Source organism: Rhipicephalus microplus, chromosome 3, assembly GCF_043290135.1.
Source record: "Rhipicephalus microplus isolate Deutch F79 chromosome 3, USDA_Rmic, whole genome shotgun sequence".
Lineage (NCBI taxonomy): Eukaryota > Metazoa > Arthropoda > Arachnida > Ixodida > Ixodidae > Rhipicephalus > Rhipicephalus microplus.
The window spans coordinates 145,682,532-145,754,620 of NC_134702.1; the positions used below are offsets into that span (position 1 = coordinate 145,682,532).

Consider the following 72,089-nt stretch of genomic DNA (forward strand, 5'->3'; position numbering starts at 1 on the left):
GCTAAGGTTGACTAATTGTTTTAGTTTGGTTAGCTCTTGATACACAGTAAAAATTTTTTACACCCTTATGGGTGTAAAAAGGGTGTTTTACAAATTTACACCCTTTTTAATGAATGTAACACCCTTTTCTTTCCTGGTACACCCTCAGAGAAGGGTGTTACTGGCAAAAGGGTGTTATTATGCCGTTCGTGAGGGTGTTGAAGAACAGAAGGGTGTACACCTCTTATTGATGGAATAAAAATTGTTCCGTTTAACGTCCCAAAGTTGTCATATAATCATTAGAGACGCCGTACTGAAGGGCTCCGAAAATTTAAACCACCTGGGGTTATTTAGGGTGCACCTAAGTCTAACTACACAGGTCTCGCACTATTTCTCGTCCATTAAAAATGTGGCCGCCGTGAACTGCCGGGATTCGATCCTGCGACTTGCGGGTCAACAGTTGAGCCCCATAAGCACCAGACCACCGGCGCGGGAGTGCAAGTGCAAGAATCGAGCAGCATCCATGCTTGCAAATAAAATACCACGCATATAGCGCAAGGAATGCATGCCTTTCCTAAGATAACAATGTCTTAGGGATGAAAAAAATCAAGGAAATGATTGAGGCATTGACAAATTTTACAGAACACTCTAAGAATAATTGAGAAAATGTAAAAGAGACTAACTTCTTCTCGCACTGTATGATTCGACATGCTTTGCCGCTTTATATCGTTCACATTATATGTGAATAAATGAATGGGCTACTGTCACGATCTACGGACAGCACATATTCATGTGTAGAAGCAATTGAGAAAAAAAAGCTTGAATTTATTACAAAATCCCTTGCTCGGTCAAAAGCCGTTCGAGTGCAAGTTGTTTTCACAAGATTATCGAAGACGAGACGTGCTTGGTCGAAAAAGAAAACAATGCACTACCTTCTGCAACCATGCGGGAGCACGGGAAGTGATTCTTTAGGTCAAGAAATTAAGGTCAGAGAATGGCACGGTCAGTGCACGCAGCGCCTTTGCGAAGCGAAAGGGAGAAGGATACGAGAAGAGGGAGAGACGCCTCTCGCCCCCGCACACACACACACACACACACACACACACACACACACACACACACACACACACATATATATATATATATATATATATATATATATATATATATATATATATATATATATATATATATATATATATATATATATATATATATATATATATATATATATATATATATATATATATTATGAGTCTTACTCCGTCCACTGCAGGACAAAGGCCTCGGCCTCTCCCATGTTCCGCCAGTTAACCCGGTCCTGTGCTTGCTGCTGCCAATTTATACCCGCAAACTTCTTAATCTCATCTGCCCACCTAACCTTCTGTCTCCCCCTTAGGAATATATATATATATATATATATATATATATATATATATATATATATATATATATATATATATATATATATATATATATATTGTGGGACACTGCGACCCATGCCGTAAAATTTGTATTTGCTATCTATTCTTTTTGACATCCCTCCGGGGGGGGGGGGGGTATGAGGTGATCAGCAGGGGGGCACCGCAACCCCCGTAGAGTTACAGTGCCCCCCTCTCTATTTCTCTATGTACCTATAAGGATCCCCCTTCCTATAAGCCCCCCTTCCCCCGTGGTGGGCACGCCTATGCATAGGCACCATCAATCATTGCAATAAAAGTTTGTGTGTAAATGTGTGTGTCAACAATAATACGTTTCAAATTCAAGAACATGAGTGTTTTAGGTGATTATTACCGCTATTGTTCATTTGTTAAAAAACACTGCACCTGCAAGCGTTTCAAACTTCGCGCGTTAAAGTCATACGTTAATTTGATTTGTAAAAGTAAAACTATTTTGCTCCCTTCGTTTTTATCTTATATATATTTACGTTTACTTTCTATACTTAAACGCATCACTAAAGCATTTTGTTGCGCCATTGTACGTCTGCGGAGCTGTAACCACGTGACTTGTTTGGGCGTGTTTGCTTGCTAGTCGGGCGCTGCAGCTGGTCGGTTCTGCATCGTTTTTTTCTCATTTTTTGAGGTGTGCTTGCGCGCTGCGTTTTTGTTTTGTGTTCTGCCGGTGCTGCCTATTACGAAGATGGACTCTACTCAAGCGAGGACGTGTGGCATCGCATTTTGGAACACTCGCCAGGTACGTGCCACATTCCTGCTGTCGGCGCTTTGTCAACACCGAGAGCGTGATAACGACGCCATGCTACGTTTTTCGTTACATGTGGGCGATAAGTGAGGTTTTGTAATGTAGCGAACCTGTTTGTGTGTGTCATTTCATCAGGATGAAGGCGTTTTTGTGGGAAGTCAAGCGTGGGCGAGCTTTTTCCTTCGATTCAAGCATGCTTCTGTGTGTGACACATGGCGCGTGCGTGCGCAGGGGGAATTCGGCGGCGGATTTGTGCGAGTTGTCACGGCGCCCGCCTCTGTCGGCAGTGGTGTTGGCAGGGAGCCCTGCTCGCGATGGACCAATATTTTGGTTAAATAATTGTTGGGTGAAGACGGCGTTTGTTAGCTGTAAGCGTTGATTACGCCTAGGGCGCGTATGTTATCTCTTAACTTGAGGATTTTTTTTTTTTTTTGCATGCCTGTTCATATTGTGTGCTGCAGGAGTCAACGGGTTCATATGTTGTACGTTTCATGTGTTGTACGTCCAAAGTAGTTTAAAAACAATTTCATATGTTGTACGCCCTTTTTTAAAACTGCTATCAGAAATTGCTGCGAATAGCCGAACGTATGCCGGTGTATGCATCCACGTCGGCACGCATCTTTGAACAACCGTGTTACTCGAGTTCGCGTGCAGCATGCTGCCTCGTCTTAGGTACGGCTCGCAAGGCTTGCACGTATGTACGCTTACGTGTTTATGCAGCCCATTTACTCAAATCTGAGCTTACGTTATACACCCGCAACATAAGTTGTCTGATGCGTTCGGAACCCATGAATTTTGAGCCGTTCGTTAAACATGAACTGTATTTCCGAACGAAATTTTCATGGCTTATTAGGGCCGAATAACTGTAGCTTAACTGTGCGAGCCCTAATTCGATCAGTAGTTCATGCGGTAGAGCACATTTTATTTTATCCAGCTTGTTTTCGCTATGCTTAGATTTCATTATTTTGTGGTGGTTTATTAAATATTGTATGTGCCTCGCCCAAACTTTGTGTTCAAACTTTGCTAAGCACTTTTACTTGTACGAACAGTAAGAACAGTTTAGACCATCACCTCCAAGGGCATTTATTAACAGATTACAAGCTTATGCCCGTCTGCTCAGAAACACACATGAAAACATTGAAAAACCACACACTGGCCACGAATAAAAGCACAGCCTTTGTCACTTGTGAATAGGGCTCCTGTGTGTGGGCCAAAATGTCACGCTTTCAATTGGGGTCAGCATGTTGTTTTAATTGTCTTCACATCAGATGACAAGCTTAAGTAAATTCTATAGGCATGCGCTACAGTTATAGAAGGGATCTGTGGTGTTTGGAGAAACGAATAAATTATTTAACGCTCAAAACTAGCAATAGTGTTATACATCATAGTATGCATACATAAGGCATGCACATGTTACTGTGAAAATGGAAAATTGGACAGTATGTTCATCTGACAGTCATGAATATAGACTGCATGTTTCCAAGCTGTTGGCATTGATGCAATTACACAACTTCTGAAATCAGTCTCATCAAATGTTTATTGTGTATTGCTAAATCGTGACCAATGCCTTCCAGTATTCTTGTTACTGAGATTGTTGCAGAAGCTTGCATGCTTTATTGGGATGGTATTTAGCTCAAGATGGGTGCGTTGTATTAGCATTTCCACATTCTTTCCCATTATTTATCAGACAGCCTGTAATGAGGTGTATGTTAGGAATGAGTGAGGGGCACTGCCTTTTTAGCCACCTGGAATCATTGAATTAACAGCCATAATTTAGCAGTTGACAATAGTAATTTAGTGAAACCAATTTTCTATGTTATCCGCATAATTGTCCTAATGTAGGCATCCGGAAGAAAGTTACACTAGTTGTGTTCAAACTAAAATTCGTAGTTTAATTTTGTGTTACCTCCAATGTATACTTGATCAAAGCGCATACCGTCATGTACGCACTGCCCTATTAATGAATTGGCATGTATGTGCACTATGCCGGAGCGCTATTCAAGTATATTTTGTTACACATCTGTTATGTGGAAAATGCATATTCTTTCGTAAGGTTGCAGCTATGTTCGCCAAAAACATTGAGGATGTTTTTGTTGTAACATGTCTGGTTTTCGTACATCCTACTTTTTTAAAACACAATGTTCCTGTTCATTCTAAATAGTGTTCCAAATTCTGCTTCGCTAACAGACACATCAGTAAATTGTTTTTTTTGTTTCTCTTGCAGCCTATACATGCTCGTCGTAGGAAGAGTGTGTGGAAGACGTCTGGACTAGCCCATCATCAAGGCTGGCTTGTGGAAAATTTGACTGCTGGTGCACATCAGCGGCGCATGGCTTCTGTTTCTTTTGAAAAGCGAGCTGCAGAGAGCCACCTGGTAGCTGTATTCAAGGAGCACAAAGGTTCAGGGTGTTCAAAGTTAACCCTTTTGTTTTCCCTTAAAAGAGAAGTCAGCGCTGTAAGTTGTGTATGTAAAGCCACCTCTGCTGATAGCTATGTATCCAGGAGGATGCAATGTCAGACAATAATCACTGTCAGCAGTGACATTAAGTTTTATTAATCAACTTAATAGTGACCGCAACAGGAGATCATGTATGTGTTAAATATTTGAGCCAGTCACATTTCTATATATTATCACTTATAAGAATTCTAGCATGCCTGTGCTCAGATATCCTGCTGGAAATTTAGTTGCGGCTTGCATTATTATATGTGCAGGACAGTGAGCGCTAGCACAGACTCTGATTTCATGCATTTAATCTGACCCTGGGTGGAAGGCATGGGCAAACATTAAAATGGTTACTCTTGCTATTCGCTGGCGATAGCAAGAACCGACTGCTCGTTCCACTATGGAGTGATATTTTGTGGAACTTCACTGCCTTGCATGCGTAATCATGAAAAGCAAAATTAAACTTTCAAATGGGATATCAGGAGCATAAACATAATCAAAAAAGTTTTCCAAGTGGGACCATGTAGAAACACGACTGCCTCCAACTTTTTAATGCAAACATACCCGCTTATTTGTGTTACTAAAATTTCAATATTTTTGGTTGATTGGACAGATGACAGCATTATTTTATTACTTTGTGTCCCCCTGGACACAATCTGACAAGGTGTTTTTCTGTTCTTAAGGCTAAAATTCAATGTAACTAGGCAGCGCATTTATGAATGTGTCAGTGCTACTTACTGAGCTCTTTATTGGATATTTTGTTTTTTCCAAGATCTACTGAGTGAGTTGCTCGCCAGACTTGCGTGTCATGGTAATTGATGCCTTATGTGCAATTGGCCATTTAAAAACACTTTTTGTGCTGTGATAAAAAGTAGCACATTAATGATTTTATCTTCAGTGTAACCTTCACTGAATATTCTATAATAATGTATTTTTTTTACCGTAGTTATTTCATTGCCTTCGGGAAGTTCAATTCATAAGTGCAATCAAGTGTTTTCCCACTGTCATACTTCATCATACCTAACTTTGCCAATACCAAACCATGTCGGATATTTTACAGTGATACATACTCATGTTTAACATTGTTAATGATAATTGATAGAAGGCATACTAGAATATTGTAATGTGGGTCCTTGGATCGGGGGGGTTGAATGGTGAATTTTTTCAACTACATAGTAATGTCTGCTTGCTTTGTTTCATGTCAAGTGTAATGAGAATAATATTTACAGAGGTTAACATGTTAAAACCACGATATAATTATCAGGGACACTGGAGTGGAGGGTTTCAGATATTTTGACCACCTGGGGTTCTTTAAATGCATCCATGTCTAAGCAGACAGGTGTCATGCATTTCCTCCTTAATCGAAATTGCAGCCACCACAGCCATGGTTTGATTTTGCGGCCTTCAGTTTAGCAGTCAAGGGTTACTTGAAGCGTATATTAGCTGTGGGCTGTGGTCTTGCTTCCATGATGCATCTTAAGTACAGCAATTTGGTGCCAACCAGGCATCTCTACTAGTGCACTGGTGTTGTGTTTTTGCATTCATAATTTACTGAAATATTTAAGTATTTTATCAAGATGCATTTCTGAGCAGCTCTGCGAAGTGTGTGCTGGTGTTTATTACATTCCTAATTTTTTGCAAGAGCTAATGATTGTTGCATGTATTCTGAGTTAGATGTGAAGTTACAAATTTTCCTTCTTTTATACTCTGTAAGAGTGTAAAGCCCAAGTCACTCTGATATACTTTGCATATTGTACGTCAGATGGCTAAATTGTGTGTGCAGAGCTCATATAAACAGCCTATATTGTTTCGAATTCCTTGAAAACTGCCTTAGGATCAGAAAAAAAACTGTTGTGAAGAGTGGGATAGTCTGGGGGAACAGTGAAAGTTCCTCAGATAGGCTGGCTGACGTTTCGATAGGAGGACTTATGTTCGTCAAAAGTGCCTTTCCTTCTCATCCTTGGCATGCTAGCTTTAAGGGGGTTAGTAGAGACGTCACCTCTTGGTGGTGGTGCGTGTCCTTGTTGGCAATTGCCGTCGGAAAAGAAAAAAAAGCTAGAAAGCAAACAAGTGCAGTCCTCACTTCATTTCAAGTTGGCTGGTCGCAATTCACAATGTTCTCGGAGGGTAGAGAAAAAAAGGGAAGCAAAAAAGAGGAAACACGCAAAGTAGGAGCGGTGTGCTGCCGCTACAGACACGAAAAAAGCAAAGAGCTTGAAAGTTCGAAGCCAGCAGACGGTCTCCGCGTTTGGCCATAACAAAGGGTTGACGACGATAAAGGCCTATGCTGTTCTCGACCATGTATGAATGGGACTCATAAGAAAGCGGTTACAAAAAGGCGCGAGAGAGAAGCAGGCAGCTACCTTTAAATGCTAAGATGTCAAAGGTAAGAGACACCAGATGTGTTCGGAAGAGAATGTGTTTAATTGGGAAAGTCATTAGTTAAAATATGCTTTCACTATCCCCGTAGGTGGCCTGCTCAACAGAATTGCCTCAAGAATTTGGCAGCATGTTGGCAGAGAAATAGAGAAATTCAGAATGCAAAGAAAATAAGCATCAACGAGAGAAACACAGAAAGAAAGGAAAAAATGAAAAAAGGCGGGTTGGAGGTAGATGACACGCTAGCGATAACAGACGAGGAAAGGAAAAAAGAGACGCAGAGAAATTTGTGGCTTGGCAATGACTTGATGGTGCACGGTAGGAGTGTTTTTTAAAGCGACAAAAGAAGAAAGAAAGCTGTGGTTGAAAGGTTCTGGAAAATAAAAACTTTGTAGTTGTGTGTATATAGACACATGAATATCTATATTTATAATTTTAAAAATTTTGAGAGAACAATAGTTCAACTTGTAGTCTAGGCGTGATTCCATGTAATACCGATCATGTCTATTTGAAGGTTGAACCTTTCTTATTTCTAAATGCTGTCGTAATTATGCTATGGCTTTCAGCGATTCCGAATTGCGACGTGCTACATTGATTCGTGATCAGTGTAGGTGCTTACATTTGTGTATCAAATATATTTCCATGTATTTCCTCTCACGGTGAGCAGAAATTTGTCGAACATAAAGCTTTGCTTGGTCGAAATTGTGGCCCTGTTGGTTGAAGTGACTGGCTACTGCTTTTGGTAAATTGTGTTTTGTGTCTGCGCAGTGGCCGTTCAGTCTTACGTGAATTGGCTGCCCAGTTTTGCCTATATATTGTCTGCAGGTGGCATACTTAAGACAGTATATTAGGTTGTTCAAAGTGCAGATGAAGATCGATGGGACCTTGTGAATGTAGTGAAATTCTGTGCTTTTTAAGTTGTTAGCCAGCTATATATTTTTAGAGGGGAAGCATCTGGGCCGGCCACAGGGACCAGACGTCCTAGTGTTTGCTTTAAGTTTTGCGGGAATTAGCAATGCGTGGCATTTGCAACGCTAACTTAAAGACATGCTTGTTCACGCAAACTTAGACTAGGACGTCTGATCCCTGTGGCCGGGCCAGGTGCTCACCCTGCAAATATATACAGCCGGCTACTAACATAAAAAGCACAGCATCTGACTACATTCACAAGGTCACATAGAGCTTCACCTGCAGTTTTAAACAACCTAATATACTTTTCTGAGTGTGCCAGCTGTAGAAAACAATATATAGGCGAAACTGGGCCGCCAATTCACTTAAGACTGAACGGCCACCATGCAGATACAAAGCACAATTTACCGAAAGTAGTAGCTGGTCACTTCTACCAACAGGACCACAATTTCGAAAAAGCAAAGCTTTACGTTCTACAAAATGATTTCCGGTCACCACGAGAGAACAAATACATGAAATCATATTTTATACACAAATTTATGTCCATACATCCATCAGGAATCAATGTTGCATGTGGTAATTTCGAATCGCTGAAAGCCATTGCATAATTGCGGCCGTATTTAGGAACTAGAAACGTTCAACCTTCAAATAGACATAACTGTTATTACATGGAATCACTCCTAACCTATATATTGTAATAATATTCACTCTAAATTTCTAAAATTTTAATTATAGATATACATGTGTCTATATACACACAAATACAAAGTTTTTATTTTCCAGAACCTTTGAACCACAGCTTTCTTCTTTTGTCGCTTCAAAAAACACTCCTACCGTGCACCATCAAGTCATTGCCAAGCCACAAATTTCTCTGCGTCTCTTTTTTCCTTTCCTCGTCTGTTAACGCTAGCGTGTCGCCTACCACCAATCTGCCTTTTTTTCATTTTCTTTTCTTTTTTGTGTTTTTCTCGTCGTTTCTTATTCCCTTTGCATTCCGAACTTGCCTATTTCTCTGCCAACATGCCGCCAAATTCTTGAGGCAATTCCGTTGAGGGGGACACCTATGGGGATAGTGAAAGCATATTTTAACCAACGACCTTCCCCAATAAACACGTGGTCTTCCGAACACATCTGGTGTCGCTTACCTTTGACATCTTGCCATTTAAAAGTAGCCGCCTGCTTCTCTCTTGTGCCTTTTTGTAACCTCTTTCTTATGAGTCCCATTCATAGATGTTCGAGAACAGCATAGGCCGTTATCTTCGGCAACCCTTCGTGATGGCCAAACGCGGGGACCTTCTGCTGGCTTCGAACTTTAGCTCTTTGCTTTTTTCGTGTCTGTAGCGGCCACCCATTGGCAGCACACCGCTCCTACTTTGGGTGTTTCCTTTTTTTTTCTTTTTTCTCCACCCTCTGAGAACATTCTGAATCACTACCACCCAACTTGAAATGAAGCAAGGACTGCACTCCTCTGCTTTATAGTTTTTTTTTCAGGGTACGATTGCCAACAGGGACACATGCCACCACCAGGAGATGACGTCTTTACTAACCCCCTTGAATCTAATATGCCAAGGATGAGAAGGCTAGGCACCTTTGACGAAGATAGGTTCTCCTATCGAAACTTTGGTCAGCCTATCTGAGGCATTTCCACCTGTCGGCCCTCGTTTTGGTTTTGTTGTGAAGAGTGTGGTTTTGAGAAATGGATGCTGTCTCTATTACATAGAAAGATGCTGAAAAATAAAACTTGCAATTTTAATATGTGTTGAAGCTTCATGGGGTGCGGGCTGATCTGTTAATCATTTTTCTTCAGCCACTGACCTTACCTGTTCGAATATTGGCGGTAAAATGCTCTAACTGTAGTATGTATGAAATATCATAACTGTGTTTGCTTTCAGTTGAGAGAAAACCTGTGTTGTGGTACATATACTTGACATTTATCTTACGCCAATATATGTCTACTTTTAGGAAGTGGGAAAAGATATTTATCAATAAGTGGAAACGATGTCTGCCAAAGCAGCTCTGTTATTTTTGTATAATCAGAAAGTTTGAAATGAACTAGGTGAGGCTGAACTCGCATGGTTTCGCGATACCAAGTGTAACTGCAAATTAAGTTGCTGAAATATGTATATGTCTGCATCCTGCATGGGAAGTGTGCACGGGTAATAATGTTTTTTGAATATAATGTGTTCGTGTGTCTACACAAACGTACGCATACCAAGCACCTTTGCTGTATCGACTCACTGAGCCACCAATTGATATACCCCAGATGTTTATGCTATTTAACACTAAATATTTGTATTTAATTGTATAACTATAGAAGGCAGTCTAAATTTCTATAGTCGGCTTTACAAAGAAGGCTTTGAGGAATATCATTGCATTTCAGTAAGCTTGCTTATACACACACACGCACACACACACACACATTTTTTCATCCACTTTTCTTTATTCTTTATTCTTATTTACATTCTATAGGTTCTAATAACTTCCCCTGTACATTCCTTGGCATTACTGTCTGTTAGATCTCATTATATATATATATATATATATATATATATATTGAGATCAAACAGACAATATTGCCAAGGAAAGTAAAGTATAGGGCAAGTTATTAGACCGAATTGTAATGTAAATGTGAACAAAAGTGGGTGAAAAGATAACTTGCCATGGACAGGAACCGAACCTGCGACCTTTGAATAACGCGTTACTCGAAGGTCGCACACCCTTTCAACACCCTCTTAAAGGGTGTTAGCTGAACACCCTACATGTAGGGTGTTCAGGAAAATGTTAGGGTGTTCAACACCCTTCTAAGTAGGGTGTATATGAAAACACCCGTAGGGTGTTCCTCTGGCGACAAGCCAGTTTACACCCTTAAGGGTGTAAAAAAATTTACTGTGTAAGTGTAGGAAATAATCACGTGAATAACGTGATTTTTAAATTTTGAATTGATCAAGGGACAAAAACGAACCTTAGCTTGAAATAAATTCTGCGTCGTCAAAGTAGTTCAAGGTTTGCTTTCGCTGACTTGCGCTTTAAAACGGGATGGAAAGGTATTATAAAATCAAGGAGTAAAAAATAAAAGTGTAGTGAAAACGTGACAGGAAAAGAAAGAAAAGGAGGAAATAAAAAAACCGCCTGAAAGAAACTGTACGGGGAGATTGGGATAGAAGAAAAATGAGGTAATATTAGTGTGGAGGTATCCGCTTAGCATTAGGGCTTATATATTTTATTTTGTCCGGCTGCCCTTCGACCGTAAACTTGTATGATCGAAAAGTATGTACCGGTATCATTTGTTACTGACGCTCACTTGTACTTTAAGTGCATGCGTCCGATAAAAATTGCATGATGTCGAACTCCAGACGGAAGTAAACCAGTACAGAGCAATGCCGCCTGTTGTCTACATGCTGGTACGATCATCTCTTCCAGCACTGCGGTGCGCTACCTGAGCGGTTCATAAAATGGAGGAAATGAGCAACTACTTAGCAGGACAAGGATGATTGGAGTTATTTTCAATTACATTCTCCATGGAACATGTTGGTGACCATTAGTTACCCACACTGTCCTTAATGCGTGGGAGAAGGGTAGATTTTCACTAGGCGTCACACTATGTGAATTTCCAAAACCAGAGGGTGGATCAAACCACACGCTATTAAAAACTTGATTATAGGTAGTAATCATATGCGACAACACCACCAGCAAAGTGCACAGCCGAGCGGAATCCTTTACGAACGGGTATTGGGTAGCTCGCCGCTTCCCAATATCACGTATAGTGTAGGTAGCACAGGCGAAATTGAGCAGCTACTCGCCGTAGGTATTTATTCTTGGAGAGAAGACGTTCTTTTCCTTGTGCATATTTGAGGTGTCCATGGAGAAGCGACAAACGTCAAATCAATCAGAAGATGACGTGAACGAAGTCCGATCACGCTACCATGTCGCACTCTTGATGTTTAAGCTCAAGCGTCTTCAAGGTTTTTTTATCATATTAGGAACGTGTTTGTGTTGCTGTGGATCGTTTCTAAAAAGTCAGCACAGCACTTGTCCCCGCCCCCTTTTATATAATTTAGCCACCAGAAGGCGTGACGATGGCCGCCTGGCCTATGCAGTAGCATTTGCAAACTAACCATTTCTCTAGGACTGTTTAAGCGCAAGGGGACCAATTTACTCTATAGCGTTAATTCTAAATAAAGCAAAACTTTTGTAATACCCATCGTTTTCACAGTCCGTAGTGGGTGATAGCCAAAAATAAAGGTTAGGGCAAGGAAGCGATCTGCCTAGCCCTCCTTTCCGCCGAGGAGGAAAGAGCCAAGACGGCAAAGAAGAGGCCGAAGAAGTCGAGCCCCGTCGTCGCTCGCCTGACCGGGGGCGTAAACCGCAGGGGCGCCCGGCGTCCGCCCCGCCGCTTCTGAAGTTCCACCTGAGGAAGAGGAGGAAGAAGGTTCGACGGCCACGATGTCTTCTGCTGAAGGCAGCGGCGGCAGCGGTGAGTCTACCAGACGCTCCTCCTCTTTCCATAGAAAGGGCCAGCAGAGAGGCTGAGACCTTTCTTTATTTTGTACACGCCACAAGCCAGCACGCTAATTTGTATAGCAGACCGTAGCGATCGCATTTTGCGAATATTAGAGCTCTGCGTACCCCGCAGATCCTCAATTTCGAAAACTGATTCGCACGGTTTCTCCCGACGCATGTGCTGTCCTCTTCGTACGTGCGGTGACAAAATACTGCTTACCTGCAACATTACGCACCACTGGGCTTGTCGATTGGTCATTTGCTCTACAAAACGGCGCCTCGGTCCTGTGGAGATGGAGTTCTGGCCTTAAAGCCCGAATTTCGCTTTTCTTGTGCTGCCCTCTGCCGTCTTGAAGAGGCCAATATTACCGGGACAAGCGATGTCACTAAAGTGAAAGCCTCCGAGATGTAGAGGCGTCTCACTACCTTGCCGCGAAGGGAAGAAGGGTTCATACTTCACCAGTGCCTGGTAATCGTCGCATCGCGCTTCCTCTGCACCATTGTGACGTACGCACGGGGGGAAACTCTTGCTGGATCGTTGGCTGCGCTCCGGTGACGCATCGCTGGCGTCGTGTTACGTTGAAGAAGTGCGCGTAGCCGCAAAAAATGGCTACCTTTACTTATCGGCGGACTAGCTAGAAACTGCAATCACCTAGAACTGTTAATTCTGAAACCTGAAACATGCGCACTGCAGAAATTGGCAGAAAGCGTCTCGTTAAGAATGGAAAGATGAGTTAGTCGGTAGTACATATTAGTTAGGCAAACTGGAGGCTTGGGAACACACAGCAGGCTGTCTACTGTCTCATTATGCCAAAGCACGCTCACTTATCATCTCACTAAGCGTGGCATAGAAGCTCAGGCCTGGTAGTACAGCAAGATTTTACATATACTGCGAAATAGAAGAACAGGATGAGTTCTAGTAATTATTTGAAATGCAGTACGGTTTATTTGGAAAGAGGCGGCATACTAAGACTGACAAGTAGAAGGGCGAAGGTCGGCTGGACACACCACTTTAAGGAGTTCCACCACTTCGTTGCCATGACGTAAGGAAACGCAATATCGTCTCGAGAGGCCTACTTACTCGGTTGGATGATACATGCAAGTGATGCTGTGCCATTACTGATGATAACCGTGAGAAGAAAGTTTTGACAATTATTCCAAAAAAAAGATTGCAGAAAAATGCAAGTAAAAATTTGTTATCACAATGTGGTGTTTGAAGCTTGAGCTTTAGTTTCACCGATATATATATATATATATATATATATATATGTACTGAAAGTGTTTTCAATGGGCCAAACGTACTTGGGAAGAGAAAAAGCACAACTTAGCGGTTGTCTCAATTTTATTACCACCAGTGTCAACCAGTGGACCGGTCATCGGCGACGAAAATCGTTCCACCGGCCGAAACCATTGGTGATAAAATTAACACAACCACTAAGCTGTGTTTCTTCTCTCTCTCTCTCTCTCTCTCTATATATATATATATGTATATATATATATATATATATATATATATATATATATATATATATATATATATATATATATATATATATATATATATATATATATATATATATATATATCCGAAACGTGCTCTTACTTTTCATCATCATCATTATTTATTTAACACTAAAACCCTTTTCAGGGTACTATAAAAGGGGAGGTCGGATAACAACATCATTAGCATCACTTCAATGTAATACAGGTTAATATAATAAAAAATAGTACACAAAAATGTAAATATTACAATAAACATGTTACAATTCGTGAAGCGAAATATAAGTACAGTGAAACCGGAAGGAAAAAAATGCTAAAAATGCGTCTGAAATATATAGTACATGAAATGACACAGTGCGGTGCTAGATTAAGAGTTTAAAAGCGACGAAAGTATCTGCTTAAATTTATTATGATCCTTTTCATAAACCTACATAAACCTACTTGAAGAAATTAACAGTGGATGCTCAGCCACTATATAGTTCTGCATAAAGAAAGCGACAGAATCTCTATAAAGGGTGTAAGGCAGGGAGACATGATCTCTCCAATGATATTCACTGTGTGTTTACAGGAGACTCCCAGGATCGTAGAATCAGATGAATTAGAGAGATGAGTTAGTGCAGAGTATCTTATTAACCTGCGATCACTGATAACATTGCCTTGAGTAGTAGGGAACTCGGGGGATGCATTCCAGCTCATGATTACAGAACTGGATATGGCAAGCAGAAAAGTGAGTCTGAAAATTAATATGCACAAAACTAATGTGCAACAGCCTCGGCAGAAAACAGCACTTAGCGATAAGTGGAAACACTGTGAGTTGCAAAGGAATATCTCTACTTAGCACAGGTAGTAACCGCGGAGCCGAAATATGAGAGTGAAAGAACTAGAAGAATAAGAATAAGGGGTGGGGGATCACATTCAGCAAGCATTTTCAAATCATGAATGGTAGTCTTCTTTAACCTTAAAGAATGAGGTATATAACAGCTGCACCTTGCCAGTACTTACTTACGTAGCAGAAACCTGGAGGCTTAAGCATTGAGCTTAAGTTCAGGACGATGCAGCGAGTCTTGGGATGGGTTGTGCAACATTAAGAGACAAGAAGAGAGCAGAGTGGGTCAGGGAACAAACCGGGGTTATGTACATCGTAGTTGACGTAGCATGTAGGCAGGATAACCGCTGGTCATTAAGGGGAACTGACTGGAATCTAAGAGAAGTCGAAGGCACGAAAGAGAAACAAAAATTTGGGTGAGTGATGAGATAAAAATGTTCGCAGGTATAACGGGGCAACGGAAAGCACAATACCGGGTGGAATTGTGGATCGTGGGAAAGGCCTTTGTGCTGCATGCAGTGGGTGTAGATAGGCTTATAATGACCATGATAATGAGGATGTTAATCACGATATCTTTCAGTAGCGCGTTCCATAGCTCAATAGCCGTCGGTAGACGCAATTTCTTGAAGGCTTTGGTGGTTTCGTGAGAGAGTAGGTTACTATGCTGTAGTACTAATTGACAGCATGGAGTTAACATTATCTTTGGAACCATTATATAATTGAAGTGAGTGTTTGACAGTCCATTGTTTTCTTTGCAACCGTTATATCATTGAAGTGAGTGTTTGACGATGCTTTAGAATTCCTTGGTACGGCGAACCATTTGTAATTCACAATTTCAATTTTTATAGCAGGGATAACTCCTCTACGACAGTGAACTGATTATTTAGGCAAATAAATACATTGCGCCTATTAATAGGTTGCTCGTTAATAACCTTTGTTTCAAGCCATAAAGAGCCGGTAATGCATGCTTTACCTTTCTTATTTAGGTTAAGTTGCATCTTATAATGACTCGGTAAGAAACAACCTGTTCGAAAGATGGCTTTGCTGCAACTGGGACAAGCTGTCTCACAGCGAGATGTGCAGGGGTGCAATCGAATACATGATAATGGCGCTTTCTTAGTGATCTGAAATTCCTCCCATTTAGCGGAGGGCAATTAGAGTTTGAAAGAAGTCTTGAGAAGTTTCTGGAGGCAATCTATAACGTGATCTGAATGAAAAAACCGAGGGGCGTCTCATTAGGCCAGTTTATAATATTTACTTTTGTTTTATTATGAACTAACGGAAAGCGCGTTCATTATTTTTTGCTTTTGTCTCTTCCACAGATGAACAACCTCAGTAAGATGCACGTTCTTTTGTTTCCTATTATTAATAAACTTAGTTTACATGATCCCGTGAAGTTTGCTTAAACGTGAGCATATGTCAGTTAACGAAGATAGCTCAACGTTACCAAACCTTGTACGTTGCACACCAAATTCTGTTTTACCAGGACTATGCAGCATCAAATGCACACAAATCTTTGAAGCATGCCACTTAGCTGCATTTATGCTGCAAAATACATTTAATGCGTGTTCTAAATTGTCAGCGTCCCTGCCCGTCATGTGGCACAGTGGTTAACGTGTTCGGCTGCTGACACAACGACCATGGATTTGATTCCGGACACTATAGACAGTGGCATTTTGATAGAAGCGGAATGCTAGAAAGCAGTTTACTTACTGTAGAATGTATGTTCAAATGTAACGACGCTCTGCTAGGGGAATTTTCAAGGGCCAAACTCTGGTGGAGTTCCCGAAGACTCTTGTTTAAAATAACTTCCTGCAATTACAGTTTGATTCATCAGTTACCTTTTGAGTACAGTGCTCAGTTCCGCAATTGTTCGGCTCCACTTCTTCTATGAACATTACTGGCATAACAACGCCGTTATGTCCTAATGGCCCTATGGTTTTCAAGCTTTATGTTAAAAGCTACGTAGTTGGAGTGCACTTTACATTACGCTCTTAAAGGAGCACGTTTTTTTCAAGGGACCACGTTCTTTGCAGAAAACAATTAACTGAGCACCTTTGTAAATGCTAGCCCCCAAACAGCTGGTGAATAGGCTCCTGTGCTGCAAGTCTGAATTGCTAACTACAAGTAGCCATATGGATACTTATACTACTGAATTATCCCAAGAGAGTAAAATCTAAACATGCCCAGTGGGCAACGTTTTCTTTTATGATGAACCCACATGTACAATAAAGTCTGATTAAAATCGCTATGCGCCTTCTCTTTAAATGTTTTGCCTTGTGCTGATTTGCGCGCCCAGAGAGAGCGTGGAGTACAGCGGAGTGAAGACAGATGGCGTTATGTACCTGGTATTCGGCGTGATTTCCATCGTGGTTATTGTGGTGGTCGTCCTTCTTGTGGTCTTCCTCATGAACCGACACACGACCACCGCTGGTAAGCTGCTAAAACAGATTCTTTATATTGTGTGTATTAACACCATACGTGCATGCGTCCACCACACGTTATACAGATGCAATCTAGTGTGCGAATTGTCGATTAAAGCATGAATTTCAGGTCACCATGACGCGTAGAAATTGGCGCACAGAAAACCATTCGTGTTTTCTGTGTGCCTTGTGATAATTATTCATGGTTTGAAAATTCTGGAATGTGAAGACAACTGCAGTTATTCTTCAAGCCACGTAATTTAAAAAAGTAACTGAGTCTAGTGTGTAAGACTCGGCATAAAAACAAAAGCTAGAGTGTGTCTTGACGGAGGAAGTGTAGAGTTTATGACACATGATTTCGCCACAAGGGCGAAGAAATGAGTGCTACATCAACGAATTGTAATATTTCGCGAAGAATGGCAAACAGCTCAAAATTTGTTGCGTGCACATCAAGCAGAAAGCAGGCACAAAATGAGCATACGCAGGACGGGCGCGGACTATAATGACTGTCAAAGCTTACCCTTTATAAGCACGTTGTTCCCACTGGAAGAAAAGCGCACGAAACAGATGCACAAATATACACAGGACAAGTGCGAACTGTCATAATTGTTATTCTTCCTCTGTGAACAGCACGCTCCTTTCGTAAACGTTGCCGCGGTAATGACCGAAGTGACCTTCATGCTCTTTTTGACCACTGTAACATCAAAACAAGATTGCGGTAGAAGCACAAGACGTACAAACAGCCCAAACCACGAGATCATCGCGCGTGCACGGGCGCGCGCACAACGCAACGTGTGAGGGGACGATCTTTAGAGCGCGGAACGCGCGTCCCTTATGCCATATCGCTACTGAGGACGAAAGCGTACTGAAGTTGCTGTTCTCTGTATTGTATACACCACGTACGACCAGCGGTACATGCTGTATACAATGGCTCGCCGTTAACAAGGTGGACAACGTACATTCCGCGGCCTGCTGATTTCGCGCGCCACGCTATGGTAGGTAAAGGCCGTAGCCTCCACGTTCATGTATTTTCTTGGTCGGGCTATCTCAGGCGTCTGTAGGGATTCATCCACCGCCCTTTCCCATAGCAACAGCTGCGGGCGCACGCGTCCCTAGCAATCTGAACCCCCATCATGTCCCGTTTCGGCCTCGGCAGCTGTCAGCAAAAGCTGTGGGGGCGCACGCTTATCCTCGCCCCTAGCAACCGGTGTCCCCCCCCCCCTCACCTCGTTTTGACTGGAACGTGACTTGCCGACGCCTGAATGCAGTGGGTTTGATGCAGTGGGTTTGATGCTGCCAATATTGCACTGTGTAATAAAAAATCCTACTAAGGCGAAGTTTTCACGTGCGAAACGCCGTTATGGACTTTGCGCAATGCATCCGCATTTTCTCACGATACCCTTCTGGGAGATGGTGACATTGTTTTCTTCTCGTTTTATTCTTCCCTGACTATCAGCATAGAGAAAGAAAAAAAGTTAAGAGCAGACACTCCCAGAGACTCCGGTGTCCCAATCAACTCTAGTGCACTTGCTGGTTGGTGAGAGCAACTGACCTGTGCCTCCTGTTTCGGTTTTACTGGCGTGAATTTCGAATTACTGTGCGCAAGTGACGTTTGGCTCTGGCGGAAGGTAACGATTTCTGACAACTTTTCTCAGCCCAAATGGCAAGGCTATTGTTTGCCGTCTTGATCTATTGATTAGATATTTTGTCCAGCTCAGAATTTCTCGTGCTAATCTATGTCACGGCCTAAATTTTATTTCGATTAAGTTACAATAGAAAGAGATGCAGGTAAGCACGTCCTTGGCAGCAGGACGCCGCCGCCGTTGCAAGTGTTTCTGTAGCGCATTTTTGCTGCGTCCTTCTGCGGCGGACGACATAGAGCACTTGGAAGCATTGCTTGCAATCCTCGTCCACTGTGAGATGAGGCCCCTCGCAGAGGGCACACTAGGGCGAGCACTCGTAGCCTTCTGCAGGAGACGCTGTGCCGCATCCCCTGTAAATAGTGCTCTTCGGGGCCAGGCACACGTCGGTACGGTGACCCAGCCTGCCACAGACGTAGGAAATGTCCGTCTGGCGTCTGTAGAGCAAATCACGCTGGCGCCGCTCATAACATAATTCAACACTTTGAGTCCATCGAACACAATAATTGTAGTAGTGTCTTTGATGCGTTTCACTTCAAGGTCTTTAGCGTTCCTCTACTGGGCGATCATTTCGCGCAACTGGTTGTGGCTAAAGTCAAGGTCAACGCCCCAAATTATCACTCTGCATGTGTTATCCGGCGCCGCGAAGTACAAGTTGTCTTCGTAATGAGGGGACTCTACGAGTAAAGCTTCTACTCTCGCGTAAGCGCGGCCATCCTTCTCCGTCGGCGTACCAACGACTGAGATGTTTTAAACTCCGTTGGTGCAAACGATGTTCTCTTCTGTCTCAACCGGAGCGAGGTAAGCAGCAATGGTAGGTGAAGAAGCCTAGAGGCCGCGTCGAGGCGTGTCTTGACGACTCCGGCGGCGGGGTAGCGGGACCTGCCGCGTTCGCTAGTGTGTTGTGTAGGACATGCCCCGACGCTGTCTCCGAGCTGGTTTGCGCTCTGCGGTGGCGTTCGATAACTAGGCCTCGACACGCGAAACAACCATGTTTCAGCGTTGGAGTGAAAAGTGCTGAAAATGGTGAAAATACCACCCACCAGCGGAGAGTTGGTATCGGCGTGGCACTCTGAAGAACTGCGTTCAATGATGGAAAAGACAAACGGCCATCATCTATGGCGGCAGTACCTAGGTAGTGGTAAGGGTCTTTGTACTTGGCCTTCGAGATCGACAATTTGGACGTTTGCTAATTTCAGAGGCTATGCCTTGTATTGAAGGGGTGGCCTGCTGAATGAGCGCAAAACGTCTGTCATTTATAACGGCGGCACTTACTTAGGAATAATTATAATTACGTTTACGCCTTTTAAAACTTTTTTACGTTATTTTTGTTGCATGTAAGCCACAAAAAGGTAAAAACTTGTTTGAAGACACCCCTACTTAAGTGGTGCCCATACCATAGTTCCGACGATGGCCACTTCCCAAGTGACCGCCGATAATTCGACAGGCAAGGGAAATCTATGAGGCTACAGCACTTTAGTCGATGACAAGCTAAGAATAAATATAGGCTTCACCCACAAGGCCTTATTGCCCTTATTTTCCATGTCTGCACTCTACAAAGGACATGGTTCTCAAACAGTGGCCATTATTTTCACGCATGCAATCATTGCCATATACAATACTTGATAGGTGTTGAAATACAAAATCCGAAGCTCGATAAATAAACGTGAGAAGACGTGGACTTTCACGTCATCTTAGCAATATATCTGTTGTTTATATCGCACGCTTTACTGCGGTAGTCTCGGAGTCCACGAAGAAGCAATGCACATTTATTTAAGGCGATGTTTCTGCACGGTACCTAAGGTTGTACTGAACAAACAATGCCACATTTGACGTAATGTTTAAAATTGGGAAATTGTTCTTTTGCGGTTTCACAAAATAAAACAGGGGCAATAATGACATTTAATTAGATTGTTTGCAATTTTTTATGAAACTTTTGCTGCCAGGTTTCTTCACTGTCTTCTGTAACTATGGAAACTATGACTCAGAGCAAAAAATGTAGAATCGATCTGAGATTGACTTCGCGAATTTTCATTTCTGTGCTTCCTTCAATACCGAACGTGCATTTCGCGTTGCCGTGCTTGTCATCGTGTTTGAGATAAACGCCAATTTTTCATTCGATGTGTTGTTTTATTGAAATAAAAGCGCGTAGCGCACATTGTGCTTAACAGTGGGGATCATTGCATACGTTGTCGTTAAGTCAATGACCAAGGCGCTGTGTACGCGGCTGAAGTGGCGGCGGCTGAAAGCTGTAGGTGAAGGATTTTTTTTTTGTTGCTTTGACAACTTGCACTCCAAGGTGTTGTCATCACCCTGCCAGACTTTGAGTATACACTTTTTCAAAGCAGGGTCCAGTTTTGCCACAAAAGGGGCCACTACCTTCATTGAATTTGTCTGAACGAAGGTGTGTCTGTGCAGGCAAGGGGGTTTCTCTCCGGGGAATGCGAGTGAATATCCTGCCAGATTTTCCTTTCACAGGGGAGTGCAATGCATCCATCTTTTCTTTCAATGGACTCTGATTGAATATAAACAAGTTATCTCTATGCGTAATACCTGCATGCAATACAGGCAAAATGAAAAAAAAAATAAAGGAAGATTTTCTAGTATAATATTGTTAAGGATGATACCATGTCTTAAAAAAATGAAATGTTGCTCTTTTCTTTTCGCTCAACAGTAGTTTTAGTGGTGGTGCTTTAGTTACGATGACGATCAAGTTAACTGATCGTGATTGATCGTGATTGTGGCCTCGCTAACGATCGATGCAGCGATATTACAAGGCTCGCCTCAATTCTTAGTTCGAAGAACCTCGCACGGTGTTTTTCATGCAAGGCGTTCGTACTTCGAGCGCGAGAATAGCACTTACACAACAATCACTTCAATCTGCCACGTAATTATGAGCCGAAAGCAAGAGATTCCATCGAAATGACGCTGTTGTGCCACTTGGCACACTTCAAAAAATTACACACACACAAGATGGCCACAATTGGTTTTTAATGCATACACCAGTACACATTCTCCCCACCTGGTTTCTTTACTTTCATACTGTGCGAATCTGGCAGGTACTCTCAGTTGCTTTCTTCTCACACCTCACCAGAACTGACAGCACTCATTCATGTGCACAACACGGCACATATCTCAAAGTGTCACAAACATTCCCACGTTGCGACACCCTAGTAACACACTCACACACGTACAGGCCGTAGTGCTTATGCCACACCTTTTGCGGGTTGTAAATCACACACGCGCACATTTCACAGAACACACACACGCACATTCAGACTTCACCTTCACCTTACTGCACACGAATGACCACGATGACAATCGTCGAGAGCAGTCATCCTAGCGACGCAGAGATTAAACGCTCTGTTGCTGCTTCACGTTGCCGAACTGACGGAACGCGGTGAAGCTCTGCTGCTTCGGCGCACTTCAAACGCTGCCAAATTACAAACGCCAGCATTGAATGACGACCGACGACGATGATGCTGAGGGCGAGTGGATGAAATAGCTTTTTGACAGTACATATTAAATGCGAAGCATTTCTTAGCAAACTTCCAGGACTTTGAGCGTATCTATCTATCTATCTATCTATCTATCTATCTATCTATCTATCTATCTATCTATCTATCTATCTATCTATCTATCTATTTATCTATATATCTATCTATCTATCTATCTATCTATCCATCTATCTATCTATCTATCTATCATTCTATCTATCTATCTATCTAGCCGCCTAAGACTTTTAGCTCTCCTAGCTGTTTAGATAATGGTATCGATACCAAATTTGGTATGGCATTACACTACTGTATGAAGAACATACTTGACTCGTCATAATATGTAAATCATGGCATATATGTCATGAATGTCGTGATCTACAATTCATGGTCCTGCAGTTCTTGAGGTGGTTTCGTTCACATAACATGTTGAAAAACTGGCATGGTATGACATGATTGCATGGCGAACACAAGCGACGGACCCTAACATGATAATCATGAGATGCCGTGTCATGTAACTTGACAACGTGCAACGCTCAAGATGCGCTGGTGGCCGTTTCACTAGCTTCACTTTTACTAAATTCGGTATTACGTGGCGTGAACGGATGACATATGTGAATGACACACGCAAACATAATGATCATGACATGCGTGTCATGTAACAACATGACTACATGCCACTCTCATTATGCGCTCGCGGCTGTTTCGCTAGAGTCACATATGCCAAATTATTTGTATTACGTGACGCCAATGATTGACGAAGGTATGTGACTGGCGTTAACTTGATAATCATGAGATGCGTGTCATGTGAGAACATGACTACATGCTACAGTGAAGGCGCCAATACATTTAGACGTAACGCGGTGCGCATTCTCGCCGGCGTTCATTTCGTCGCGTCAAGCCGGCGTTGCCACGCCAGGCGCCGGTGCTGCCATATACTCGCAGGCGCGCGCCGCGCTGCATTGCTCTGACGCATGCGCGTTTCAGCACGTCTGGCGTCTCTCCGTCACGAAAAGAAGGAGACGCAGTGTTGTTTGGGTAACGCATCGGCGTGAAGTGCAGCATGTCGCATTTCGCGCCGGTTGCCGTCAGGCCGCGCTGAAGGACGCTGGTCGTGATAGTCGCGCCTGCGTCATACTACAGAGTGCTCGCGTTTTGCTAAAGTAGCGTCGATGTGTCCAGCATGCGCACGCGTATACTCTACATTGAGAGTACATTGGGCCCTTCATAATGCACTCGCGGCCGTTTTGCTAGTTCCACATTTACCAACTTTGGTGTTATATGACGTCAATGGATGTTGATTGACTGATTGATTTGTGGCGTTTAACGTCCTGAAACCACTATTTGATAATGAGAGACACCGTAGTGGAGGGCTCCGGAAATTTTGACCACCTGGGGTTCTTTAACGTGCACCCAAATCTGAGCACACGGACCTACAACACTTCCGCCTCCATCGGAAATGCAGCCGCCACAGCCGGGATTTGATCCCGCGACCTGCGCGTCAGCAGCCGAGTACCTTAGCCTCTAGACCACCGTAGCGGGCCGTCAATGGATGTCAAAAGTATATGACTGGTGCAAACATGATAATCCTGGCATGCGTGTCATGTAAGAACATGACAACATAACACGCTCATAGCATGCTCATGGCTGTTTCGCTAGCTCCACATGTACTAAATTTGGTATCACGTGACGTGAATAGATGACGAGAGTAAACGACACATCCAAAATTGATAATCATGACACGGAAGTCATGCGTGGCATCATTTTCATGGCACCTCGTAACGTTCTGCTGGCTTTTAAGTGACGTATAAATCTTTCTAATTCGTGCCTCAGATATCATTGATTCCCACTATACGTGGGATCTGCCAATTTTTTACAATGTCATATCTACGACAGAAATACGTCAGCGGAGCCTTTGTGGGCCCCGGCATGAATCATTGTTGTGTAAAAGAAACGTAAAGAAACAACTAAGGAATACCACGGCTGGCCCTGGTTAAACTAATTTACTCGAACATTAGCAGCAACAACTTCGGAAAGCATGCCACTGTGGTTTCCCGCGCTGCAAGAAGCCACTTGGGAGCTACGGCCTCTTTCGTGTTCCTGACGCACAGGTCACGTGGCGGGAGTTCGAGACACGAAGCGTGAGCGCCCTCTGTCTCTGGATCGCGACTCGAGAGGGGTGGGCGGAAGAGGAGAGAAATCAACGCTAAGCATGTTCGTTGCTATGACGACGTATGCGCGAGAAGGAAAGTTGTCTGAGCTACCATGTGCACCGCCCAGACAAATCCATTTTCCGGGTTTGCACTGGGAAGGGTTAATGGCACTGTACTCGCTGTTTTAACACTACCTATTAATTTATTAGCATGCTAGGACTTTATGCTTTAACCTTCAACGATCATACAGCGCTAGCAGCGCTGAGGTGTCAATCGGACCTTTCCATTCACGACTGCCATGATTACGCTGCCTTTATCGCTACCCTTTATCTTTTCCTCACTCATGCTCTGTAAAAAGCCTTTTTTTAGTCACTACTGAAATAGATTATTTAGAACATTGAGGTATGGTTACTGCTACTTAATTTCACAGACGCGAATGAAGAGGCAAATCGCACACTCATTGACTCGCAGGCTGTCGATTTCCTGAAGCTTAACCTGCAGCTCGTGATGTATGCGACACAGCATGCGATGTAGTGCGCGGTGCTTGAATGAGTGATTGTGATCAATTCTTAATCAATTCTCAGTCTTATAGGAATAAATTTACTACAAACAGACGAAAACGGACACAACAAAGCAGTGCATTTAGGGCATTGAAATGAAGTCTAAACTGAACTCTCAATTTAGTAAAAACATTTAGCTTAGCACTTGTTATATCGAAAATGAGCGCCCAGTTTGCCCATTTGAGATATCATATTGATGGAGGTGCTTAAAATAGGTTATTAGTATCTGAAATCACAGGTTTTTTTCCATAGTATTGGGTATGTTTCAAACTGTCACATCCTAGAACTTTCCCGCAGAACAAACTTCCCTTAATATATAATTGAGAAGGTAATTCACGTGTGCTTGTTTAATACATTTTCCAATGTAACTTGAGGAGCAGCAAGGTACTTTTACTACTGCGTACGGTTTGTGCGCGATGCCTACAGGTATCAGTCACAACGTTTTAAGAAAAAATGGCAGCATATCCACGGAGTGAATGATGGAGAGTGGGGCGAAGCATCCGTCCGTCCATTCATTCTTGCTTCCGTCCGTCCATGCGTTCGTCTGTGTGGCCACCCGTGCGTCCATCCACCCGTCCGTGCGTGCGTATGTTCATGCGTCCGTCCGTGCGTGCGTATGTTCATGCGTCCGTCCGTGCGTCCGTATATGCGTCTGTCTGAGTGTCCGTTCGTTCACCTATTCAACACTCCATGTACTATCCTCTCGCATCTTTTCATCATATATTTCTCATGTGGAAGCACCGTTATCCAGCGGACATTGCAAGGATTGAACGAGAGGAGGCACACGCACACTTTCTTACGGCTTGCACTTCGTGTCTACTTCCTACCTTTAACCACCTCGAGGTCATGGTATATACCAGTTCACTGTAATCATGGCACTGCGGCCCAACGCTCGCTAAACCTTTCTAAAGCCAAGGAGGTTACACCCAGCGAGTATAACGTAGCAACCCTTTCTTGTCAGATACTGCTCAATGTACATGCAAATGGCTGCTAATGGGGAACGAGAGACAGGAGAATTCGGCTTTTAGTTGAAGCGCACGCTGCGAATTTTTATTGTTCAACAACGCACACGAGAAATGTTCACCGGCACCACCTTGCACGTCTAAACGTAAGACTGGTTACACACTACGACTACGACTACTAGGGACGAATGGGTGCCGCTTTAAGGAGCTTCGCCCCTAAAAAAAAAAAAAAGCTCTGTAATGTTAAAACTAACGAAATAATAGCCTGTACAGGTGGAAGGTTCACGCACCGTTTTTGTCTCCGTTGCTCTTGTCTAGCCTCGCCGGGTGTGCGGTATCTTTTTGTCACTGTATAGGCTCCATCTGCTGCAATTGTTTGTTCGATCTGTTCGGCATCAGGCTACGAACACGCAGCTGTACGTTCAGGTTACATGTAGCTGGAAAAGAGAATCACAGCCACCAGAGTACATTGGTCATTCTGCAGGAGCCTACCGACACCATGGTGCCTCGGTGGCAGTTAGAATCTCGCACTTACTATACGAAAAGATAAATGCAACTAGAAAGAGTTGTGAACGATTGAAAAACACAGTTTTTCATTTAACTTGTAGAGTACTATGAAGCAGCTTGATAGCAGACGTGCTGACTATACTTCTGGAAGTAGACTTGAGCGTAATTTACTGCAACATTGGCTTGCTACAACTCCCATCCAAAATGAAATGTATGGTGAAAATATGGACGCAGATAAATACCTTAACGTAGTGCGGCACTGCCAATGCAGAGATGTCGAGTTGTTTCCCCCGTCTAGGTAACCTGCTATTACTATACTCGTTTCAATGCACTCAGTAGATTCTACTTTCTACATTCTACTCAATGCTCCGTACACTCTGTCCAGTACTCTGGCAATTGACTCAATAATCGGCCTGTATTCTTAAGCCTGGCTAAACTGTCACCTTCCCTATCATTATTGTGTCCTCAAAGCGCTTTAAGTGCATAAAATCGTAAGCAAATCAAAAGATGTGTTTGGAAATGTTGCCTTCATTTTATTGCGATAGCAATTATATGGACAGTCTCGGCTGGATTTTGTCACCGTCGTCGGCGTCCCCGTCACTCATGGTACATTTATACGTATTTATATATATGAAAACACAAGAAATCGAGAAAAAAATCCAGGAAAAGACTCTGGCGCACAGAATCGAGCGTGGCACCTCTGAATTGTTAGTGCGAGGCGCCAGGCACTGAGCCACGGAGTAGCACCTCCTTGAACGTTGAACAGAAAGCTATTTATGTCTATCATTTACCATCTCGGAAGGAACTGTCATGTTTTCAGAATTACTAGCAAGATGGCACAATGAGCGCGCATTGCCACATTGTCACGACATGGTGGCGCGTGCTTTCGTTTCCCACGCGAAATTCGCCCCGTAAAGAGGGGGCAGCGTGGACCTCATGCGCGTGCTTAACTCGCAGTGGGGTAATTGTACGTCTTGGCTGGTCTTGGGCTTTCACCAGAACAATTTTATTGTAGTTACCGGGCACGCAAAGGTCCCTGCGATCGTTGCGCAGTCTCCCTTTGCGAAAATGGCGGGCTTTTCAGACACAGAGAAGGAACAACTGAGACGCTTATTCGTGTTCATCTGTAGCAGTGAGTACGTTTTGTGTGTTATTTGTGCGTGAGCAACGCGATAATGTTTTGATCTGCTTGCCATTCTGCGCGTGACTTTCCAGTTTGTTGCTATCGCGTTCATTGCTTCGCCTTTGCGGCAAAGCTGTGACTTTTTTTTGTTTTGCTTACGAAGCACGTGAAGGGAACAGTGAAATAATAGGTGAACTGAGGAGTAAAGAATAGGTTTGCTCGGTAATACGCAGTGCTTTCTGGTAGGAGCAAAAGAGTACTTGCGAGTGCCATTCTCGCACGTCTATTGTAGCATGGGGATAAGTTTTTGAACATCACTGTTCAATACTCAGTTGCTGCATTCCAGTTGAACATTTTATTGAAAATGTACGGTGCGCTGTGGTCACTGTCGTTCCCAGAGCCAGCGATGGAGAGTACGAGCGCAGGAAGCAAGTGCACCAATCCGTGCATGGGGGCCGGCAAGGTGTGTCACCCGGATTCCAGGAAAGATGCCAATGGGTGCTTCGTGCAAGACTGTCACTGCTGTACGTATGCGGTTCTGCGAGCGAGCTCCCCTAACATTGGTAGTGAAGCTCTTTTGGTCATGTTTTCGTTCACACGTATTGAGTACCACTGAGTTGCAAGACTGTAGTCCTAACGATCGTGTCACTGAATTGTTGGCTTTTTAAGTCAACGGATTTGCAGTTTCAGTAAAGACTCCAGACTTCACTGAAGTAAAAATTGGCAGTTTTAGTAAAATGCTGCGGTAAAGACTATCTAGTGATTATTATTGACAGTCATTGCGTTTACTTGGTTCAATGAAAGCCTCTTTCTGTACATACGCACGTCAAGTGATATGCAGGAAATATTGTGCAGCAGTAACTGCTAAAGCAGTGGTAAGTAGTAGCATGAGTACAAAACCTAAATTACCATCTTTGTTTGAATGCCCAGTCGTGGCAATGAGAAGTTCCTCCTATACGACGGACAAAAAACTATAATTTAGATGTGGTGGTCCGTTCCTTTTTTTTCGATGCACTCATATGAGAACGAAGCAAAATGTTCTGTCCCGAAACGAAGGCTTCTCCAACATGCATGTAATAGTATATGCAGGATGCGGACGACGTCTTGCTTCAAGCGAATCTGGAAGATAAAGAAAACTTTTAATGAAAGATAATGTTATAAAAACTAGATCAATACTTAGGTTAAGGAAATAAACTGTCGTAATAGTTTTTACAAGAGAAAGTTTTTGGCAGGCGCACGCATTGCTCCAATGATTTTTTTTGCATGAGTTTAGGTAAACAAATACAAGGCAAAGCAAGAGCACTAATTATGAATTTCATGGATTACCGTGAGAAGGAGGAAGCAATGCCTAATTCCAAGAAACTAAAGGGTACTTCTTTGAGTATCAGTAATGATTACTCAAAAGAAACAGTCGAACTAAGAAAGAAACTATGAGAAAGTTCAGCGCCAGACCGAGCTAAGGGAGCGAGGGTCTCAATGGTGCATGATAGACTGAAGATAAACGGGCGCGTGTTTGTATGGGATCTTCAAAAAAAAAATAAACGCCATCTTTTTCAAAACTGGAGTGATAAGAATGATAACAGAATGCAAGCGACGCCAGTATGGGGTGCGCATGACCGACATGAATCCTTTGACTCGGACAGCTCTGCTGATAGTCCGAAAAATCAATCTCAATCATAGCTAAGAATTCTTGTCCAAATTCCTCTTAGCATCGTAAATAAAGTTACAGAATTAGAATATCTTTTATTGCCACATAGTCCGCATGTTGTATCATTAACGAGAAACATGGCTACGCGATGAAATACGCAATGATTGCATTATTCCTCCAAGGTACAAGTTTTTCAGATGGGGCAGAGATTCACGAGGCGGCGGTGCTGTTGTTAAAAGTTCCATCTTAACTTGCACGATTCAATGTGATGTTCGCGAAACTGTATGGTGTGAGATTGCATTCAACAATGGAGTATACATTATTGGCTCAGTATACAGACCACCTGTGCGTGAGCCTCAGTTTCTGGATTTGTTAAGTGATTTTTTGTGTGACCATGTTAACGGGAGCACGAGTTTGATAATGGCCGGAGACTTCAACTTCAGACACATTGACAGGCAAAACGTTTTGCCGGGTGAGACCGAAACAATTAGATGCGAAACACTTTCGCAAATTCCATTCTGCCATGGCCTAAAACAAATTGTGCTTAAACCAACGAGGATTACAGGTTCGTCGAAGTGATTATTAGGCATCGTGTTCTTGTCCCAGCACATAACAGGCATGTTTTATTTAACATGGTTTAAATATTTTAGATCGCATGTCCGACCACAAAATGTTGTCTTTAGTCATTAAAACTTGTGCATGCAGTTTAGAGAAATCGTTCCTTCCTGTAAAAGTGAAGGACTTTAAAAGGCAGATGACACTTCCATCATAGATTTGTTTGAGCACCACTTTAATGAATTCGAGCGAGAATCACATCTTAAATCTGTGGAGTAATTGTGGCAGAGATTTAGCCCAACGTCGCAACTTGTGATCGCTTTGTCTCTACTCGTATTAAGAAAACTCGTAAACCAAATCCCTGGATAACACGAAGCATTATACATACGAAACGGCGAATTATTAGATTAAGAAGAAGTAAAAAAATGAAGAACGACGAAAGTTGCAGCTATAAAAATCAAGTTAAAAGAAGCCCATGTAAATTCTAAAAAAAACGTTCTTTGGCCAAACGCTTATGCACTTTCTTAAATGTTCGCCATCCAAATTCTAGCGTTACTTCAGTGACAGAAAGAAAAGAATTGAGCAGAACGAACATGAGGGTTGTATCTTGACAAAAGTTGAACACTTAGCCAATAGTTTTATTTGCTTCTTTCAATCTGTTTTCACAATAGACCAGGGCGATAAGATAGGGACATCTATCAGTAACAATGCAACAACCGCAATTAATCCTGTTATTATAAACCTCGAAGGTGTTTTTCAGTTACTGCTTGAGCTAGATGAGAAGAAAGGAAGTGGTCCGGATAACCTACCAACAGAGTTTCTCAAGAGATACGCAGAATGGGTCTCGTTTTATTTAGAAACAATATTGGTGAAATCGGTTGAGACGCGATCACTTCCACAAGACTGGCGCAACGCAGTTGTAATTCCAATTTTTAAAACGGTAACCGTTCGTTAGTAAACAAATACCGGCCCGTATCCTCAAAAAGTAATTTACGATGAGAGACCTAATAAAAGACTCCTAAAATCGACACAAATTACATCAGACTGCAAAAGGGCATCGCTGTTTTTATCGTCGGTTTGCTTTAAACTTCTGGAACATCTAATACTAAAACATATTCATAGTTTTGTTGATTCTAGCCAGTTACCATGCGCAAGCCAACATGTGTTTTTAATGGTCTTTCTACTGTGACTCAATTAGCTGAAACTCCCCATGATTTCAATAAAAACAGCGATGCCCTTCTGCAATCTGATGTAATTTGTGTCGATTTTAGGAAAGCCTTTGATAAGGTCTCTCATCGTAAATTACTTTTCAAACATGAAAGATTAGGAATAAGCGAAGAAGTGTTAAAATGGATAGAGGCCTATTTATCCGCACGTCAACAGACTGTGAAAATTGAGAATTACACTTGAAGACCACTGGCCGTGTACTCGGGCGTTCCCCAAGGATCTGTTTTAGGACCAATTTTTTTCTGATATTTGTTAATGATTTATGTTCAATATCTAAGGCTCCTATTAAAATAAAACTTTTTGCAGATGACTGCTTGATTTATTCCCAAGTTACTTGCGAAGGTGACCAAATTATTCTAAACAGGCGCTTACAGGCATTAGATAAGTGGTGCATAATATGTGACATGGAAATAAACTATAGCAGGACGACATTTACGCATATTCTCTTTAGTGGGTGGGAATCTGTCATACATGTATCGCATCGGAAGTCACCCTTTAAATAAGGCCGCTTGTTTCAAATACCGAGGAGTTAGTATTATGCACACATTGAAATGGCAATCGCATATCGATAACATCTGTTCTAAGGCACACAAACGCTGTATTTCCAAAAAAAACTGAAACATGCCACACCAGATGTAAAACCGACTGCTTACAAAACATTCATACGTCCTGTCTTAGAGTACGCTAGTATTGTGTGGTCGCCTCACCAGAAGGTGTTGTGGACAGAAATCGATAGAATAAAAACGTTAGCAGTACGCTTCATATGCGGTGGATACCGATGCACACACTCAGTCACAGCTTTGTTAAAGCCCTGTGAGCTTGAGTCTTTGGAATATCACAGGTGCAAACATCGCCTCAAATTTCTTTTTAAGATCATAAGCGGGCAAACAAAAATAAATAAGGATTTACATCTTCAGCCCCCTGGAAGGCGATGTAATTGTCTTAATAATAGCGTAGCAATTCAACCCTATTTCACACGCGCCAAAGCTTTCCGCCACTCCTTTTTCCCAGACACAATAGATATGTGGAATAGTTTACCCAATGCGGTTGTGCAACAAACAACGTCAGTTAATTTGAAAATGCATTAGACAGTTTTCCTTGTAGTGATTCTGTTGTGAGCATTTATTCGTTAATTTTTATGTGTATAGTCACTGTTGTTTGTTTCTTATTTTTCTGTTGTTGGTTATGCATCTCGTATTCATATGTGCTTTTGAATTTGTCTTTTTTGTGCGAAAGTTAAGTAATTTGTGACACACTACTTGTAATGACCCCAAACACGAGGTAGACAGTATCAAATAATTAAATAAAAAACTGCACAATGATGACAGGTTGTACAAGTCATTGAAGATAGTATGGCTGACATCTAGCTGACGTAGTCTGCATTCGACAAAATTTATTGGTAAAATTTTCAACGAACATTTTTGTTCAGCCGACGCTGTATTCTTTCTTTTGTATACAAACATCAAGATAGGTTTGCTGAGAATGACATAAGGAATCAGGTTCGGCACTTGTTGGGCATTATAAAATTAGCGTTTTGTTTTCTATTTAAAATCATTTTCATTCTTTAATTTCTTTCGTTTTTCTTAAGGCCACCATAGGTAGCTTTCGGTGTCGTGTAGATTCATAATGGTTTCCTAGGTTTTTTTGCCGTTTTATGAGGTTCACATATGTAAAACGTTCGCAGCATTTTGCTCAAGTCATCAGTGATTTCACGTTCAAAATTAATCAATCGCGTTTCGTTGTTTATACAGGAAGAAAAAAATGCGGTACTCTGGCACGTTACAGCTTCATTCGTATGAGCTTTTCGCAACAGAACCGGCAATCATTATTTATTGCCACGCATCAACGGGATGTTTCTTTAAGTCCTTTTCATGTTAATCTAATTATTTACTTTAGCAATAAGCTAAATGATTATAACCCCTCCCATCGTGCAAACTCAAGTTTTCGAAACTTCCAAACAATATGTTCCAAAGCAGTACAATGCTAGAACAAATCTCTGCATTGATCTGTGCTTCATTCTTGGATATATCATCGGTTTTACTTTGATTATATTCGAGGCTTAACGTCCTGAAACCACCATATGATTATGATAGACGCTGTAGTAGACACCTCCGGAGATTTCAGCCACCTGAGGTTGAGAATAAAAGTGTGTGGGTTGAGAATAAAAACCTGTCGCACTGAGTGACGACAATATTTATAGATTGTTCCTGAATCCGTGTGGAATTGCAGCGCCAAACGGCACTGCTGCCATATACCTGTGGGAAACAGAGATAACAGCACGGACACTGGCTGACTCCGTCACTTATACCGTCGACCCACGGCATATAGCGATGCTCTTCCCTTGCTGCTCCGCATGCACACACTGCTTATGATGCCCGGAAAAAGCGTTTCAAACATTTGAACTCAACAAAAAAATACCTTTTACCACGCTAAATCAAAGCAGGTACCACTAAACGCTGGGTTTATAATATCTAGATACCTAATACAGACGAGAACCATTCACGACCAGGAAAGGTGGGTGAGGGTGGTTGTAAGTGTGTGGCCGTCGGCCCCTTTTCTCGCCCATTCCTGATTTTTTCCTCAGTGCGATAACTCATGGTAGAGCTTCTTAGAGGCGCCATTAATAAAATGATATGGTTCTTAGCTATTTATTTATCTATTTATTTATTTACGGATACTGTCAGCCGGACTATTACACGAATGGAAAAAAAGTACATGAAAAAAATAGCGATTCTTCCTAGAACAGAACATAGTTAACAAATACAGTCAGAAGTAACAAATTAAAGGACAAGAATGAAGTCATCAAAAAAACGCAACGAATAACAAAACCAAGACTTTAATCATTGATTGCACTTGAGCATGCAGAAACAAATATAGTAATATTAATTACAAACGAGGATATGTGGTAGGTGTTTAGAAACATATCTATGGATGAGCTTGAAACGGCTGCATCGCTCAACAAATTCCATTCAATGGTAGTTCTTGGGAAAAAGCTATACTTAAAACAATCGGTGGAAACAGCAGGTGTAGGAATAAACATTGAATGACGATGTATAGAAGTTTCAGTATGAAAAATATCGAAATTTTCAGCATACCCTATATGAACACGGTTATTATAATGAGGTAAAGATACTAAAGTCTTTCGTGTTTTGTCATAGCCTGAATCGTGGGTAGCTCCGCTAGCGCACACAGTTGAGATGGGGAATCTTTCCATCGATATTTATTGAATATAAACCGGACGTCTAAACGCTGATTTTTTTTAACTTTTAATATGTTTGTAATTTTGAATGGATCCCAGACAATTGTGTATTCAGTTATTGGCCTAATAAGTGTTTGGTCAGCTAAACATTTAAATTCTTGTGTCGCAAATGGCACAAGAAAATAAATGAGTCCTTATACATAGGTAAAGTGGTGACGAATTTATGTTTGTAGGTTTCAATGTGTTCGTTATGAGTGTTGAATTCTTGTCAATGTCCAAAGAATGCCGCTGCGAACTTGTATGTGCTGAAAGTTAAGTACCATTTCATGTGCAAACACCCTGCCAAGATGTGGTACCAGATCACCGCACCGATAAATAAATAAATGTATAGATAACTTGTATTAGGCCGGTTGGTGGCTATGCCACTTTGAAGCTGCTAGAGTGGACGAATGCATAGGTCGGTAAACCCACTCATGAATCAAGTTACTCCGACTGCCTTACACTCAAATGAAGCTGTAAGTTTTGCCAACTGGATCATGACGCATTTTAACCACCCTCTCCTTTCATTACCGTTCACGCAGATTCGCCGAACGCCGCACACACCTGTAGCAATCCGTGCAACGCCACTGGCCAGGTGTGCCACTTCAATTCACCCATGGACGAGCATGGATGCTACCTGCCATCCTGTCAATGCAGTCAGTACACAATGCTACACTTGGTAAATCAAGATTGGTGGAAAACAGGGCGAAAAGTCCACTAGAGCGAGACTACAGTGAGACAGGGGCTTGACACTCCTTGAGGTATACAGGCAGAGTCAAATCAGGGAATGTTCATAAGCAGTTTATTTTCCCCGGTGTTCACCCTCTTAAGGCTTGCGCTGGTAAAGTATGAATTTATTGTCGTATCAACATTATCAGTCGCTCTGTTAAACATTATTTCCATATTGGTGACTTAACGTGGAACCCGTATTTATCACCATGTTGGGTTTACATTCGGCAGTAATTTGGCTGAGCGTGTGGCGGGCTAGCGTAAGTGCATCGCTTGATGGGGACTGTGCTGGCGAACACAGAAAAGCTTAAGAGAATTTGGAACCATGTTCATATTAAGCTGTTTACTCGTCAACGCTCGAACATGCTGTGTCATGATTGACAGAGCTGGAGTGGGTAGTTATCACTTTGTCTTCACTATAGCAAATTCGTAACATGATGACAAGAATAAGATTCGTAGTGCGCAAAAAAAAAATTCACTGCCGCTTTAGTCGCGCGTTACAAAGGCCTGCCTTGACGCGTTATTTTATCTCGGGGAAGGTTGTCCATAGATTGTATTTGGATCATTTAAAGCAACCTTTCCAAACTTCGTGCTCTAACATCATCGATTAGCATAAAAATAATAAGGACTATTCATCAGCAGAGACAGCTCTTTCCTAAACGTTTACTTGAACGACCCCAATGTTAACTGCATGACCAAGTATGCGTTTTTTTGCAACATTTTCGACAGCATTACACGTTATTTACAAGTACATGCGTCACAAATTAGTGTTTGTGCCCACAGTAAAACTTATTGAAAATCCATTTGGAGAAACGATCACATTGTAGGACATGTTTTCTTTCCATAAAAGAAATGCGTAATATAGAACATAGTGTCGACGTTTGAAGCGCCATAAAAATCCACAAATGCGCACAAGTGTATAAGTCAAATGTCTGCCATAGCTATGTAGCAAAATGTTTTATTAAGGTAAATAATGAAGAGTCTTTCTTACGGGTGTTACGAGTCATAGGTGCGAGATTTCCGAAAAAAAATTACTTAAGGCTTGTAATATAGAGAATGTTTTCGCCCGTAAAATATTTTGAGGGTGGACTTTTCCACCGATAGTCCTCAATTTTATCCCGGCAAATTGCGGATGGTCAAGCTAAAAGTCTTTCATGAACTAAACTGTCTGACAGCTGGAGGAAGTATTGATCCGACCAAATGTGAATATCAGACGCACGTGATACTCAACTGCAAATTTAACGTGTCGATTCTTCATTTCAATAGACTCTATTTGCCACCAGGTGAAAATGCATTGGGGGTAGTTGTTAGGATAGTGCTGGTGTAAGCGGGTTGATGAACAAAAAAATCAGCCGTGAACGAGATGCATTTGGACAAATATTACAAGAAAGCTATGAGGAATCCTTTCTCACGTAGTTCTCTTCACTTATAACCGGGCATCAGCCGTGACATCAGTGTAGGCTGTCACACGAATGCATTTAACGGAAGCGGTACGCACGAAATAATTTACGCAAGAATGAGAGAAACTAGGCGGCATTTTTTACAACGACAGTTTGTTCAAAAACGTATGTAACACGGCGGTTTCAATAGTCTTGTGGTAGTCTGTGAACTTAGATGGGGCGCCATCAAGCGGTTTAACATATGTATACCAAACGTCTCATGCAATATAGACTTAACCTTAGATTTCACGTTTCAGTACCACCGGTGCAGTAAGAGAAATGAAGCAACTTGAGGGTAGATGAATGCGTCCCGTGGTTCAGACCAGTGTGCGACCGTTTCCTTGGTGTTTTCATTTGTTTTTCGTTCGTAGGACATTAGTCTTTACCGCGCACGCAGTTACGTGCAAGAGGGAGTGCCCGATGGACAGGAAATGCGACCCCAACACCCCGTGGGGGCCGGATGGCTGCCCGATGTCAGGCTGCACGTGCGGTAAGTTGCCAGAGTTGACGAAAAATTGCAGCATATCCACGTAATGAATGATGGTGATTGGGGCGAAGCGTCCGTGCGTCCCTTCGTGCTTCTATCCGTCCGTTCACGCGTCCGTCCTTCCGTGCATCTGTCCGTTCGTCCATCCATTATTTTGTTTTTCTGTCTGTTGGTGCGTCCGTCCATATGTTTGTCTGTCTGTCTCTGTCTGTCCGCCTGCCTGTCCGTCTATCCGTCCGTGTGTCCATCTGTCCGTGCATGCGTCCATGCGTCCGATCGCGTTCGAGAATGCAGACTGCGCGTGGGTAACACCGACGAGATGCGAGCCAAGGAAGCTGAATGCAAGCGTCTTCAACGCGCTCGCTGCTCTGCTTCGTCCATACCCCACCGACAATCCTCCAGGTACGGCGACAATCCAGGAGACTGAGGGAGGCACTTCTTGCTCGCGCACCCAAACACAACCCACGTAACAGAAAATCGGAGAGGAGTGGTACAGCGCCATCTAGAATATCGTCACTCAGCTGCAGTCTGTATGTACTTCTATGAGACAGCGCCGTTTGTTATACTGTTTGAAATATACTGCCATCATTTTAAATGCGAAGCATTTTTAGCGAAATTCGGCGACTTTGAGCGTATCTATATATTTAACCATCCGCCTACGACTTTTAGCTTTCCTGGCCGTTTTGATAATGGTATCGATACCAAACTTGGTATGGCATAACATGACTGCATGAACAACATATTTGACAAGTCATAACACGAAAATCAGAACATGTATATCAAGAAAGTCATGAATTACATTGCATGGTCTTGTAGCTTTTGCGGTGGTTTCGTTCACATGGCATGTTGCAAAACCGGTATGGTACGGCATGATTGCATGACAAACACAAGCGACTGACTCACATGTCAACACATGAATACATGCCACGCTCATGGTGCGCTCATGGCTGTTTCGCTTGCGTCACATATACCAAATTTGTTATTAGAGTACGTGAATGGATTACAAATGTATGTGACTGGTGCAAACATGATAATCATGAGGTGCGTGTAATGTTACAGCATGACAACATGTCACGCTCATGAGGCTCTCACGGCCGTCTTGCTATAGTTTCAAATATACTACATTGGGTATTACGTGACGTGAATAGATGACGACGCCATGTGACTGGTGTCAACATGACAATCATGAGACGCATGTCATGTAACAACATGACTACATGCCACACTCATGATGCACTCGCCGCCGTTTCGCAAGTTTCAGATGTACCAAATTCGATACTACGTGGCGCGATTGGTTGACGTCTGTAAATCACACATCCAAACAAGATAATCATGACATGCGTGTCATGTACCAACATGACTGCATGCCGCAGTCATGATACGCTCGCGGCCGTTTCACTTGCTTCACATATGTAAAATTTGGTATTACGTCACGTGAACTAATGGTGAAAATTGTGACTGGTGCAAACATGATATTAATGAGATGCATATCATGTAAGAACATCACTACATGGCACAATCAAGACGCCAATGCACTTCGACGTGACCAGGCGTGCATGCGCGCCGGCGTTCGTTTCGTCGCGTCACGCCAGTGACGCAAAGCCAGGCGCCGATTTGCTTGCCATATACTCGCAGGTGCACGCCGCGCTGCGTTGCTTTGATGCATGCGCGTTTGAGCGTGCCCGGCGTCCTTCCGTCACGAAGCTAAGCAGACACGGTGCTGTCTAGGCAACGTCGTTGGCGCAAAATGCAGCATGTTGCATTTCGTGACGGTTGCCGCCGGGCCTCACCAACAGACGCTGGTCGCGCCTAGCGCCAGGTAAAGTGCTCGCGTTTCGCTAGCGTAAAGTCGACGCGTCCGGCGTGCGCGTGTCCACGTTACGTGCGCTCACCGCCGTTTTGTTAGCTTCACCTATAACAAGTTTGGTATTACGGGACGTGAATGGACGACGAAAGTATCTGAGTAGTCCAAACATAATAATCATGATACTTGCGTCATGTAAAACATGACTACATGCTACGCTGATAGCGTTCTCACGGCCGTTTCGCTAGCTGCACATATAGCAAATTTGGTATCCGGTGACGTGAATAGATGACTAAAGAAAATTACACGTCCAAACGTGATAACTATGACATGAAAGACGTGTATGGCATAATTTACGTCTGCCTTGTAGTGTTGTGCGGATTTTAAAGTGATATATGAACCTTCCTTATTTATGCTTCGCATAAAGGCGATTACCTTTATACGTGGGATTTGCAAATTTTTCTTAAATGCAAAGCATTTCTTAGCTAACTTCGGCGACCTTGAACGTATCTATCTATCTATCTATCTATCTATCTATCTATCTATCTATCTATCTATCTATCTATCTATCTATCTATCTATCTATCTATCTATCTATCTATCTATCTATCTATCTATCTATCTATCTATCTAACTATCTATCTAGCCAGCCGCTTACGTTTGGGTGCTCTCGTCGTCACCCCTTTACCTTGCCATGAACCAAAATTAGCATGAGAGGGATAGACGGTTTGACGAATATGACACATTGCTCAAGACATGAATAACCTCACAATCTCGTTGCGTACGTCGTCAAACACTTCCCGCCAAGCATCGGCGCATACCCACGGACGGGTATGTGCCACTCGTATGCGGGTATGTGCCACGGGAGATTGACAGTATCAACCCAGGAATGATGAAAACACATATAGACAATTTGAACACGCTAGCGTTAAGAAATGCCCAACATTGGTAGAGTCGACTTGACAGATACAATGAATAAATGCCTGTGTCCCAGCTGGAATCGATCCCAAGCCTTCTACATGGTAATAAAGCAATTTACCACAGAGCAACCCCAGGTCTCATAACTACTTATCAAATAGATGCTAATGTTAGCGAAACGTCTAAAGTCGCGGCGTGCTGCATACCCAATTTTATAAACAATACATATGCACTCTTTTAATACAGCCGTCACGTCGGGTTAACGTCAATTGTGGTTAGCTTCCACGCGCTAAAGTTGATTTATGTAGCAGTGTCAGGGGCCAGCATCTTCGTGAGCATCACCACCTCATACTAGTTTCTGGTGATGCTAACACGCATGTTACAGTTGGCATCGTTGCGCAAATGCAAACAACAAGGTATATAAACATCTGCAACTCTTCGACATATGTGTGTTCGTCCGATATTTGCTCATATATTTAGCGTCATTTTATGACGGGTCGCCCAATAAAAAAATGCAACACGGTCGCCTTCCCTTCCCATGCTTCACATAACGTGGATTCCAAGGTACGTGGGATCTGCCAAATTGTTTTGAGCCGAATCAAGCAAAACGCATATTAGGACATAAAAGCTCTTTGCTTCAAGCGATTTGACGTCGTACAGTTTGAAAATGATATTAGATAATTTGAGGAAATTTGTTTGGACGTTATAGTTTGGAGTAAAAAAACCAGCGACTCTAAAATATGTCCAAGGAAATGTACTCCCCCTTCTCCTTCACGTACTCTCAGTTTCCCAAAACAATATCATGTCTTCGTCTAGGGGCTTGGTCTGAATCAGGCAGAATGTGTGCACTCACGACTTCCTTTTCCGAGGTGTTCTTCAACAATAATATCTCACGTATTCAGTGCTCTTGGCGCCGTTTCGTGTAGTACCTTCGTATACGTGTTATCCGTGCTCACAAACCACTAAGGTACAATTTCTTCAGAGAGATGACAACATAAAACATTAATCAGGAACTTCCCTGGAATATTTGGGGGGGGGGAGTGCGGTCAATTCTCTGATAAATAATAATTAATATGGTGTACGAATGAAACCACTTTGGAATAGGCTTGAATAGACGAGAGTATAAGGCCTTATTCTTTTGAGGCTGATATCAATGCCAATATTGAGTAGATGGAACCATAGATTGGCAAAGGAGAGGGTACTCACTCAAACTCACTCAACAAATGTACCTTCAACTTTGGACTCACCCGGACTTGCTCATGGTGGCATCTATTAGCAAATTTGGAGCACTTACGGTAATACTTTCCTGCTCCATTTGGGAGCAAGTTTATTCCATTAGCAGATTGAGAGTGTTCCCTGTGTGTTCCATTGGCAGATCTGGAGCAGCTCCGTCGCGAGATCCCCTCCACGGAGCAACGTTCTTGTTCCGTAAAATTCGGCGGATTCGACTTGTGGTCGCAAGCGCCCCGTGACTTGAAAGAGTGCCAACTTTGACTGCGCCAACAGACGCCGCTCGCGTCGGTTATGCCTCGCGCTAGACACACATTTTGCTAGTGTAACGTAGCTGTGTGCAGAGCACAAGGTTTCCATATACTCGAGGGAAGTCTGGCGCTAGTGTCTATGGGAGCTGCAACGCACACCACTTAAGCGAGCATGGGAATGATGGGTAGAACACATATTTGTCCAATCTTCGTACTTCTGACCTGCTTCTGGCTCCGCGTGTGTTCGTGTGGCTTGGAGCTGTTTTCTTACGAAACAAAAATAAGCAAATGTTCAGCGGTTGCACTTCACCACCTTATACTTTAGGCTTACCATTTCAAAGCTGATCACGAAATTGAAAAGAATTAGTTTTTTTTTTCAAAACAAAACCGAAACCAACAATAAACGAAGCCGCAAGTGTGATTCACCACCCGCAAGTACGAAGACTAGGCAACATCGTGTACTACCTATCATGCGCATGTTCGCTGAACAATCGCAGCGCCAGACTGCCTTCTAGGTTATTTCAGGAAACTCCATGCCCAGACGCCTCCCAGATTTGCCATATTTGCTTTGTCAGCTTCATGAAGCTTAGCCCTATGTCTAAACAGTTACTGACCCCTGCCCTAAACTAATGAAGTATTGATTTTCGGACTTCTATTGCTCTCCGCCAAAGTGGATTGCTGCGGCGCAGAGTCCATCGGCTACTCCGAATTTGCAAACGGTGACATCATCAGACTCACAGCTTGATTCGAGTCCGAGTGAATCAACGTACGAGTTAGTTCGCCGATCGATGCTGTAATGTGCACCTAGCAAAATGAATGCACACGGTTACCTTGCATTCACCGCTCATCGAAACGCGGCTGCAGTGGGCGCGAATTGAACCCGCGTGCTGAAGCCTGTCGGCGTGACGTCTTACTTACAGTTTTGTCACGGCTTGTGATGCGATCTCTTCTTGCTCAAGCATTTATTGAGTAGACGTGATGAAACAAGAAATGTCAGCTTAAAAATACATGGTACATTTACACTTCCTACGCTACGATGCACTGCGTTGTGTGAGAGAGAGAATTAACTTTATTAAAGGTCCTGAAGGGGACTGGGCACCCCTTACGGGGGCCAGCCCGGTGGCTCCGCCTAAGTGGGGACTTGGAGTCCAAGCCACCTTTTGGGCCTTCTGGACAGCCTGGTGTTGAAGGGCCCTGTCGAGGCTCCTGAGGTGGTTTATCGAGTCGTCCTCGGGCGCAGGGGACCCGAAGCTAGCGTTTAGCGCGGGACACTGCCACAGCATGCGACTTAAATCGCACCTTGGATTTTGGCATTTAGGGCATTCTGGCCTTATATCTGCGAGGTATTTGCTGCAGATATAGGGGCTGGGGTAACTGTGCGTTTGCAGCAGTCGAAGCGTTAATTGTTCAATGCGTCTAAGTCCGGCACTTTCTCGTGACGTCTTCACATGCGTGTCGCAGTGCCGTCGATGTGCCCCGCCCGGTGCCCGTCGGGAAGGCAGTGCGCACCAGACGCTCCGACTGACGCCAACGGTTGCTTCGATATGGACTGCATGTGCGGTGAGTATTTCAATCAAGGCCTCTACGTGCATGTGTTTTGTTAACTTACAGTAATTTGCGCGAAGCCTCTACGTGCATGTGTTTTGGGAAATTATAGTATTTTGCGCGAGGTATCGCAAATTACCGCCACATATTGCGTTCCTGTTCGTCGATCCGAAGACGAATGACTAAATCCACGAACACTTCTCTCTTCAGAGTCCTGCAGAGATGATTTCGCTGTACCGAGTGAGTGGGGGGCCCCGAGCATCGTAAAGTGAAAACTAATTAATTCTGATTTCTTGGTATCAATGACTTTTGCAGACAAATAATGTGAAGTTCATCAAAATAACCTTGTCAAGTGCTATACAGCACTTCGGTCTTATACGGTAGTAAGCAGCGTGAAAGCGTAAAAGTCACTCTGCTATCAGCTTACTATCTTTCAAAAGTACCGCCATTCAGCAGACATTCCAAGGACTAAATAAGAGGAAGAGAGGTGGGTACACCTGCCATTGCTGCTACTACTACTACCACTACTACTACTACTACTACTACTACTACAACTACTACATACATACATACATACATACATACATACATATTTACATACATACATACATACATACATACATACATACATACATACATACATACATACATACATACATACATACATACATACATACATACATACATACATACATACATACATCGGGGATGCACTACCATGGCTTGAGGAGCTTCCCCCTTGAAACAATTAAGCTAAGCCCTTAAGAGCTTGGAGTATCATCATCAACTTTAGGCTACCCAGAGAGCCAGCGTCGCGGAGGTTTGACTAGCCCTCTTTCTCCCCACTTGGGGGCACCCCGCGGTGCTGCTCGATGCCTCAAACAAAATTATCTCATGATGCCCCAGTAAAAGTATATGTACCGTACAACATAAGTACTCGGAAACGGTACCCATTTTGAATTTTTGGGAGGTAACGTATAGCACTATATTCCGGTCTGATTGTTCAAATGTGCTTTTTACACCTGTTTTGTACGAAGAAAAAAAGAGAATAGAAAACAAGATTGCATGCATGATTACGTTTCTCTTTTGTGCTGGTTTGTCAAGCTGTATCCACAAAACCATGTGAGTAGGATTATAAATCTTGCAACCGCCCTCGTAAGTGATTGAAATGAAGCGCACACTTATGCAAGGTGCATAGCGTTCTTCTCAACTAAATTTTAAATTGCATGACGTAAAAAGTGCATTACAGTGATTGAAAATTGATCTCTACAAAAATTTGTTCGAAGTGGCACGAGTGGTTGCATCCTATATGGCCATTTACTCAGTGCCTCCAAGGATGGGATCTTTTTAAAGAAGAAAAGGTTTTGTAGTGGGCTGCACCATGAACTTACCGTGCTCATTTCCGTCACCAACATGACGCTTTCAATTTCGCTTTGTTAAGTTGCGATCAACACATCAGATCTTTTCATACACGTATTGCTTACAGTTACATTTTTCTTTCACCTACCCCCCCCCCCCACACACACACACAAAAAAAAACTTTTACGTTAGTCTAGGACATAATGGCCCCTAAAAGAAGCAGATAAAGCATGCCCCAAGAAGACCCGTCCCATAGTAGATTTCAGAGCATGCTTTTAAAGACTACTATGTGAGAAGGCTTTTTTTCTTTGTTTAATTTAGGGCGATAAGTTGAACCTGCTGTTATTCTTGCCGCAGACATGTGTGAACTGATGCACTTGTATATACAATTGAAACAGAATGGCGATGACTTATGTGAAAGCATATTTCATTTGCGCATTAATATAACTTGCAGATTAAATGGGAGAGCCTTCATTCTCTAAACGCATCTGTAGAAAAAAAATTCATTCATATTTGTGAGTGTCCGTATGACATGTTGATTTTTACAGTGCCTGTGTCGCTAGCAACAACACCACTATGGACTACTCCTTCTGTTGGTAAGCTATGGCGGTTTTTTTATGTGCTGTTAGGAAGAAATATCTTGTTCTAAGCCGCTAAATATTCTTACTGCGTAGCAATAATTTGCCGTGACTCTATACAAGCCACCGTGCCTTTATACTGTTTTCGTGTATTTAGTGGGTGGTTAGATTGCACTCAATGACCTATAGACATTGTCGTCAATGTGTTGTGTTATATTTTTACAGTTCTAACCTCATGAAGTTCTGTTTCTCAGTTATCTGCATTGAGCTCACAGGCTTCCTTCATGGGCCTAATAATACTTTTTTTGTTTTGTCATATAAACGCAATATCGTGACATAATGAGTGACACTGTCACAATAGCAACAAAATTGAATTTGTACATGATATATAGTTCTCATGTTTAACTTGCCCAAGAGCCACTAAAAATATTTATTCTGATTTTAATGACACTTCGAACGCTCTACTTCAAGCATGATTATATTTACCGCTGTTGCTTCACCCTGATAACATCGACTGCAAAATTTTAGCAATAGCAACGCCTTGCTGCTCTTTACAAATATCGCTGTTTTTTTCATTAGCACTTTCATAAAACTATGCCGACCACGCTAATGCCAAGCGGTTTCAAACCTGGTACGTACAGAATTAGTTTAGGCCATGTACATTATTTCAGCACTCACTTGAATCCTTACTTTTCGGTTTACGGTACTATCTTTTCCTGAATACAAAGCCGCAATTCAGTATTGCTAGAGCTGAGCGCCTTTTGATGGCCGTGGAGAGCTCTCTCTTGCGTTGTTAATGTCGCTGGCTCCCAAGTTTGTACTGTTTTGACGCACATGAAGTATGCGACAAAAACGGATTCATTCTCTTGGCAGATTAGAAAGCCTGAACTGTATTACAAACCTTGACTTGTCTTTAACTGTTCCTTCGAAAGAACGCAATAATTTTATCTCTCTCACTTATCCGCTGCAACAAACATCTACTGCAAGATATCTCCGAAGGAGAACGCAGTGAAAGCAACAAAATTCATTACCAAAAGGCAATGTAGTGGTTAAAAAGCCTACTCAGCTAACAAAGATAACTTCATATTCTTGTCGAGAAACGTGTCAATGTATATGAAAAAAAGATGAATAGATTTTTAAGGAGAGAATTAATGGTACGACTTCATTAGACAGTAGATCATGCAGTGAACACAAATGACAGCTTTATTATTTTTTCCCTCTAAATGCTCTCTATGATTTAAACAAGTGTATTTTTATTTTACAAGAATTATTAGGCTCATATGGCTTTACTTTGAGTGTTAATAATGTGTGGTCATTTGTCTACCATCCGTTCCTTTTTTCGTTCTACTTCAGAAACCCCAAAGCCTTGCCCAACCATCTGCCCTGCTGACCAATCCTGCCACAAGTTGACACCCGTGGACGCGTCAGGTTGCTTCGTGCCACCATGCACCTGCAGTCAGTACCTATTATTAAATATATAACCGACTACATTGTCCCTTTTCGAGCAAATTTCCACCAATGTGGATTTGCAACCGAGGAAAACCAGACTGATTCGATGAGCATAGCAAAACTGATCACAATTTTGCTGCGCCTAACTTTGTTGGGTCGACATAAGGAACAACGCTAAGGCTGTGTAGCTTACAACGCAATACTGCAGCATGCTATCTCGCACTGACATCCTGCTATAGCATTTCAATGAAATGTAGTCATACGATGATATATAGTGGTTTCGGGCTGCGGCAAGCCCCGAAACCCCTCAGAGACAGGACCATGACAACAACCGACACGTCTTTTCTTAGAGAGCTCGGCTGCACCTGCCTGGTGCCAGCGGCCGCTGAACGCATGTTGTGGGCGCGCCAGTGAGAGATAGAAAAATAATATTTAAAAATAATGGTCAATCACGTCAGGCATTGCTCGTCGCTCCTAGCCATCGGCCGGAATTTTAATGAGACGTGGCAGCAGCAAAGACTTGACTGATGATGTCTTGTGGAGTCCAGGCTGCCGTGCAGGGCCTCCCAAGATTACAGAGTGTGAGAATTATTGTTCTTACTTGTACATGTCCACACCATTTTAATAACGCAAATGGTTATTCTTCTCTTCTTATACGATCGGCGGGCTCGCAGCCGCTGCTCCAATACTACAAAACAGTTGCTAAATGCATAAGTTGCGCTGTTTGCGCGACAATTTTGAAAGTCACAAGATGTACTTCAGGCAAGAGTACAGAGCAGTACTAGCATGACAGCTAGAACATTTTGAAAACAGCGGCAGTCACACTGCAGGAATCCAACGGACACTTATTGAAAAATTCCCGCATATCCAAAGAGTGAATGATGATGAAAGAGCTTGCTCCAGCGGTCAAAACCGGTAAACCATGGATTCTCTCTACAGATGCTCGATCATCGTCATATAAAGACGTGACACGAGAGTTGTTTTCGTGTGATTGTATATACACCTAATATACACAATCTTCATTACCTACATATTAATGTGATATACACAGATAATCACATACTTATGCAGTATATACATTTTGTTAAAGAGCTTATTAACAAATCGCATGAGCTTGGAGGAACATCTTTATTTTAGTATAATGTATTTGTGATCCGTAAAATACAAAGCCAGAAGATCTTGAATTATAGAATGGAGTGGGAAATTCGAGAAGGGTCCTGACGGTGAGCCCCAGCTGCAGCTGCATTGCGAGCTTTCCGCGCCGCCACCTTGGCTTCTGCGGTGTTCATTGTGGGTAGTTGTATCGACGCGCCACGGGTTATGTACGGCAAAAAAGAAAAGAAGTGCACCGGGAGCGAGCGCTATATATAGGCGCGGCCACCTAGTGGTGTCCTACCAAACTAGAGCACGCGCCGAGAGTAGAGGGAGTGTCGCCTGAGCGGCGGTGCGCTATCTAGTGGGTGCTCTTGAAACGAATGGCGCAACTGCTCATCTAGCGGGAGCAATGTGCACTACTAGCGCATATACTGGCGCAATGACGAGTGATATCCCCCCCCCCCCAGAATAAGGAGCATACTCCTAAAATGCGCATGGGTATACGGCAGGAGAATTACGACACAAATTATTATTCGAATAGGTATTCATGTTCGAATATAACATGCAATGTTGTTAAGAGTGGGCTTGTAAGGGGTGGTACATTGCGAAAATTGTACAGCACTATACACTACGCGGGCTTAAACAGGACGAGGCAATGTGGATTCTCGTGTCATTACTTTGCCGTCCATGTTCTGTATCGGCTGCTACAAGTTTTGTCCTATACTACGAAATGATTTCTAGTTCTTTGCACTGCTACCTGTTTTCGTGGTTCACTCAAGCATGCACAAATATTGTGCAATAGGCTTCAATGAAAGAAGCTTCGCTAAGCGAGCTCATGCTTTTCTAGCTAAAGCGAGCATTTATTGAAGTAGGATACTATTATCGCGCTCGTAATTGTGCTCACTGAGTGTTACGATTAACATCGGTTCATTAGGTCTGCAAGGCGGTACAATATAATAGAGTGTGCAGGAACAGCGGACCAGGCAACGGCGGTGGAACTATTCGTTCTACAGCGTCTGCCTTAGCTCAGAACACTAAAAAGAAAGAATAGAAATGATGACACTTATGTACAAGTGAGAACGATGAAGTACGCTAAATGTGCTTGCAGGGATTTACCCCCTTTTTGAATCAGCCAGCATGGTCGCAACTCCCACATTAGCTGAATGAGGAATGAAAGGCTTCGTGCGCGATACGAGAACAATTTCCATGCTGTGACGACGGTGTTCAACGACAGACTGAAGTGGGGTGACGGGACAGTTCCTTGGGGTAGTTCTTTGTAAAATGGTGTATGGCTCGACGCACTAACGAAGAAATTTTTCTCAAACCTCAGATGCTTTAATCAGGGTCCACAGTAAGGCCTTATCTCTACATTTAAAGGTTACGGTGCGTCGTGTGCTATCGCAGTGACGCATTTGTTGTTCCTGAGTAGCTCCCGTGTTTAACCGAGCTATTTCGCGGCATTTAGTGACTCGAGCTTCGATTTTTTTTCTTTGTGAAGTCGCACAGAACTGGAGCAAAGAACAATACCGCGCCGAAGACGCAGGATTGAGCTAGATTTTGCATATAAAGGCAAGAAAGAGATGTTGCCGCTCGGTTGTTGCATGACGGTATTCTAAGCGAATTGACAAGCGGTAGAAGTTTATCAAAGGTTTCGTTATCACGGCGTAGATACTTGGAGATCATGTCAGACAGCGTCGGTGAAAACGTTCTCTGAGACAGTTTGTCTGTGCGTGGTATGTAGAAGTGGTTTGATGCTTCGTACAACACGCCCGGATTACTCCCTTGCGTATGTGGGAAATGAAAGCACTGTCACTCAGAAGAACGTGAGGAGCTCCATGGTGAAAGACTATGGACTGCAAGAAAAGTGAGCATTTTTTCCAGCAATACCAGAACGATGAGGTGCAGTCTCAACGTATCTTTCTAAAAGGTCGACTGCAGTGAAAATCCAATGGTTACCGGGAAGCCTGAACGACAAGGCACCACACAAGTGAATTACGCCGTTAAATTCGAAAGGGGCAGTTGGATAGAGAAGAGGCTGAATGTAACCGGTGGGCGGAGATGTGGATCGCTTACGGTGCTCTTACGATGCTCACGAGGCCACGTATATGGCTATCATTGTGCACAGGCAAGACCAGAAGCAGCGGGTCCTTGTGCGATTGTAGGTCTTGTGGAAGTTTAGGTGATTGGCAGCAATGTAATGGTGAAATGCTTTAAAACTTGAGGATGAAGGCTGCGTGAGATGCTGGCGCCCACTTGTTACCCAAGGGGTGATAAATATATCATTGAAGCACACCGACGTCAAGGCAAAATAGATGAAGCTGGTGCTGCTTGCAGCTGTTGGACGGTTTGGGGATGCCACGAAGACGATCAGGGAACGTTCGACAGCAGAGGTCGGCCCGCTCAATTAAATGCAAGTCGAAGTGCGAGGAAAGTTTAGTTTGGTCCACTGAGGTGCTGAGCAGTTGTTGCGAAGCCGGTGAGATATCGGAGCCTCTTAGAAGGTATGCGAAAGACGCACAATGTGTAAGGAGCAAAAATTATATTTGGCAGACTTACACGTGATGGTAAAGTCGTACTCAAGCAAGCGTGGTATCTGGCGGCCTAGATGTCCTGATGTATTGTTCATTGATGACAGTCAACACAGTGCTTGACAATCAGTGACGATGGTGAAGGGCTGACCATGAAGGTACGGCTAAAATATTTGTAACGACCAAGCTATTGGCCAAGCTATAGCCAGGTACTTCTGCTCCATGATCATGTCGTTCTGCTGAAATATCTGCAATTTTGGGTTGTGTATACCGCAACCTGCTTTTAGAGACGGGATCACACTGCAGAAGCACGCCTCCGATATCTTGTTGGCTTGCGTCAATTCGAAGTATAGTGGGTATTCTCTTGTAAAAGTAACGAAGCACAAGTAAGGAATTCAGGCGTTCTTTAGAGGCTTCATATGCGAACCTGCGGTCATTGGACTGTGCGAAAGAAGCGCCAGTGACTAATAGCATATTGAGGAGAACAGCTAGAGTGATAAAGTTGAGGATAAAGCGACGAAAGTAGGACACCAGAGCAAGAAAACTGCGCAACGCCTTTTTGGTTGATAGCTGTGGGACCTGTCATACAGCTGCTATTGTTTTGGAATAAAGCTGGACTCCTTCTTTCAAAATGACTTGACTCAGGTCTTCGATAATGTTGCTGGAAAACATGCACTTTTGTGTTCAACGGAAGGCCTTCGTTGGGAAAGCACTGAAGTACCTCCTCTATTATTTGAGGGTGTTGGGTGCACAGGAAAAATCACAAAGTTTAAATCTCGTGATCAATTGTGGCTGGCGTTGTGCACAGGCCAAATAGAATTAGTGTAAAGGGCCTCTGCGGCACTCTTTGAGCATAGTCATAAAATCCTGCCATTCGGTAGGCAAGAAAACCAGAGCCAAATATTTTAGCCAGCATGCAGTCTGGAGTTTTCAGTCAATTCTCAAACTCAGCTAAAAATTTCTCTTCTTTCGAGTAATGACGAAACAAGCTAAAAAATTGCTCCTGAGAGCTGTTGTATAGACCATTGGCTGATTTCAGCATGGCACACTCGATCGTTTCTGGGACCGTCACGCGAGGCTGGGCCTTTGTACACGCGTGTGAGGGCGAAGGCACTCAAGAGCCGCGTATTTGAAGAAAAAAAAGAAAGTGCCGAAAATCTTGAGGTGGACGTGATGTATTTTCTTTCCCTGTTCCACACCTTTCTTTTTAGCTTCCAGCACGTTCCTTGGGACGAGAGGAGAGAGAACGTAATTTCAGCGTATGACAAGTATTTGCAGTTCCGCTCGTACTGAACAGCCTAAAAATCTTTGCTGCCATGAATCCATTAGGCTAAAAGCACCTTTAAGGAATCCAGTTCATGGCTACTTGAAAAAGTGTCACAGGGCGTCTTTAAATTCGTAGAATCCGTACGGAGTAGCAAAGGCGTTTTTTTCTTGGTCAATGACTTGCACAGGGATTCGTCAATATACAGATCGCACGTCAAGCTTAGAAAAATATTTTGCCCCATACAGAATAGAAGTAGGTGCAGCGATATGAAGTGCTTGAACAGGAACACCTTCAGTAGTCATTTAGAACAGCTTGGCTGGGCAGAGAGGCGGTATTTTGGATGATCGACGGGACGCAGTTCTGCCTTCAAAAACTGCAATCGTTAGTTTTTCGGAATGTTGTTCAACAAGGTGGGATGGGGCGAAGCAGTAATGCAGTAAAGCAGATGGGCGAAGGATATCGTTGTCTAGAGAAACGGGAGTCTTGATGTTGGCGCGTGGACACTGGAAGAGACCGAGACATCTGCTGCGTGACCAGATAGAAGTCCAGACCATAAAGGTCGGGTCTTCGAATACGGTGTAGCTCGAAGCTAGCACAGTTTCACCGTTCATCCTGCTGTCGGTCGCTGCAGTAACGAGATATGTGGCCACGAATGGCGCAGTAAAAACAAAGGAGCCGGGAAAGATGCTACTCAGGATACTTGGATGCAGCACGCACTCCAACGCACACAGATGCAAAATGGCTACATGCAATGTCAATAGGCCGTAGATGTAAGAGCAGCAGCTGGAATCACAGTAATCTCCGAGTATGTAGGCATCAAACGTGTTGTATGAGCAATCGATGCATTCGGTGACGTCATGGACGCCCTATCAGAGTGTGGGTGTTGGGAGTGCTGGTGTAGCGACTGGCATTGTCGGCGTTGTCGTGGTTCCCAATTCCTGCTTTACGAGATTGCGCACGTCAAAAGTTGGGGATAGAGTAAAAGTGGCAGTGAACTGCTTCTGTTCCTGCTCTCGAAGTTCTTCGCGGATAATGGTGCGGATAAGGTCTGTTGAATCAGAGATCGCCGTCTTTCTTGTTGAATGTGAAGAGACTTCAGTTGGTCTAGGTGCTTGCATGTTGGAATAATGTTTTCAACCGTAGTTTGTGTCATACCTATTTGTGCCAATCGTGCATATTCCTTTCATGATGTGGGAGACTCGCTCAGATCTTGTCCTATCAGAGTTCGATCGACGACGGAGGGTCAGTATATCCTCAACATACGATGTGCATCACCCGTCTGCGAATTCAACACGTGCAGCCACCTTCTTAATCGCGATTTTGAAACGTCCAATTGAGTATTGTAAGATTGGTCGCAGCTTGATAGCAAAAGTGAACAAATCTATAAAGCCTGTTTACGATAGAAATACCATGCTCTTACGACACCGTTGATGTAGGAGAGATAAGTAAATTGCTTGGCTTCGTCCCACTAATTCATTGAATGAACAGGTATGTAAATGTCAAGCCAGTCCTCTACATCGTCACCGAGGAGACCCGCGAACGTCGGTGGTTTTCGCTGAGGTCTTGTGGCAGTGAACGAATGTAGGGTGGCCGCTGGCATGTGTGCTGTACTGGTAGGGCTAGCTATTAGTTCGGATAGCTTCATTACTGTAGGGGAGGCCGGGAGCAAGCGGTGACCAGATTGTAGCTGCTGGTAGGGCACGAACGCTGCAGGACGTTGGGATCTTTACGCACCTTCACCACTCTGCAAGATGCAGGAGCACCGGACCTGGCGACTCCAGCAAAACCGTTTATTCCGCGGTGTCTGTCTCAGCTGAGAACACCTTGAAGTAGGAAGAATAAATGTTGTGTCGGTTATGCACATGTGAGAACAATGAAGTTCGTGAAATGTGTTTACAATATGCACTATCATACTATGCTGATGATATTAGCCATTTTCTATATTGTGGCACATTGTAACCGCATTCCGACTCATTTTATTACGTGTATTCGCAGTAAGAAACTCCTGCACGAACCCGTGTCCTCCTGACCAGATATGCGAACTCAACACGCCACTGGATGACAACGGATGTCCGATGTCTGGCTGCATTTGCGGTAAGTCTTTAGCATTCGCAGAAACGATGTTTTTTATTGACCTGTAGCCGTAATACGCCATACAATGCCTGGCCCATACTTTGGCAGTTCCAAGAGTGCACAAACCATCTTGGGGCCTCTACACAATAATACAAAAGAGGCTTGGTTCCAAGCTGTACCACTGCTTGTCACAACGCATGCATTCACGATCATGTTTATGTCACGTAGATATGCACGCCAGCAAGAAGGAATACAAATTGCAAGTGCGGTAAGCGCGAATCGGGTTGAATAATTACAAACATTCAAAGTTCGCTATTACAGTGACTTGCATGCGTGGATACTTTTTTCGATAGTTGAAAGCGTTGTTAAATAAACCAAATAAACTCGGATGAACACCATGGCATTTTCGCAGTACAGTTTAAGCACGCGCTACACACGTTGTGTTTCTAATTCGAATTTCTAACACGAATTGTTGTGTTTCTAAATAACAATAGTAGCGCATGGTAACAGAACACAAGAAGACAGGCACACAGCACTACGCTTCCAATAGATTATATCTGGGCATCATGTGGTACCTATACACTTTTTTGCACCCAGTTGCAAATGCTGGTTTGAACGGATTTTCTGAGAGCGCTATCGAGAAACTAAAGTTTCGTTTTCTCTCGCGCGACATGGTTCGCTTGTACTACTTAAGCTTTCACACGTCTTAGCTGCAGATGTCTCAGAAAGGGTGCTTAAGTATCCAGTAATGAACCATTTGTTCGAAGGGTAGCGCTGTGCTTATGTCTCTGCTGTGTGTCCGTCGTGTGTCCCGTTACCTCGTGCTACCATTGTTATTCAAATATGCCGACAACAGGCACTGGTGCAAATCCCGAAAGACCACAAGTGGAGGGAACATATTTTGCAATGGCAACCATGTTGTTTTTAGTTATGTCCTTTATTTTTTTACATATAAAGTTGTATGTATGCATTCGCATCTTATAATATTATTGGAATAATTATAATAAAAAATTATTAATAAGATAATGATAAAAACAAGCTCAAAACATATTCCTTCGTATTTAACAGTATATAAGAGACCTCACTCAGTAAATTTGCTTTCTAACGGCAACTCGTAGGTAGGCCATGCGCAGCAGCAGCATTCTTGCTGCCGATTTTGTGCCAAATCATGCAATAAAAATGGCAGCAGTTTTTGCTTTATTGCATACAGATGTTGCTCGTTGTTTGTACCGGCTAGAAGCATTCAGTTTTCTTTCAGTGGAAATGCATCGGATTTCAGATTCTGTTTTGCTGAAAGGGCATTGTCCTTGACTGTCAAGAAATGAAAATGCGACACTGAGAAGATAAATATCGAAGGGGACGCTTGTACGGGGTGTATGTCACAGCCTCCACAGGTGGAGGTCCTCACCCCCCTACCCTTGGCTTACACCAATGCCAAAAAGTCTGTCTTGCAACATTAATTGATGTGTGTTGCGCTGACATTCGGAGCCTCTGTTAAGAGTTGGGCATAACAAAAACCAAGACACCGATAAATGCATTTCCTAGGGTAACTTTCCTGACACAGTTTTCCACAAGTGACAGAGAGTACACCTGACCTGAAAGGCTCTGGATTGTTGTTAGAATGGTCCTTTGAATGAGGCTGTATGAGGTTGCAATCAAGGAACTTGAACAAAGCTTACTAAATCTCAGCAGTCAACATCATCAGTTATAATATAGTGAGGATGCTTCATACGAGCGTGTCTTGAGGTTCCACTGTTTTCCTTCAGTTCAGAGATCAATGACTATAGGAGTGAGTGCTGGGGGGAGGCGATAGGGGGCGAGCGCCCTCCTAAGTCACTTGTGAGCATGGTGCAAACTCTGCCCCACATATTGTTAATAGAGAATAGGACCACTGGGAAGAACCTTCCCCCTTTCCCTCCTTGAAGAAAAATCCTGTGCACATTTATGCATATGACGTGTCTATAGGGTCCACTGAGGCGCCTTGTTCGGTTTCTGTTCCTATTCAGAGAACAATATTCCTTCTCCTTCAAGCGTATTTCTCTTTGATGTTTTGGAGAGTTTATTAACAGCAGCCGTTGTGTGTGAATGGCCCTAACTCTTCTATGGCAGTAAAAAATATAACTGAAGTTGGTAGGATTGTTTGTATAGCGTACAGTGCATACGCATACATTTCTGGCAATGATGCCAACTAGACAAGCTTACGTGCGAGGTGCAGTATTGCGGTGTTGTCACACTGTAATTGGACTGAATCCGGAATCATTTCATATATGGCAAGCCATCAGTGCCTCGGTGAAGACAAAGAAGTTTAGCGGAGCTGCTCCACATGTTCGAGCCCACACGAGAGAAGAAGGTGCCAGCAAGAACGACAGCGTCTGCGGACGTCCTTGCCAAAGCAGGGATAAATAAAATATACGTAAGAAACCAGACGTAACTTACGTCTGGTTTCTTACGTTTTCTTAGAAAGTAACTTACGAGAGAAATCCACCGGCACTGTTATTCTGAACACGGTGTTTGTCGAACCATCTCGCAAAAGCTTGATGCATAGTTTTCCGCTGATGCCCAGTGACAAGCACTCTTTATAAAAAACACAAGAATAGAGCCCTTGACAATGTCATGCTAAAGAAAATGGCTGTGCATCAATATTTTGTACATGTCTGCAATATCACTTTGTTTATTTACATAGCTTGGCTCATTCACAACCCATTAACAAAGCATGTTAGGACACTTGGGCTGAAAGTTGGCACAGCGCGAGTAAATTCTAGACAATACATGAATAATACAATTATAAGCTACTAAGCTCCTTGGTGCAAACAGTGTTTATATTGACAGCTATAGGTGCCATTTCGTTTCACCAAAACACTTCTCAAAAGTAGAATCAACTTTATTTAGCTAAAAGTTTCTATTCTGGCGCGTCGTGGTGGCTCAACGGTTCCACTGGAAGTGACTCTTTCGGCCAAGAAAACAAAGACCAATTATTTTTCCAGTTCGTGAATTCACCCCATGCTAACATTGAGGCAGCTGGTAGGAGTGCTTTTGGAGAGAGGAAACCACCACATTCCCACCAGTTGTGGCCTTGGGTAGCTAATTCACTTGGACAAAAATGATGAAAAACACTCCTCAAGAAGACTTCAAAGTTTGCACACCAACAGAGTTCCCATACAGCTGTCTATTAGTCTGCTTGAAAAATATTGAGTTTACTGGTGGGCAAAGACTGTACACTATGTGAGGTGATGCTCCAGTGCACTGCATGCATGTCTTGCTGCTGGCCTTAACTGCGATGTTGCTCAGCACATATGTGTAAAATAACAACTAATACTATGCCACTGCAAAGTAATTATGTGCCATTTGCATGAAACAGGGACCAAAATAAAAGAACATAACATTTGCCTTCACAACGTTCAAAAACTGTAAATAAATTTTCACAGAGTTTTCACAGTTCATCTGAGGAAAGTAATATTGGTTGTAAACACATTCTTACTTCCACTAACAAACTATTTTAAGATGCCAGATTCAATATTAGAGTATACCAGCACTTTTGTAGGGCTAAACAATTGTACAGGCACCTAGAAAAACGCAAGTGAATGCATGCTATAGCTACATATAAAAATAAATACTTTTATTTCTAGTCTGAGTAGAGCTGCATAGATGATAAGTCACTTGCATTACATTATGAACAAACCTATCCGAGCAAAGTATACATTTAAAAAGTTACAGTTACACAGTAGATAAGTAGACTATTGAAGGACGGACAGGCAGTGGGATAATACCCAAGCACTAAAATCTACTGTTGAGTTATACTAGGAGTGGTGATGATCCTCTTCCTTCCAAATAAAATAATCCACATAGATTCACTTTCCAGAGCTTATACACTCATGGCATCATTAGTGCTATACAAATGAGTGTACTCTGAAGGATTACATCAACTAAGTACATGATTACTGCATCCATGGCTTTACTTCTCGTGCTACAAAGAATGCAAACACAGTTACCATTGGCGACCATGAATGGTGTGATTTCTGGCATGCAAATGTAGAGGCACGCAGGCACTTAACACACATGTTAAAAACTTCAGCTCAAAAATATTTGCCCGCTAACACTACAGCAGCCTTTAAATTAGTGTCATAGTTTGGTATCTTCCATGCAAAATTTAAATAATTTCAAATGCAAGCAAAGGAACTGCTGAATAATGCACTGCTAAGAAGTTAAGCAGCAGCTGCTCCTGACATCACAATGTGCTCTTTCTGCTGTTGTGAACTTTGAGCAGGAGAACAGTCACTGGCAGTCCCTTTATACTTGTTGGTCTTCTGTGTTCTGTTCTTGATACACTGTACATGACCGTGGAGCACCGAACCCCTTGTTACTGCTGGAACTTAGAAAAATACAGATCATTGTTACAACCATGCTATACGCAAGAGTGTATAGTTGTCAATTATGTGCTCATATTTACAGATATTGTATTTTCAGAAGCCAATGACAAGCCTCAACACACACACACAAACAGTGAAGGCTGAAATTATATTTACTATGATACAAGAGCAAAACAACAATGTTATAGATGAAGGCATGAAACTTCTGACAGGCATAAAAAGCCAATAGAGTTTCTTTTATTTCGACTTTACACTAGGTGCGAGAAGTAGACCACAAATAAGTTCACTAAGAAACACAAGTTAGACTGCATTACAACACAACAGCCAATGTTGATAACTTTAAGGCTGTCTAACATAGCCAGCTCACCATACCGCATATAGGAGCAAATGGGCAGTCTAGAAGACACAAACAACTTGTGGATTATGAGTGTGCTTGTTACTGACATCTATTATTCTAAATGAAGAAAACCTTTCAAAAATGCACTTCATCAGGGGAAATAATCATATGCAACAAACACAACGGGCTCCTACAGGTGCCACCAACACTCACAATTATTGTTGATACCAGTGTCTTGCCGGATGGATATGCTGTATCCTGCACAGAACACCAAAGGAGCGCTCCATGACTTGGACTGCATGTGTGCTAGCTGCATCGCTCTGCTGCTGAAATAGGCTAGCCACAGAAAGAGAAATGAGAAGCCATGGCTTTGAAACACACTAAACGTCACCTTTAGAGATCAACAATTCATACTTAGGTCAGGTACAATTTGTAGAAAAATATATATCACTATGCAATCGTGGTGAACATGTTCGGCTGAAACACAAGCAACAGCACTGAGAGAGAAAAAGCTACATTAGGTAAAAGATGCAGTTACTGGCCCTATGTCATCTGAGGCTTCTTCAATAGGTCTCTCTCCTTGCAAGTTGAGAACAGCCAGGCAATTTTCACCCACTTGCTATTTCCTTCCAGAGCACTTGATCCACAGAGGGAGTCACAAGCTCGAGAGCTCAATAAGGAATCAAAGTATTTGTGCTCGTTTCAAAGCACAAGCTTTTGAGTCTCAGATTATTGGAGTTTCATTCATAAGCTGCAGGCTTTCAGCTTTCAACATTCTCAATTATCTTGCAATTTAGTTCCATAAATGTTGAATAAGAATTATGTGTAAGAATATTACAGGTATCCACTGAAAGCAACCATGCTTGGGTTTTCAATTTGTGCACAGTAAGTGGTGTTCATGTAATCGTATGTATTAAAGAAATTCTAACCTTGCAGCCAGCCATTAGGCAGTTTTGTGCCCTCGAAGCTCCCAAGCAGATCGCAGTCGTTCCAGATGAGGCTGCCATGCATGCTTCCACGCCACATCCGCTGAATGATAACAGTCCGAGCAGTGACATAGGCTTGCACAGTTAGGGAGAACGTGTCCTTCCTATTTTTTTACAGGTGCTCCAAGTAATGTTGAGGATTGATGTGCCAGAATGTGCAACCGATGCATCACAGGACCTTAACAAACCAATCTCTGCGATCTGTGAAGAGCCAAAAACGAGATATTTAAAAACAATAATTAAAAGCACTCACTTCTAATACTTATTTGAGGAAGCTATCACTTCGTTAAAATGACCAAAATCTGCTATAATCACTTTGAAATAAACTGAAGCCTCATGTAAAATTTACGTACCGCAATATATATGTCCTACTGAAGTATAGTACTACCACAGTGGTAATCGTCTATAGAACTAATTTTCCAAAATAACATAAATTTTTTAAGTGCAACCTGGCTCCTGAAAAATAAGTTCACATTAACTTTCCAACTATCAAATGTGGTCAATCGACAGGCCCAACCTCATAATCAAACAAGAGCTCACTTGTATGAAATCACAAAAAACTCTTTATGTATTTGCTCCATAAGATATGTATGTATATAACAGTAGTAGTAAATTTTTCATGCTTCAACTTACCTTAGAGAAACATTACATCTGATGGGCTTAAAAACTTGCACACGTTATAGAACTGCGTGAATTATAGTACCGGTGAAATTTAGTTCTGCAAGGTGAACTCACCGATGGCAGCATTTAGTAGCCGTCGGTGTCATAAGGAACCAAGTACGGCCAACAGGCAAAGGGCATCTGCAGACTGGAAGCTGCCAATGACAGCAATGAAGGGCTGGCCAGGCGTGCACGTCCATTGATAAAGTGTAAGAACTGGCCATGACCGGCTGTTGTCAAGGCTCTAGTGCCGTGCAAAACAATGGCCAGACGAACTCGGAAACGTGTAGTTAGGCGATATTGGCCTACAACTTCATCCAAAGCAAAGCACCGGTGAAATCTTTGCTTTTTTGGGTGGCTGGAGGGAAGCTTGACGTTCACGGGCTCTCGCTGCCACATAGAACTCTCAATTTGTTACCGAAGAACAGTCTAGGCGCGCTTCCAAAGTAACACGATCCACAACAGAATGTAGCATCTCGCAGTTTTGGTTCATCACATCACAGCGCTAGGACTATGGTTATCACAAAAAGGAGAAGTGACGACTTAACAAAAGCGCCAAGCTGCCCCACCACGACTTCGCAGGGCAAAACAGTTATCAACGCTGTCTTTCCATTTTCGGTCACACGAGCACAGCTTATTCACAAGTCTTGGAACGTCAACACAGCACCACTGTTCACAACGAACATCGTTTCACTCCCGAACAGTACATTGCTCTCAAGTAAATAGAAGCGTACGGGCTAACTAGTGGCGAAGCAAGAACCGAGCGCCTAGTTCATACGTTTCCGTACGTACTTGGGGTCACTCAAGTAACGTGTCAAAACGCTGTCAATCCGAAATGTCGCACAGCACCAAACTGAGAGACTGGAAAGTCAAGCGAACGAACTGTTACCGGCACACAAACACACATTGCAGGCTTCTCGAGTGCTAGTTGCCGTCGATACATCGACGCCGATCCCCGCTTGATAACCACACCGACGCACAGGCTTCGCTGCGCTTCACCGTACACCATTGCACTGCCACAGCCTTCCGCACTGCTTACACGCACCGAAAGAGCTGCTGTAATCACAACACATCCGGTCAAACGCTGAAGTAACTCGTGCAAGAAGCGTTTGCTGAAAGTCGCACCGACCGATATGCTGTTTACGACGCCATGTTGTTTTCGACAACTGCGCAGCACATAAGATGATAAGAGAGCTCTTAGAAAGTACTTGTACTATTTTCACGGCGTGAAAAAAAATTCTCTTATGTGTGAGGGGGGTGATATGACGAACAGGACAGGCGTGCCAGATGAAAGAAGTGTTTTGGCAACGTCACGGAGTGAGCTGATGTAGAGGGTATTGCTTCACAACCAATCACAAGCTGTGCCTGTCGGCCAAGCCGTCGTCTGCTCACGTTTGTCGTCTGCTTCGATCAGAGCATGCGACAGGGGATTCGCCTTCGCAACGCTATTATTCTCAGGTCAAGTGGTCGCTACGTCGCACAAAATACATGTCAGTGGCTCGCTCTACCTTTGAATGATGTTCGTGCGCCAAGTTAAATGGCTGGTAATTGACGCAGGGATAAATTCAGCCAAGGTTTGCTCCAGAATCGTGAGGGTTTGCATATTTTCGGTGTCATACAAAGTTACTAGGGTCATTTCATTCCGATTGCTTGCCATAATATCACGGTCCATATCGGTGTCTGAACAGTGAAGGTGAAGATGCATGATTTGTTTGTAGTTCCATGCGTAATCACGCGCACCCCTAATACGCTTTGGTTTACAAAGTACGTTTTGTTCCAGATCGTCCCAAAGTGTATCGACAGCTGTATTTCAGAGATCGCAACCATTGGACAGTTAGAGCCAATGAAAGTACACTAGAGCACAAACTTTATTAACCACTCACTGAAAACTTCCTCTCATTTTTATTTCCAATAGCGTGCAAAGAATGTGCTCCCATTAACCTCTTTGGTGGTAATTTCCACCAATGAGGCAAGGATCTCGAGTCGCACTTTTAATTGGATGAGATGGGGCGCAACACAACAACATAACAAATAAGGTTGATCCTATGCCATGTCGCGTTCGAATGCACCAACCATTCACGTATTGGTTTTCATCCAACCACAAATCATTACATGCGTAGTTTTATGCCATTGACGCCCAATAGAATTCTTCAATTACTGCGACTTCGAACTTATTGGACGATGGTGGTTGTCAACACCATCCACTGCGTACAAGGGAAACAACACGCGAAGCTCAAAGCGCCGAAAGAAATAAAAACGCACCAGCAGTCATCAGGCAGCCCTTGATGGGCGTGAATTAACTCAAAACCAGTCAGGGCACCAAAGTATACCGCTGCGGAAGCAGGTTCTAAGTAGCCACATTGTTCCTAAGAGTGGTCCGGACCACTCTTGGGATTTTCTCTCAGCCATGCTGTTTTTACGAACAATTTCGCTTCGTGAATCCACTTACGAGCACTTTTCAGTGACGTAAGCAAATATAGCAACTGCATCACCATCGCTGACATGTTCCAGGGCAGTCACAGCGCGCTTTATTTGCAGCGGCAGATGTGACAACTATGGCCTCTTACGACGTTTTTTTCGTTTCGTGAATCGACTTACGCAAGAAAATTTCTCTTGCGCAAAAATGTTTTCGTAAGTGAGTTTTGTGAATCCGGGCCCAGATGAACGCGCTTCGCAACAGCAGAACCTACAACCTGCTTATAGGAATCGATCTGTCGCGCATGGGTTACCTCGCTAGAGGGAGGCCCTATGGTAAGCCGTAAGCGTCTCGGAGAAGATGAACAAGTTGTGCCGCAGCTGTTGGCCAAATTATCTTGACCTAGGCCAAGTTAGTTCCACCTTGCGCTTCCAAGAATTGATCAGCCAATTCAAGCATGCCTTCAAGTGACTCAGCCTTCCTCTCTTTCAAGTACAGCGGCCGGCTTGGGTGGCAACTAGTAAAAAATTGTTCTCTAATTAGGAGCTCTCTAAGCTCATCCTATTCCTGTGCTTTCCCTGAAAGTTCAATTCATCTGTCGAAATAATGGCCAAGTCGGGCGGCGTACTGCGTAGCCGTCTCACCATCAGCTGGCTTTCCTGTCTGAAATCTAACCCGGAATCTTTCTTCAGTAAATCTAAATCGCTTCAGAAAAGCAGCTTTCACCTTTGCATAGTTGGCTGCATCGGACGGCGTCAGCCTACCGTACACACTGAGCGCTTCACCACTCAAGCAAGTACTCAAAGCAATTGCCCATTAATGTTCCGGCAAATTCTGGCTCCTCGAAATCGTCTCAAATCTGTGAAGGTACGCGTCAAGGTCGTTCTTCCTTCCATCAAACGCTACGAGCAGCTTGCTTGGGTTCAAGCGGGAGCCATGATCTTCCCGTTCGCTGCTTTTAACTCTAGCTTGGACCGGAGTTTCGCTTCACTGTTGCAAACGGAGCCGCTCGAGTTCCATCTCGTGCTGCCGCTGCCGTTCCCTTTCAGCCATCTCCAATTCTCTTTCTTCTTTCGCCCTCTCAGCTGCCAGTCTTTCTCTCTCCAGCTCCAACTTCAATTGTTGCTCTCTTTCTTCTTTCAGCTGTTGCTCCTTTGCCTCTCTTTCTTCTCTCGCCCTTTCGGCTGCCAACTTTTATCTTTCCAGCTCCTATTTCAATTGCTGCTCACTTTCTTCTTTCAGCTGTCGCTCCTTTGCCTCTCTTTCTTCTTTCTCTCTCTCAGCTGCCAACCTCTCTCTCTCCAACTCTGCTTTTTCTTCCTTGGCTCTCTCAGCTGCCAACTTCTCTCTCTCCAACTCAGCTGCTTTTTCTTCCTTGGCTCTCTCAGCTGCCAACCTCTCCCTCTCCAACTCAGCTGCTTTTTATTCCTTGGTCCTCACAGCTGCCACCCTCTCTTTCTCCACCGCCTCTTTCTCCTTCTGGCTTACCCACTTCCGTAGTTCGGCGCCAGAGAGACCCGTCTTCTCACCAAGAGCTACTAACTTTTCGAGATCCACTGTGTCTCGCAAATGAAGTCTTGCCGCGTGTAAAAAAGTGTCTGCCTAAATCAATCTATCGAAACACCCTCTTGCACTCGTTAACGAGAACATTGAGCAACACACAAAATCGTTCCGATAGCACTATCAACAACTCGAGGCTCTTTCTCACTACTTTGGACACACTGTGCACCAAAAGGTCCTTGTCGCAGACGCCAGATTAGTTGTCACAGGTCCCGTTAATTCGGGAGGCAATCGCCGGGCTAATATAGGGGCCGAAGTATCGGCCCCCCGAACCCCACCACGAAAGTGGGGACAATTTAGAAGTGGTCCTTTTTGGCACGCCAGCAGACACTGGCTGTGGCCCAAAGATCAAGTCATAGCCGAGAGTTGATAAACAAAACAAAATTATATTTTCAATAAGGGCAGATCAAGAACAATTCACTAGTATGCACACTCCACAATAGTTGAATACAATATGTCACCAATCAAACAACGTACTACACAGTACAATCAGCCACACTCGAAACAACGGACACAGACAACAATGCGCACTACAATGCAGTCGCATGCATCGAACAACCAAGACACTTAAAGACTAAAGAGTTAGAAAACTTATTCAGTCCAAAGTTCTTGGAACAAAAGTGTGGATGATACTCTTCCGAAAATCACTCACTCAAAGTCCGGCGTTGTTGTCGTTCCGCTGCCCCCGAAGTTTCTCTTCCAGGAAACCTCGCGTCTTCACTTGATCGCTCTCCAGGCTCCAAACGTTTTTGCCGAAAACACGTCGGCTTCACACACGCAGCTGTTGCCACGCGTCTTCGCTCGATAGCGGTATTCACGGACTCCTGCCTGTAGCTCGAGCCTTCACCCCTCAGGTGGAAATCCTCTTCTTCTCTTCCTTTGTCGCGGAAGACAAAAGGCTTCGCCCTCAAGGCGGAACACCCTACGCACACTGGCGCATACTTTCTTCTCCTGCTTTGTCACTACGGACAAAACCTTCGCCGACTACACGGCGGTATAGCCTACGTGCTCTGGCGCTAACTTCCGTCTTCTCCTGATCTCTCATCACGGCTGCTCGGTTAAATACCTTCCGTGCGAGATTCCAGAAAGTTCTCATCTTTTCGTCGGCGCGATACGCAGCAAAGACTGGGGGAAAGGGCGAGACGATACTGGGGCCGTCCGCGACAGATGACGCAACCCGGCCTCACCACGCCCCTTTCCATCGAGAAAATTCCAGGGCTTGCTCGGCCGCCGATGCGAGGAGGTTTCGTCGGCGCACCTACGCTTCCGAGGGGAGAAGGACGCACGCCCGGGGAGTCTTTGGATGCTTGTTTTCTTTTTTTTATCCTGGACCTCTCAGCGCTTCGTCGCGAGAATTTGGCGGCGCGCCCTTTTTTGAGCGCTCGTTTTGTGGCAAAATCTTGGGCGCCGTCTTGCTGAATATTACCTTCACCCTTCTTTTTTGCAATACTATCCCCCCTGCCTACACATCATTGCCTGAAATTCTATCGCAAAAGTTTGTAGGTCAGCGCAGCACATTGGTACACGATGAACTGTCTGCTGTCAACTGTGTGTGCGATGAACTGTTGTACGAGATGAACTGTACAGAGAGAGATAGAACAGACTTTTCAAAGAATTGGTCCGGTTAGCACGCCAAAGTAGCCGATCTCACGTAACCAACGCGGCGCCTCCCCAAATTCCTGCGCAACGATTTTCTAAGTCATCATTTTAGCATTAACGCACTTAGGCCTAAAAATTATTGAAACAGCATTTGCCTAAACGTGCACTCTTCAGAAAAAAGGCCTGCTTCTGCTTATTCACTAACTAAATAGTGACCGCTTACTAGTCACAAAAAGCACTAACCACGTAGTAAGTGAAGGTATAGTGAAATGCTGATCAGGGAAACTTGCCAGTTTGCAAAGTAAATAATGAATAGTGCTGACTGGAATACAGAATACACAACAGAATGTTTAGTTATTGGGCGTTTCTACTTTGCATGTACATTGCCACATGAAGATTATTCAATTACAGAAGTACATACAGGAGAATAAGCGATGTGCAATTGTCCACGTTGAATGATTGGTGACCACTAATTACTTCATATATCCTCCGACCCGATGTGGATACAACACACCAGGCAAACAGTTTATCCAGTGATCTCCTAGCAAGAATTACAGTCACGCCACTTCCACGCAGTATGCACCCTCAGCGCAACGCTCAGCGCCTGCAGGCAAGGGGGAAAAACCTCACGCGCCTCATCAATCATTCTCCTGGAAACACTCTCTCGTACTGCGACGCCGCTCGCACCACTCCCACAGTTTTACAGCTGAAGCAGTGGCGAACAACGATCACGGCATACTAGCCTCAATCAGCGTACCTACGAAGAAGATATCAGAGGGCGAAGAGTGTGCTGTCGCTCTGGTGATTTCCCACGCCGCCATAAACCTTCCTCACACAGATGTAATTCTAATCTTTACAGATTCACAGCATACCTGTCGCGCCTTCACACGGGGTATGGTTTCACAGCACAGACACCAAATTCTGAACACGGAGTTTGACACACCACATAAGTTCCGACTTGTGCGGACTCTTGGGCACGCCTGCCTCCCCGGTCATGACTGCGCACATGCAGCTACCCGAGCACTCACTAACCGGCAACCGCAGGAAGAACTGCCCAGCACAGATGAGGAGGACACAAACACGGGATTTCTAGGATATCGAGATACTCTCGATTACTATAGACGAGAACGCATTCAGTACACTCCACCGCACCACACGCTCACAAGAGAGGATGCAAGTGCGGTGCGTCAACTGCAGGCTAACACATTTCCGGAACTCTATTTCCTCCACATCATTCATCCCACTTCTTACCCAGACAAATGTCCTGGCTGTAAAGCTGTACCAACGTTATTTCACGTATTGCTGGAAAGTCAGCATCCGCCTACCAGGCACTCTGCCAACTCCTCTCCTATTCCCAACCCGCAAGACTTGGAGGCCATGCTGCGTGATGAAAGCCCGAGCGGTCAGCGGGTGCTTGTTCGGTGGGTACAGGACGCCGCAGCGGCTATTGAAGCTCTGGACTCAGGGCCCCACCCGAAATTTCTCTATGATTGAAATAAAACGTTTCCCTCTCTCTTTTTCTCTTATATAGTTACCAAGACAAATACGCATCACAGCAGCATACATAGAGGCATGAATGAATCCGAGACGATAACATACCCGCAAACGCGCACGTAGTCTATCAAGTGTTAACCAGTATCGTATGCTGTAGCAGCCGTGTGCAGGCTATTTATGCGCCTTCTTTGTAATAGCACACTGTGTACTGGTTAGAAGTCATAGAATGCAGAAAAATAATGTATTGATGTTCACATCATTGTCTTTCCTTGTTTATGTGCGTGATCACTAAGCACAAAATTTTTATTCCAGAGGAATCAAGAAAATTAGGATTGGTCTAAATTTTTCTCAAGAATGTCACGATTGCTGCAAGATATACGGTCGTGTTTACGATAGATCGGCAATGTACGTGGCTTTGTTACCTAGTTAAAACGTTAAAATGACCGACAAAGCATTCCTGGTTTGTAACGACAAAAGTTTCAAGCTTCATTAGCTGCTATCCACAGTAAAGAAGTGTCGGGAAAGTAGTCAAATTCACTAGAAACAAGGAAACGCATGAGTTGTCAACTGTTTACAATTTTTTATTGTTCTGACCACGCAGAAACCATAAATATCAGGAGAACTGCACCTATGAGAACTATTAGTGTAGTGGTACCGCACGAGATAAGTCGCGAGGCTACTATCTCTCGACTGTGGTAACGTGTTCAGCGTAATTAGGCAGCTCTTACGCAGCTGATGACATCAGCATTATGTTGTTCCTGTGACGTGGTTGATTGACAAAGTCTTCTTTTCTTCAATACATTAGAATCATTCTTAGCTCAATGAAGCTATCAATATATACTTTTCGTACATTGAGGGATTTTAAGATTGGAATTGACCTGTCTGGCCATTCCCTGAGTGCGAAGCGGCTAAGTTCTTTTTCATTCCGAGAAATTGAAAATTATGGAGTTACGGTAAGTCTTGATTCCCCGGAATGCGATTGAAATAGAATGAAGTTGCCCATTTAGAAACACTGGCGAGCAGTAAGCAGTATGCATTGGGAACATATCTCAAAATTATTTGTAGATGTTTTGTTGGCTACATATATTCAACAGGCAAGAAACAAAGAAATATTATGTTCATCGCATAGCATTGTGCCAAAGCACTGTCATAGCAATGTTTCAAGTAATTCAATTGGCCCGTTATGGAACTGTGTAGGGTCAGTGGGCACTTAACTTCTACCCTCATTCTTCTAAAGCATTCTGCCGGAGCTGTCATATTACAAACACATTCTGTCCTGGAAAGTTCCACGGAAAAGTGGAAATTTCTTACTTGCGAAACCCCGCAAGGTAGAGAAAGCACGATTGCGGAGATATTTGCTGAACGCCCGTCTGTGTCAAGAAAGCCAAGATGTTCATGTGCATTACCGAGGGAGATCTTAACTCAGCCATAATTCCAACTTCATATTTCCAGAAAATTCCGCAAAGGTGTTGGTTTGGAGCTCGAATGGCAGACCTGGGCGGTCTTTGGCGATACAAATGTTCCTCTCGTAGAGAAATTCGTGAGGATTCACCTTGCATCCTTGTGCTAAAAACGTGTAAATCGCTAGTTCTTCTCGCATTCATACTTATTATGTAATAACAGTGCAGCAAAGTAAGGCTTTTATGTATTTAGCATTGGCATCTGCATGCGATGTTGCATTACTAACGCATACGTTTCTCTTTCTTTGAAATACAGTTCACGAAAAAGGACACGTGCCTCCAGTGGTCACTAAGCACAACAATCCCACTGCAGGTAAGTACCTATACCTGGTGCTTGGCGTTGCGTTGAGCTTCTTAGTTTGCGTGAAGGGACATCATTTTTGTCTATTTTGATTCTTCATGCAGCGCTTACTGGCTTTTCACGTTGAGGCCCAGCGAGAAATTTTTAACAAATTGGGTATGAAAATAGGGGTGAAGGGGGGGGTGCTAACTTACTTTTTAAGGATTTTCGTGTGTGCATTTTATTACTAATAATAATGAAGCTTTTTTTCCACAACAATGAAGGAGACTGATGGTTAAAGTCAGTCGAGAAACAAGCAGGACTGGCCAAAGATACTTTGGAATTGTATCGCGATACCCTAGAGGATACATCGGCTTGTAGTACTGAAAATACATATAGAAGATGTTACCGCATAATTGTATTCAATACGATACTTCCCAATCACATCTTGAAATGCTTTGATAGATTTGCGGCTTTGTTGGTGTAGTTCAATAAAAAGAGTAGCGACGCATATGAACTACAAACTTTTTGAAAATTTCTTAACTGCAAACACATTTGTATAATTTGAAAAACCGGGCTCCAGTATCTCGAAACATATGTCTTCTTTTATGTTAGCCTGTTAGTTTTCCTTCCGAAAAAACCTATTTCGGTTGAGTCAGCTGCTTAACGTGACATATATTTATACGTTGCGCTATTAGTGGTTCTTACGCATTCTTTTGTAGTGGACGGGTGCCACCGCAGAAGTTAGTTACCTGCTAGCAGGGGACCAACGACTTGCAAAAACGTCCATAATAAGCCTTCACAAGATGGTACAAGAATCACTGGGCAGTCGTACCTTCAACGTTTCAGCAATACCGTGTGAGGCGTCATCTGGGCAGTAGCGAAAACTCTGGTAGCAATATTTTTTTCACCTATTGTGTGCATATAAACGACCTGAAACTGCAATTATATTTCATGTTGTATTAATCTTCTGGCGTAAAGAATTTGCTAATAGTGTTCTCATCAACGTGCACTCTCTTAAATCTTTTTATTCAGAGAACATATGCCGTCTAGCAAAGTCCTATACGTATTGTTGCTACACAAACATTACAAGGTACCACAGCTAATCACACCATTGCAATTTACAGCTGAAATAACCTGGTGATATGCGACAGTAGTAAAACGTTTCAGCGAACTAAAAAAAACAATCTATAATACTGTAATAGCCAGCCACTTCCGTAGCAAACAGTTACAACGTGTACGTATTCAGGTTACTTGGCATCGCCGCTGCGGAGGTCTACTACTCCGCAGATACTCGGCTGCTGGCCCGCAGGTCACGGGATCGAATCTCGACTGTGGCGGCTGCATTTTCGATTGAGACGCAAATGGTGTGGGCCCGTGTGCTCAAATTTGTGTGCATGTTAACAACCACAGAAGGCTAAAATTTCTAGAGCCCTTCGCTACGGCGCCTCTAATAATAAAAAAGTGGTTTTTGGAGCTTATACTTCACAAATCAATCAATAAATAAATCAATCAGGAGGTGCCAGCTGCTGTGGGTGAGGGAAAATGTGACGTCAATGAGCAGCTTCGACTTGATTTACTTGACATTGTTCCAACAGCTGCGGTGGGAGGGACGGACGCGGTGTGGCGCGTTGGCACGGAGACACGGACGGAGAGCGTTACAGAAGCTAGCCAAAGAGCTGCTTTGCATTTAAAATGCTAACACACTTGGAAGCCAGAGTCAGGAGCGACGGTCACTCAATTTGTAGCGTGGTCTACATGCCGGTTGTGTTGCTTGGAGCACATTTCAGAGCACTGCACTAGTGTAGCGTAGGAACGCAGTGGCCTGGTCATAGTTTAAAGGCTTTCTTCAAACGATGGATTATAATTCACCTTGAAATGTGTAGGTGCCAAAAAAAAAAACATCGGCACTTCTCGGAATGCTTTACGGGGCACAAAAACGTATAAAGTGAATAACGACATATTCGATAATTGATTCTATATATTTAGCGAATTAAGCGCAGTATAGAAATACCCTTGTAAGCACATCACGTCAAACCGTATGTCATATTTGAATTAATAAAGTCACTTTTCTATTATTCATTTCCAGTTCCGCGAAATACCCTGTACAAAACATGATGCTGTCAGCACCTCTACACGCTATGACCATTGAGTTTGATGCATCTTCAACTTAGAGGTTAAAAGGAGGCAATAGAAAACTCAGTGCCTATGCAAAATAGCATGACAAGGCTTGTTGGGGCAGTGGTAAAATAACCGAGGTGCTTGGCGTTATGATTTTCGAGTCTCCTTATCTTTCAGGTATGTTTTCTTAATTAAAATGCGAAGAATTTCTTAGCAAACTCCCACGACATTGACCATATCTAAGGTTCTATCTATTTGGTTATTTATGCCATACCCACAGCGATACATTTCATTACAGGGGGGGGGAAGAGGCAAAAAAATTCAAAGCATACGAATGGCAGCAATTTAAAGGTTCATTAAGAAAACATACATAAATACTTATACAAGAAGATGAATAGCGGACACTATCGTGCACGACAGTGAATATATGTGCGAACAAAGAATAATAAACAAGATTAAAGGTTCACAAGCATACATATAAATACTTTAACAATGAAGTGTACTATAGGTGTAAAAACATAACTGTACGATAACCATAACACAATACAAGAAATTAAAAGTACAAGCATGCCGCAGGCATCACCAGAAGTAGCATGAGGAAACAGCAACTCTTACACAAAGAATTATTTTAGTAGGGCATGTCAGTAAACGATATATTTGCGACAGGCCTATCTAATTGATTCTGGTCCTGTATCATTCTAGGAAAAAAAGAGTTCCTAAAGGAGTGTGTTTTGCAGAGAAGTTTCAAAACCTTATTCTCGTGTTCAGCCCTCTGGAAATAATATTTAGGTGGTTTTATGTAAAGATGCCTATCAATGCTCACTTTTGCATGAAATATGTTGTGAAAAGTCTTCAAGGGAAGTCTTCGTCTTTGACAATATAGTGTATCACCATGCAATATTTCTTTGGCGTAAGTAGGACTAAAGTTTCTGTTGTAACATCCACAAACAAATCGAGCGGCCAAGTTCTGCCAACCTTTCAAGTTTTGCTGTGTCACGTACTGTAGAGGGGTCCCAAACGACACACGCATAGGTCCCAAACGACACACGCCAGACTAATGTATAGTTGCTATGTTCCAGGGTAAAGGGAGGCTTTAATCTGTAAATATTTATTGAATATGGCCTTTGAAAATTGTGCTAGTGTTGGCGCACAAAGCTCAAAAAACGCTTTTATGAGGCCATCTGGACCGCATCCTTTTGAGCTACCTAATCGTTTCAACAACACTTGATTGTCGTGCGTGCTGATGGTAATATCCTTCATATATTTATTTTGTATTTGTTTTTAGATGGTGATCACTATTTCTGGGTGCTGTCAGCGGGGCGAAAAACAGAACTGAAATAACGAGTGAAGCATCCATCCATCCATCCATCCATCCATCCATCCATCCATCCATCCATCCATCCATCCATCCATCCATCCATCCATCCATCCATTCATCCATCCATCCGTCCATCCGTCCGTCCGTCCATCCGTCTGTCTGTCCGTCCGTCCGTCCGTCCATCCGTCCATCCGTCCGTCCGTCCGTCCGTCCGTCCGTCCGTCCGTCCGTCCGTCCATCCGTCCGTCCGTCCATCCATCCATCCATCCGTCCATCCGTCCATTCATCCATCCATCCGTCCGTCCGTCCGCCCGTCTCTCTGTCTGTCTGTCTGTCTGTCTGTGTTTATCTATCTATCTAGCCACCTACGACTTTTAGCTCTCCTGGCCGTCTCGATAAAGGGATATGTACCGAAATGGGTATGACATAGCACGACTGTATGACGAGCATAGGCCAATAATCAAAACATGATAA

General features: G+C 43.3%; 1 protein-coding gene across 1 annotated transcript; it reads left to right on the forward strand.

Moving 5' to 3' along the window:
* The first annotated feature begins 17,040 nt into the window (after window positions 1-17,040).
* LOC142802990 (uncharacterized) lies at window positions 17,041-44,844 on the forward strand. The gene is made up of 7 exons (XM_075888083.1): window positions 17,041-17,168; window positions 27,996-28,121; window positions 34,808-34,921; window positions 36,831-36,923; window positions 42,585-42,683; window positions 44,576-44,623; window positions 44,831-44,844. The coding sequence occupies exons 1-7, from the start codon at window positions 17,075-17,077 to the stop codon at window positions 44,842-44,844; spliced, it is 588 nt and encodes a 195-aa protein (XP_075744198.1). The 5' UTR covers window positions 17,041-17,074.
* Window positions 44,845-72,089: the final 27,245 nt, after the last annotated feature.

Coding starts and splice junctions, on each gene's coding strand:
- LOC142802990 (XM_075888083.1), top strand. CDS start 17,075: ATGTACCTGGTATTCGGCGTGATTTCCATCGTGGTTATTGTGGTGGTC. Junction 17,169..27,995: donor CCGACACACGACCACCGCTG/GTAAGCTGCTAA, acceptor TGTCGTTCCCAG/AGCCAGCGATGGAGAGTACG. Junction 34,922..36,830: donor CCTGCCATCCTGTCAATGCA/GTCAGTACACAA, acceptor CCGCGCACGCAG/TTACGTGCAAGAGGGAGTGC.